The sequence below is a fragment of the Crinia signifera genome, chromosome 3 (assembly GCF_055691185.1).
Source record: "Crinia signifera chromosome 3, ASM5569118v1, whole genome shotgun sequence".
NCBI lineage: Eukaryota > Metazoa > Chordata > Amphibia > Anura > Myobatrachidae > Crinia > Crinia signifera.
Window position 1 is genome coordinate 119,219,583 of NC_139219.1, and position 72,089 is coordinate 119,291,671.

General features: G+C 43.5%; 1 protein-coding gene across 2 annotated transcripts; it reads right to left on the minus strand.

The window, feature by feature from the left end:
- Nucleotides 1-18,404: 18,404 nt before the first annotated feature.
- ZBTB18 (zinc finger and BTB domain containing 18) lies at nt 18,405-42,387 on the minus strand. Of its 2 annotated transcripts, none has more exons than XM_083176424.1 (2): nt 42,079-42,387; nt 18,405-21,085 (listed from the first exon to the last, which is right to left on the minus strand). In XM_083176424.1, exon 2 carries the CDS (start codon nt 21,069-21,071, stop codon nt 19,506-19,508), a length of 1,566 nt encoding a protein of 521 aa, XP_083032550.1. In that variant the 5' UTR covers nt 21,072-21,085; nt 42,079-42,387; the 3' UTR covers nt 18,405-19,505. The 2 variants fall into 2 exon arrangements, with proteins under 2 accessions (XP_083032550.1, XP_083032549.1); XM_083176423.1 differs by lacking the exon at nt 42,079-42,387 and adding an exon at nt 22,621-23,183.
- Between the last annotated feature and the right edge of the window lie 29,702 nt (nt 42,388-72,089).

Sequence of the window (72,089 nt, forward strand, 5' to 3'; positions counted from 1 at the left end):
TCAGGCTCCGCCCCCGATGCCACCAGGTCTTAAGGGTTGACAACGCCACCACCAATGTCAAGGGTGAACAAGGGGATAACTAACTAACCCAAGAAGGGCGAGGTCACCCTTGCTCTGTAGACAACAGGGTGAACGTAACAATACGCAAAGGTGTAACACAATACTATTCTCAACAGGTGTAACAATACACAGAGGTGTTTCATAAATATAAAATGCGAGTAAGGGCTGTCTGGGGGTAGACCCCACTTATCTGTGCACCGAGGAGGCAACAGGCAGCGGGAACCAGGATACGGACAACGGATAACACACGGACACCAGGAGTACAGGAGACAGAACGGAGGACACGGCTGGGAATCAACGACAGGATGCAGGACGACTGGACACAGGAAACTAGGAGTAACGAGTAGGTGGGAACCAGGAACACTTGAGACCCTGAGGTGCAAAAGCTATAACCGGCGCCTGTCCTGAGCAGACGCCGGCTCTTTATTCAAAATCCCCGCCGACGCTGACGTGCGCTGCGCTGCCGGGCGCATGACGTCAGCGCGCCGGTACGCCGACGGAGACGCTCGGGGACGTTGCCCGGCGACGCCCCGATGCCTGCTGACGATGCCGTGGGGACGGAAGCTAGGGGCGTTGCTATGCGACGCCACCAACGTCTCCCCCGGCACTCGTCTACACTGTCTGTCCTGGCGGGTCCGGGACCGCAGTGTAACACAAATAACATCAATGGTAGACTGGGCGGAGGGATCGGGGTCAGAAGAGGGGATAAAGGAACTAGTATCAAGTGGAAATGGGATGACTCCTATGCAAAGATTAAGAACGGGATATGTAAGTAAAAAGGATGCCCCAATGGTGATACAAGCTATTAAAATATGGGGAGAAGTGAAAAAATGATAAAGCTTTCAAAGTCTTGATACTGAATACCCCCTTGATGATGCAAAGGGTTTGAGCGAATTGGAACATCTACAAGTATCTAAGACCTGGGGTAGGCATGGGGTTACCACACTAAGCCAATTGTATGTAAATAGAGAGTTAAAACCCTATGGCTATCTGCAGAAGGAATTTTCATTTCCCCCTTCCCACATTTTCAGATATCTTCAGCTTAAAAATGCACTAGGTGCCCAATTTAAAGGTCAAGGCCCAGAATTTGGAACATCGCCCATTAAAAACTTATTAACTAAATCTAATAAGATATCTAAGATTTATAAGTACTTGCTGCAAGTCAAAAATGAGGGCGGGCTTAGTAAAATAAAAGAGAAATGGGAGAAAGACGTGGGACAGATGAGCGGGGAGGAATAGACCATCGCCATGAATACAGTTCCCAAATCGACGATCTCAATCAAGGTCCAACAAATACAACTATATATATTACACAGATCATATATGTCCACAGGGAGGATGGTGAAATTCAAAATAATATCATCAGACAAACGTCCAAAATGCAACAACGCTCCAGGTTCATTCTTTCACTTGTTATGGGATTGCCGGGTGGTCCAGGACTTTTGGATAAGGGTTAAAAATACTTGGTTGAAATTGGGGTAAAGGAAAATATTCTATAATACGTCCAAATGTTGCCTGTTAAATATAGTGAGAGACGGAGGAATAGACAGGGATGAGAAAGTTCTTATTGCCAACTTGTGCTCCCTAGCCAAGGTAATGATAGCCAGATCCTGGATTGCAAAAACAGGACCAGAATTTGAAGGTTGGTTAGCACTGATAGAGTATACAGCATGGCACGAAAGACATATCCATAAGAATAGGAAGACATTGGGGAAATATAAAAAGATATGGAACAGATGGTTAGTAAAAAAAAAACCTTACGTTATAGACACATAATTTATTTAACCCCTTCCTGACACAGCATGTTTTTGCCTTCCTGACAGAGCCCTTTTTTTCAAATCTGACATGTATCACTTAAGTGGGGATAACTTTTTTTTGCTTTTACTTATCCCAGTGATTTTGAGATTGTTTTTTCGTGACACATTGTACATTAAGTTAGTGGTAAATTTTCGTCGATACAGTCTGTGTTTTTTTGTGAAAAATACCAAAATGTCGGAAAAAAATGGAAAATTTTGCAATTTGCAAAATGTTAAATTTTCTGCTTGTGAGACAAATAATCATACCACTCAAAATAGTTAATAACTAACATAGACCATATGTCTACTTTATGTTTCCATCATTATTTCAACTTCCTTTTAATTTTTTTGGACACTAGGAGGCTTACAATATGAATAGCAAATTTTCTAATTTTCAAGAAAATTTCAAACACTGATTTTTTTAGGGACCAGTTCAGTTCTGATGTGACTTTGAGAGACTTGTATGTGAGACACCCCCATAAATGATGCCATTTCAAAAACTGCACCCCTCACAGTATTCAAAACAGCATTTTGGAAGTTTGTTAACCCTTTAGGTGTTTCACAGGAATTAAAACAAAGTGTAGGTGAAATTTCAAAATTTCATTTTTTTTGCAGATTTGCAATTTTAATACATTTTTCTAAGGAACACAGTACATTTTACTAGAGAAATGTGACTAAAAATTGATTCCCCCAATTCTTTTGTTTTCATAAATATCCTATATGTGGCCCTAGTGTGCACGTTGACCAAACCACAGGCTTCATAATAGAAGGAGCACCTACTTGATTTTGGAGCCTCCTTTTTATGAGATTATTTTTTAGGCACCATGTAGGTTTCTAGGCACCATAAGATGCTAAAAGTTAGGAACCCCCCCACAAGTGACCCCATTTTGCAAACTACACCCCTCAGGGAATTCATCTAGGGGTATAGTGTACATTTCAAACCCCCAGGGGTTTCACCAATTTTGATACAACTGGGCTGTGCAACTGAAAAATTACATTTTTTACACAAAAATGCAGTTCTGGCTCCAAATTTTTCATTTTCATAAGGTATGAAGGAGAAAAAGCACCCCAAAATCTGTGCCCCAATTTCTCCCGAGTATGGCAATGCCTCATATGTGACCAAAAAATACCAGTTGGGTGCATGGCAGGACTCAGAAGGGAAGGAGTGATTTTTGGTGGTGGAATGTTGGTGGGTGCTATGTCGCATTAGCAAGACCCCCAAAGCACCAATACAGTGGAACCCCCCCACAAGTGACCCCATTTTGCAAACTACACCCCTCAGGGAATTCATCTAGGGGTATAGTGTACATTTCAAACCCCCAGGGGTTTCACCAATTTTGATACAACTGGGCAGTGAAAATGAAAAATTACATTTTTTTACACAAAAATGCAGTTCTGGCTCAAAATTTGTCATTTTAACAAGGAATGAAGGAGAAAAAGCACCCCAAAATCTGTGCCCCAATTTCTCCCGAGTACGGCAATGCCTCACATGTGACCAAAAAATACCAGTTGGGTGCATGGCAGGACTCAGAAGGAAAGGAGTGATTTTTGGATTTTGCAGTTTAGATTCTGGTGGAATGTTGGTGGGTGCTATGTCGCATTAGCAAGACCCCCCAAGCACCAATACAGTGGAACCCCCCCACAAGTGACCCCATTTTGCAAACTACACCCCTCAGGGAATTCATCTAGGGGTATAGTGTACATTTCAAACCCCCAGGGGTTTCACCAATTTTGATACAACTGGGCTGTGCAAATGAAAAATTACATTTTTTACACAAAAATGCAGTTCTGGCTCAAAATTTTTCATTTTCATAAGGTATGAAGGAGAAAAAGCACCCCAAAATCTGTGCCCCAATTTCTCCCGAGTACGGCAATGCCTCACATGTGACCAAAAAATACCAGTTGGGTGCATGGCGGGACTCAGAAGGGAAGGAGTGATTTTTGGATTTTGCGGCTCAGATTCTGGTGGAATGAATGGTGGGTGCTATGTGGCATTAGCAAGACCCCCGAAGCACGGTGAAATGATGAACCTAATAATCCATAGATGTGTGGTATATTTTAAAACACTCCTTTATACATAGGCCGGGTTTGTCGGGGCAAGTGTCACACTGGAAAATAGTTTGCTTTCTTATTCCCTTTTTATAGCAAACTTTGCACCTTTTTTGTGTCCTGCCCTTTTTTCCAGTGGAGGGGATTTCATCAGGAAAATGCTGCCCTGGTACAATACGGGGGCCAGTACTAGAAGTACTGGGGCCCTCTGCCTGCTGGTTCCCAAATATTAGGCCCTTTATGACTTCCTCTTGAAAGTGCATAAATGTCCCCCTCTGGCTGGTAGAACGGAATAGCACGTAAGCGTTATACAGTGCCATCTGGATGATATACACGGCCAGCTTCTTGTACCAGATTTTTGTTTTCCGCAGGGCACTGTACGGCTTCAGTACCTGATCTGAAAGATCCACTCCGCCCATGTACCTATTGTAATCCAGGATACAATTAGGTTTTGAGGTGTGGGTACTGGTACCTCGTACAGGGACGGAGGTGGTACTGTCTCCGTGAATTGTTGTCAGTATAAGGACATCCCTCTTGTCCTTATATTTGACCAACAACATATTTTCGGTGCATATTCCCCTGCTTTCACCCCTTCTCATTACTTGGGCAATGTGCGTTTTTGGGAGGCCTCTTTGGTTCTTGCGCACAGTACCGCAAGCTGCTGTACCTCTTGAACCAAGGGCCTTAAACAGGGGGATGCTGGTGTAAAAGTTATCCACATAGAGGTGATGACCTTTATCCAGGAAGGGGTGCACTAAATCCCAGACAATTTTTCCACTAACACCTACGAGGGAGGGGGGGCATTCTGGCGGTTCAATTCTTGAATCCTTCCCTTCATATACCCTAAACTTGTGGGTGTACCCTGAGGTGCTTTCACACAGCTTATACATTTTTATGCCATACCTTGCCCTCTTACTGGGAAGGTACTGGCGGAATTTAACCCTTCCTTTAAAATGTATAAGGGACTCGTCTATGCAAATGAATTTATCTGGGATGTACATCTCTTCAAATTTGGCACTGAAGTGATCAATGACCGGCCTGACTTTGAATAGCCGGTCAAAGGTGGGATCATCTCTGGGTGGGCACTGTGCATTATCGTTGTAATGCAAAAATTTAAGGATTAACTCAAAACGATTCCGGGTCATGGCCATACGGTAAAGTGGGGTGCTGTACAGAACATCTGTACTCCAATATTGCCTAATTTCTGGCTTTTTTACTATGCCCATATGAAACACCAGACCCCAAAACGTCATCATCTCTACTGCATCTACAGGGGTCCACCTAGCAAATGATGACGTGGGGTTTTGAGCAATAAACTGCTGGGCATATAAATTAGTTTGGTCCACCATTAAATTTATAAAATCATCAGAGAAAAATAATTTGAAAAAGTCAATTTCTCTGAGACCTGTTGAATCAAATTGGATTCCTGGGATGGCCAAAAACTCAGGAACCTGGGGCTCAAAATTGTCTGGTGGTGGGGTCCATACGAGATCAATTATTGGGGGGGCGGTCTCAGCTGCTCTACGGGGGCGTCTTTGAGGGGGTCCCTCATCACTAGAGGAGGAAGAGGAGCTTAAGATGAATCCTTCAAATTCCCCGCTTGCCTCACTGGCTGTGTCAGAATCAGAGGCAAGCATGGCATATGCCTCCTCCGCTGAATACATTCTTCTGGATGACTGGGATGACATTTGGGATGACATTTGGGATGACATTTGGGATGCCATTTTTATTTTTGTGTTTCTGGTAGTGAAATGTTTCAACACGTGTATAGTGTAGGGGGGGTACAAACTTTATTTCAATGTAGTATGTAGTGTGTAGTGTGTATGTAGTGCAGAAAAAAAACAAAACAAAAAAAAAGGTCCTGCGCCAAAAATTGAGCACAGATGTTGGTCAGTAACGTCCGTCACTGAACAGCGCTCAAAGGCAACAGGAATTTGATCAAAAAAATTAAAAAAAGACCCCACAGCACCCTCAAAAAAAAAAAAAAAAGGTGATCAGTGATGCGACACTGATTACCAGTGAGGGGCAGCAGGTGCACAACCTTTGGTGCAACTGACAGTGCAACTGGCAGGTATATATAAAAAAAAAACCCTGCACCCCCAAAAAGTTGCTGATCAGCACAGATATACTGATCAGCACAAAAGGGGGGGGGGGGTAGCAGACACAAAATATAGCACTCTCTATCACTCTCTGTCACTATCTCTCTCTATCTATCTCACTATCTATCACTATCTATCACTCTATGACACTGCAGCAGCAGCACTGACAGTTATATATATAAAAAAAAACCCTGCAGCCCCAAAAAGGGGGGGTAGCAGACACAAAATATAGCACTCTCTATCACTATCTCTCACTATCTCTCACTATCTCTCACTATCTATCACTATCTATCACTCTATGACACTGCAGCAGCAGCACTGACAGTTATATATATATATAAAAAAACCACCCTGCACCCCCAAAAAGGGGGGGTAGCAGACACAAAATATAGCACTCTCTGTCACTATCTCTCTATCTCTCTCTATCTCTCTCTATCTCTCTCTATCACACTGCAGCAGCAGCAGGAAGTCACAAGTAGTCAGATCCAGGAAGCATCCAGCACGCTACAAGCAGTGATCAGGTGATCAGGTAAGGTATTTGCAAGGATCAGGTAAGTATTTGCAAGGATCAGGTCAGTATCACGGCAGATAGGCACGGTGACCGCTCTGCACGCAATTCCAGACCGGAATGGCGTCTGCAGCGCAGTCACCGTTAGTTTAAATGTCGCGCCTTGGCTGTGATTGGTCCCTGGGTCCCACGGACCAATCACAGCCTTGGGGGCAGGTGGGGTGAGGTGTCGTCGTCACTGATGACCCCCTCATGTCCCCTGACGCCCGGCGGTGATTGACACCTGTGTTACCGAGCGTCTGATTCGCTGGTAACACAGGAAACCGCTGTGAATGGCTGTTCACACTGAACAGCCAATCACAGCGATCCCCGACGGGGGGGCGGCATCGCAGCCCCCCCTGGGCATGCAGGGACATGTCTGCTGTCAGGGACAGCAGACATCGTCCCTCTGTCACTGCGTCTCTAGACGCAGTGACAGTTTAAAGTCATGACGTACATTTATGCCATGTGTCGGGAAGTACATCCCGACCATGACGTAAATGTACGTCAAATGTCGGGAAGGGGTTAATAATAATTAGTAGACGTAGAGATTAGGGATAATTAGATATAAGTAACTAAATACATAAGGCAGTTCAGACATAGTTAACTAATTAAGCAATGTGCACAATCACAAATATTATAAGAGAAAAAAATAAAAATAAAATAAAAATACGTATATAACAATACACACACAAAATAAGATATGTAGATGGATACTCAAGTGTAATTGTATGAGGAGAAGTAAACACAAAAGTGTGAATAGTCACAAAGAAATGAAAATACACTTCACAAATCACATGTATAAATAGTGTTCACTAATAGAAATATCAGTGTAAACCAATAAGATCTCGGAAAACATTAGGGACAATAACCTATCTGAAGAAAGTCCCATCAAGGTTGAATAACTCCAAAGTGAGAGAATGATAATATATCTGGGGTAATGATAGCAGAATAAGAAAATCTATAAACGGGACAGAGCAAGAACAAAAGTAAGAACAATAGAGGAAATAATGAACAAGGATTTTTAGTGTAAAATATGTGGTAAATATAATCATATGCGCAGTGGTTAGACAGAGAGAAATAAAATGGTTAGTAATAATTTTTCACTGCGATGTATGCGTAGATATGTATGTTGTTTGTTTGTTATGTTATGTAAACACAGAGTGTGTATGTGACACATAAGGTGATTTTTTATATTTATGTTTTTTTTATTGGAAAATAATAAAAAGAATTAAAAATAAAATAAATGGACAACATAATATGTCGTGCTTTTAATGGTCTGAGTAGCTATATGCTAGGATAAAAGAGCCGTCATCCGCTACTCAGATCTACAAATGTTAAGAGAAATGGAAAAATGTTTTTGGCTGCAGAACACAGAAGTTATGTGCAGGGACAGAGCTAGGTTCCCACTCAGATATTCGCTATGGCTTAGCGATTGGGTCACAAGCAGCAACATAGGTAAAGTTAAAACCTGTAGCATTACGTTAATAATCAATATTCCCAATTATAATATTTAACACTCATACAGGTCGGGTATCCCGTATCCGGGCATCCCGTATCCGAATTATTCCAAAAACCGTGTTTTTTTGGAATAATTCAAATCCCCCCCCCCCCTAACCCTCTTTTAATACTTACCAAGTCCTCCGGCGTCCACGGCAGGCCTTCAGCATCCTCTCCGGCGTCTCCAGCGGTCCCAGGAGTGCTTTGCGCGAGTGCGCGCGCCGGTGACGTCACCGGCGCGCCTGGGAACATGCGCAAAGCACTCCTGGGACTGCTGGAGACGGTGCTGGTGGCCTGCCGTGGACGCCGGAGGACTCCATGGACGCCGAGGGACCATCGGGGACCCACCAGGGGCAGGTAAGTATGGCAAAAAAAAATTCCAAAAACCGGAATTTTCCCTTATCCGGAATGCTCGTGGTCCCGAGCATTTCGGATAAGGGATACTCAACCTGTACTTGTAAATTCATTGGTTGCTGACAACAAAAGGATCTTTAATGGGCATATCCATCCACATGGAAGGAAAGATAGAATTTAAGATCATTTAATATCCAGGGCAGGGAGCTATGGGTTCACGGTAACGCACTACGTAATATGAGTACAACGTAGATCACTGCTAACAATTAGATAGTAGCAAAGGCAGGAATACATACATCGGAATTATAGCTTCCTTCAACCTGTTATCCGATTGCCATGGCGGAAAGATCCGTCGGACATGGCCTTATGTGGCAAGGTCCTAGTAGCATTTTGATACCCACTTAAGGAGGTGGAAAGTACCTAGGGGATATATATTTATTCCAAAAAACTGGGGGTGTAGGTCGACACAGACAAAGGCCGACATGCCAAATTGAATGCCTTGTCACCACCACAGCTGCTAGATTCTAGTCTAGGGGAGATTGAAGCCAGTAGAAGCAGATTAGTAAGTAGTAGGGAGAGGCGTAGGGTGATTGACCTGGTCGTACTATATTCATTAACATAACTCCAGCATTGAGAGCAAGAGGCGCACCAGGCAGACAGGTTAATGCTAGCGGCCGCACAGCAAGGGCGGTAGGACAGGGCCCAGTCACATGTCTCCACAGATGCCAAATTGCTTGAGGAAACGTGGAAGGAGGGGGGAAGCAGATCCAAATCGAACAAGGGTGTTGAGGAGGCGTGGACAGCTGATTCGGAGCAAGCAGGTGACGGGCCTTTCAATGGTGAGACGGGGTCCTTTCGGGATTCTTCCTTTTCTGCCCATGCTGGGTCTCACGCCAGCCACTCTTCATAGGAAGGTGGCGGGAGTAAGTAGCACGGCCAGGGCTCCCAAGCGCACAACCGGCCCGGTATGCCAGTAGTCGGGCGAGCAAGCAAGGACACAGCAATAAGTGTGGGAGGGTGAAATGGCCAAGGGCAGTCTGATACAACTACACTGCGGATCCGCGAGGCTTGAAAGAGCCGCAGGCACGCCAGCCAATTACATCTAGACATCATGGCCCTTTCTTTCTGAATGGAACAAGGCTTAATGTGGAAGCTCACAGTTCAGAGGGGCCACGACCATTGCTACAGGGCAACCTGCATAACGGTTACAGCAGCTTTCAGCGGCGCAGTACTGCAAGCCCACTTACTTAACTACAGTAGGGAGTAAGTGGGGCTAAAAAGGAACATGCTGCGGCAGAAACACTTCTCTAGAATGGCCGATAGGGAGAGCTGGGGCGCACGCTCACAAGACCATAGCTTGGTGAAGGTACTGCAGCGTGGCCCAAGCCATTTACAACCAGAAGGCCCCTATGGTACAGGATAAGGAGATCAAAAACAGACCAAGAATGAAAGGGGAGGCAGATACCTCTGGCCCCTTCCTCATCTGGGAGTGTGTGCCCAACAGCGCTAGCAGTCCAGTATGCAACAGTCAAACCAGTTGGGGATTATATTATCTACCACATTACGGGGGGTCACCACTGACCACAGCTGAATGTTGCGTAGATGCCTGGAAGGGTTAGGCCTCTCCCCAAGAGAATTCGGCACACACTCTTGCAGAATAGGGGCGGCTGCAACTGCGGCAAGGGCAGGCCGCACGGCGGAAGAATTTAGGGCCTTGGGCTGATGGCGTTCCGCTAGTTACAAGAAGTACATCCACCCGCATCTACTGCCATGGGGGCAGTGCGCCTGCCAGATTGCGCTAGCGCTTGGGTGGATGTTTGTATGTCATTTGTGCCCATCCTACTCGGGGATTAACTACGCTCTGTTGTTGGGCAGAGCGTCCGGAGTTTTCACGCTTTTTTACCTGAACTGACGGACTAAATTCAATTCTATAGTCAATAGTCCCTCAGCAGGTCCAGACGTTTTTGTCCTCCGGCCGAGTAATCCCCATTCCCCAGAACCCTTCCCCCTTTGTGTCAGAAATGGGCATTCTATTGGTACTTTACCAAATTATGCAACCAAAATTGGGCATAAAAAAAATGTTTCTTTTCTTTGGCAGATCCTCCTAAAATATGCTAACATATCATAGCCTTAAAAACCAGGGCACAATTCTTGCACCCACCCATAAGGGGTCGAGAAGAGATAGTATCGGGGTACGGAGGGCAGGTCACACCTTAGTTCAAAAGGGAAGCGGTGGGCCCTGACCAAGTATTGGCCACTAGGGCGGAATGGTAACCGCGGACCCTGACCTTGAAGTGGTCAGTTGGCCAGGTGCACAGCATGGAAGCTGTGGGCCTGGACCTTGAGTGGTCTAATGCACACTAGCGCAGCAGGCAAGCTGCGGGCCCTGACCTTGAGTGGTCCGATGGCCATTAGCACGGCAGGGAGAGGATGAGCCCTGACCTTGAGTGGTCTGAGGGCCGTTGGCACAGCAGGGGAACGGTGGGCCCTAACCTTGAGTGGCCTGATAGCCTTTAGCACAGCATAAGAACTGCGGGCCCTGACCTTTAGTAGTCTGATGGCTATTAGCGCATCATGACTTGCCCGCATCGTAATTTGGCCTCGCATCATACCCCTGTTTGTGTTAGAAGGTGCACGTATTAGTAGGGCAAGGTGGCACGGTGGGTCTGGCTGCCTGAGGTGCAGTCGCCACACAGGGGCAAGTGAAGTTTCGTTGCCACCATCTGTTTCTCCCTGTTAAGAGTCCCCCATGTAAGGAAGGGAGGCTTAGATTTGTGGAGGATCTATTCCTAGAAGCGTCCTTTTGGTGCTCTAGTCTGGTGGCAGGGCGGGGGTTCCTGGGTCCAGGAACCCCGCTCTTGGCGGGAAAGAACGGCAGATTAATTGATTTAGGTCTTCAGTAAGCGATGCTTAGGCATCACATCGGTTGTTTTCGGTGCGTTCACCTTTCATTGACTATAGGCCTGCGCTGGATCACCCGCTCGGGGACAGCGACACCACCCGGTCAGGTGGACAGTCAATCGAGTAGGCGGAGCCATACCGCTTGTTTAGAGAAAATGTCATTACCACGTCAGTCGTGGGGTGGAGCTTAGATCATCCAGCCTTAGGACCTGTGCAGCTCAGCTCGCCCCCATCTTCACAACGATATTCAACTCCTCCCTGGACTTGTGCAAGGTTCCTGCCCGCTTCAAACGCTCTATCATCATCCCAGTCCCTAAGAAAACACCCACGAAGGACCTAAATGACTTCAGGCCAATTGCACTAACCTCAGTGGCCATGAAAGCATTTGAAAGACTAGTACTGAAGCACCTGAGAGAAGTGACAAACTCTCACCTTGACCCCATGCAGTTTGCCTACCGGGCGAACAGAAGTGTAGAGGATGCGGTCAACCTCGGGCTGCACCATATTTTACAACACCTCGACCACCAAGGCACCTATACAAGAGTCCTATTCGTGGACTTCAGCTCAGCATTTAATACTATCGTTCCCGGCATCCTGCAGCCAAAACTCCTCTCCTTAGGAGTCCCAGGATCAACATGCTCATGGATAGTGGACTTTCTAACAGCAAGGGAACAGGTGGTCAAAGCCGGCGCCTTCTCGTCCAGCACACGAACAATCAGTACTGGAGCCCCCCAAGGATGCGTCCTCTCCCCTCTGCTCTTCTCTCTCTACACGAATGACTGCACCTCAACTGAGCAGTCAGTGAAAATGATCAAATTCGCAGATGACAACACTATCATCGGCCTAATCAAGGATGGTGACGAGACCGCGTACAGGCATGCAGTGGAGAAGCTGACACAGTGGTGCAGCAGCAACAACCTCGATCTAAACCCCACCAAAACAGGTGAGATGGTGGTCGACTACAGGAAAAAACCAAATGCACTAGCCCCGCTAACAATAGCCAACGCAGTGGTGTCGCGGGTTGATTCCTTCAAATTCCTAGGGACAACCATGTCCAGTGACCTAAGATGGGGATTAAACATAACCACAAACATCAAAAAGGCCCAACAGCGCCTGTTCTTCCTGAGGCAACTCAGGAAATTCAACATCCCACAGGAGCTGCTGTGCGTATTCTACACCGCCATCGTGGAGTCTGTCTTATGTTCCTCGATCGCAATCTGGTACGGTGGCGCGAGCGAGAACGACAAAAAAAAAAACAACTGCAGAGGGTAGTGAAGACTGCGGAAAGGATCATAGGGACCGACCTCCCCCCGATAAGGGATCTGTTCTCATCCAGGGTAAGGAAACGTGCTGAGAAGATCGCAAACGACAAGCTGCATCCTGGTCACAACCTGTTCGACATCCTACCATCCAGAAGACGGTTTAGGTCCATCCCCGTCAAAACGTCCAGATCCGCAAGAAGCTTCTTTCCGTTAGCCGTCCATCACCTGAACAATCCAACCAAAGCGAATGCAATCCCAATATCAACAGCCAAACAACGTGTCCCTACTTGGCGACCTGACCACCATAGTCGTAGCTAGAAATTAAATGCTTGTAATGTCTTTAGGTAATATATGTAATGTCTCCCTCCCCCCTTTTCATCCCTGCTTGATGCTGCACTGTAATCCACAAAAAATTCCTAGTGTGCGCAAGCACACATGGCCAATAAAGATGATTCTATTCTATTCTATTCGTCGTTCTTTCTGGGCCACCATTCATTAAGCTATAATACAATCAATTAGCTTAAAGTGCTTTAAATAAATTCAGCTAACAACTTCTGCCAAACCCAAGTCTCAGTCGTTATTTCAGGTTTATATAAGTAAGTGTTGAAATGTGAAACTGTGTACATGCACAAGGTCACACATCAGATGCTAAGATGTTTAATTAAACATAATATAATTATTTCTAATTTGGTTACCATAATATCAAGCTTTATCATTATAATAAAACTGCATATGTTGTAAAGAACAAGAGGTCATCCTGACAAATTATTTAATGCTCTTTTTTTCAAAGAAGAAGAGGCAAGGGCTTCTCTGCACGTATTCTATAAATAAAAGCAGTTTCTTTCAGGTACTCCAGTTTCCTCCCAAAATATACTGGTAGGTTAATTGGCACTCAACAAAAATTAACCCCAGTGTGTACATGTGTTTGTGGATGGAATACGGAATATAGATTGTAAACTTCACTGATGTGAAGGTCTGAATACTCTCTGTAAAGCACTGCTGAATACATGTGGGCTATAAAAATAATAATAATTGATATTTCTAATATGATATTTTTTTATTTCACTATAATCCCCCATGTATAAAATTACTTTTCTTTATAATCACTTTTCTACAGAGCAAGAGGCCCCGTCTGTAGAATCCTTCATAAATAGGCTCAAGACTTTCCTGTTCTCTCAAGCATTTCACTAATATCCACTGTTAAGCTTGTTTTATTTTGTGAGCTGTAAGGGCAAATGTAAAGCACTGAGTCCTATTGGAAGAAAAGTTCTATAAACTAAATAACAGTATTATTATAATTATAACCATGGTCTTAACTATTGTAGCAATTTATTGGTGTGGATTGAAATTCATACCACTTACAAAAAAATTGCTTTACAGCATTCGGATACCATAAAATGTATGTTTCACGATTTATGATGCAGTTGTGATAAATTTTTATTTGCACTATTCGTGTTTGATTCATATTTTGTATTTTGCCAGTATTATGCCAGTATTATGTACTAAGCCTCGAGTGGAGCACCTGTTTTGTGTATAAGCTTTAACAGAAAGGGGACCAACCACACACACACATACACACAAAATTGTATTAACCCTAGAACACATACATAATTTTTGCAGGCAGTAATTTCAAGTTTCTTTGGGATATTTTATTACCCCTGTATGTGTTCAAGGGCTAACAATCATTCTAAATACTACCTTATCATATATATCATATCATCTCTCCTCTATATCAGCAGTCACTGCCACATTTTATTATGCTGGGAATAGTGAAATGGTATTTGTGTTTTATCTGTTCATATGTTATATGATAAAATGAATTATCTCACCCTCTATTGGTACTGCTTTAAAACATTAAATAAAAATAAAACAAATAACTAACACTTTCTACTGTATATTAGAAACACTGCAGAAAAAGAGTAGCAACAGACCATCTTAAATCATCTCCCAGAGTACCGAATGTAAGCATGATGACACTATCCATTCTGCTACCAAAAACTACTTCAAATGCATGTTGTGTTATTAATTGTTATGGTTTTCAGCTCCTGCATTCATTTAAAGAAAAGTAACCTAAAATGTAAGAGGATAAGCAACGAGTAGTTGCTAACAATATATATACAAATGTCATGATTTTTCCCTTTAGTGAATGTATGATTAGCTTTATATCTGCAGACACCACATTCAGCAATTTCAAAGATCAAATAAGTTTCTAACAGGAAACAATACAGGTTGAGTATCCCTTATCCAAATATACGTTACCGCAATTATTCTATTCTAAAAACCTTCTGGGGACATCTGTAACTGGCACTACTGGGGTCATCTGTAACTGCCACTACTGGGGTCATGATACAGTATGTAACTGGCACTAAATATGTGCAATACAATTATTGCTTGGTATTCAAAGTCAGTGGCTGAGACTGTACACAAACCTTGTTTTATGCACAAATAAAATATATTTGTGTGTATTTCATGTGTTTGAGGTCCCGAGCATTTTGAATAAGGGATACTCAACATGTATTATAAACAATGCAAAATATTTTTATTTAAGTTAGGGTAAAGGAAATGTTATCAAATTATTTATTTTCCAACTATTTCAGGTTCAATTAGCATGTAACTCAGTATGTTGCATACATAACCTGCACTACTCACTTGTGTTACATTTACCATGTAAATAATGGTTTAATAATAACACTGTAAAGCCTTTAAATATTCCTGATATTAGTTGATCGCAGTATTGTACATTCGGATTGAAAAGTATGGTAACAAAAAAGGATAAGACCTAATTAGAGGAGTAAAGTCTTAACAAAAACTTCAAATAAAAAACCCCAAAACTAGATTTAATCTTATTTTAGGAAATATATATGATGGACATAATAAACGTATTGTGCTTCTTTTGGCAAATGTATTCCTGGCGTTTCCAATATATTATGCTGCATAAAAATCTTTTGCATAAGAGGTAACAGACATTCCTCTAATATTAATGTTAGTTGTATGGCTAAAAATATTTTTTTTCCTCTTTATTTCACAGCATGATAGCTACCTTTAAAATTAGTGTGCTAGGAGATTTGTAAAGTAAGAAACCAAAAACTAACTCTACTACAAAATGAGACGACCACATTTTTTTAATTTGTTTAAACACTTAACAAAGAGTAAAAAATGTGATATTTATATAAACCGTACACCAGAACCAGAGCAAAACACCTAAAGTGTAGTTTAGTCATAAAAAAACAGTATGTACTGTTCCCTAAATGTTGTAGATACACACACGCTCGCGTGCGCACGCACACACACACACACACACACACATTCATGTAAAACAGAATTTACACCTCTGATAAGTTAAAATAATCAGAAGTAAAGGAGGGATCCAAACTGTTCCTATCCAAACTGTTCCTATACTAGGAATGTAGGACTGAAGTATAATACTGTAGGACTAAAGTATCATAAATAATAAAGACTAATAGCTTTTGTTTGCCAGCATTTCCTCTAGAGTTCATTTTGTAGGGCCGTAACAATATTGAGTACACAAAGTTGTAACAGAAAGTTCTAATGCTTTCCCCATATGAAAGGTTTTAATTAGTTGTGCATTAATTGGATTATTAAACATACACAAAAGATATAAACTGTAGAACATATTAATATAGTCACTAAAATCTATAATATAAAGCATGGTTTCTTAATAAGTTTATTAGACAATATATAATTACAGTATCTAAGCCATTTACAGAATACGCACATAAATGCAAATATAATATTATACTAGATGTAAGTAAACGACAGTGTTTATGATAACTGACAACGAATTATAGTACTGAAATTTTACCTAACAATAATTTCAGTCCTGGCTCGAAACAAATTCTAAAACATGTTTTCCAGTGTATATAGTTTATTGAAATTTGCACACAGTTTAAAAATGTACAGAACACACACAAGGTACAAAATTAAAACAGTATAATAAATTAACCCCCCATCCCCTTTTCTGGAAAACAAAACATACAATGATTGTCAAAGCTAGACATCGGTCTTATTCTTAAACATAATATTCACAAAAAGCGAACTTTAAAATGCTAACTAAAACAAAACACATTGCCATTGATTGTCTTTTCTGTATTATTCAATGAAAATTACTTCAGAAATTATTGTTATAAAAACTTAAAGTACATAAACAATGCTGAAATGACTACATGATGCCCCTCTTTTCATTCAAGCAAGTTTGATAATATCAAAATGCAGAACAATTAGTGGAAATGGCACTTACCTTAACCACTTTGCAATACTCAAGGTGTTCCTTTTTTAATAAATACATAAATAAATAAATTAATAAATGGAAAGAAAACACCAGAAGAAAAATAGATCCTTTGTAGAAGTACTTTTTCCCATTACATCTATACTGTACTTTTACCAAAGAATTGTGTAATAAAAATGTCCTCTCTTGACTTACAAATTGCTTAAGTAACCAGGCACTAAATAGGTTACATACCTGCATAACATGGCAACATATCTGTGTTAATATAACTTCAAGTAAAAGTTGCTAAAATGAGAAAATCAGTACAATTGAAAACATTTTATTTTATTTTAAATAATGTTATTTGTTTTTTAATGAAGTGCCATATTCAATATTCAGTTTTGTTTAGATGCTAAAGGATTTTCCTTGCTAAAGAATGCTGCACACAGGTGTAAACAGGTGTATTTTCCTCAATGTCCTATGCAGGATAAAATTGTCTTACAGTGTAAACACAATATACCTGAATAAAGAAAAAATAAAAATAAAAAAAACACACACACACAAACAAAACACAGTTGCAATGTTTCAAATAAATTATTTTCAACTCAATTATCTGGCAAATATGTAATGTTCATAATTGAAAAACTATTTATGCGGTTCTGTTAAGTTACTAATTAACAGGAGTTAACTAGAAGCAGCATTCAAGTACTTTGACACCACTTCATCAATTTAAGTTATACAAAACATATACATTATAAAGCCAAGTTCAACACTTATTTAGCTTCCCAATCCTTTGCTTTACCCCAAACCTTGTCTTCGCATAAGAATTCACAATTAATATCTTACCACTTTAATGCAAAATGGAATGGACTGTAGATATTGTAAAAATGAATTTAAAAACCACCCTACATGGATGCAATCATGTAAAGCATTTTTTTTTTCTTAATATAATGATAATGAGGTGAAGGATATGTTTCATTTATAATAACATTCCATTTAAAAAGTCATTTTACCACAGAAATCTTTTATGATAATTATGAGAAAAAGTGAATAATCTAACCTGACAGTTTACAGTGATTATTGGCTGCAAAGTTAAATTCTCCACTTGTTCACTCCCTGATGAACTCAAAATAAAACTTAGACAAATTTGTGTATAGATTAAGGATAGGAAATTCTGCTAAAGTGCAACACTAATATTCAACTATAGTTTTAGGGAAACAAATGCTTTCAAATATTGTATGTGCATTTTCCATAGGCATAGTAAATAAGACATTCATATTTAGAATCTACAAACATGGCTCATTTTATAGTTGCATACCAAATTTAACATTTCCTTGTAAATTTAAAAAGATAGGTTGAGTGGAGGAAGGGTTACCTAATACCTTGGTAAAAAATATAGTGACAGTGCATATGAATGAATATATATATATATATATATATATATATATATATATATATATATATATATATATAAACAAACAGCGGCACTCATAGGATTTTCAAACTTGTATTAAAAAAAACGTGACCATAAACCAACGTTTCGGGGACTAGCCCCTTTGTCAAGGTGTGGATAAAAAAGGTTCTATCCACACCTTGACAAAGGGGCTAGTCCCCGAAACGTTGGTTTATGGTCACGTTTTTTTGAATACAAGTTTGAAAATCCTATGAGTGCCGCTGTTTGTTTTCTAAGTTCCAAATACCTCTGCTCCGGAAGGCACCAAGGTAATTGAACTTGAGAGCTTGAGTGCCGGGCCGCAAAAAAAATCTCAAAACATCTCTCTATCTATCTATCTAGATATAGATAGATAGAGAATTTGTAGAACCGGCACTCTGTTTTTAAGTCCTTGAAATGCCCAAGTGCCTTCACTCACAATTTGTAGATGAAGAAGAAATTTCGGCACTCAAAGGGTCTTGGTTAAGTTTCAAAGTTGTATTTCCATAAGGTAACAATGGTATATATGAATAACATCATATGAAGTTGAACATATAATGAGGTTTTATACATACCCCTTGGTATGTATAAAACTTCATTATAGCAGTAACAATGTTTGAACGCACACACTGATACCATGTGCAGTTTATTTGTTTGAAGTGATGTTATTCATATATACCGTTGTTACCTTATGGAAATACAACTTTGAAAATTAACAATTTCTTCTTCGTAATTATATATATATATATAATGACCTCGTGAACCCAGCACTCGGACCCCCCTTGGGGTTATCCTGCTCAGGTGCCTTCTGTACAGGCAATGTGCCTGATGTATAGAACTCCAACACAGCAGCGGCACTCTGAGTCTTGTAAATGGTGATAAACAGTGAAATTTTAATGTCTACATGTTTCGGGGTACTTCCCCGTCAACAGCCCCTGGGCTGTTATTCTCATCCATTGTCTAAAAGAAAAATTCTCTGACAAGGAACTATTTTTGTTTTAATAAGTGTACTTTTAATAAATGTTTTATATATTTGTAAAATTTTGTCTATGGATGATTTGAATTAAGGAAAGACAAATAAATATTGGGTGCTACTTAACACTATTGAGGTGGTATTTGATGTTAGTAGCCTCTCTTGTAGGAGGCCAAGTGTTATAAGCGACCAACTATAGAATTGTGTAATTAGCGCAAATCTGGGAATTTATATATATATATATATGTGTGTATGTATGTAAGTACGCGTGCATACATATCATTCTAAAACATGTATGACATTATATTTATTTCCACAGTTCTTGAGAACTATCTTCTAATGTCCAATCTCTTACTCCAGGCAAGCTCAATGCTTCACTTTTAACAGATAAAGAGTTTACCAGTTCACAGTGAAATTTTCTGATGTGCCTGTATAGGTCTCCAGACTGTGTGAACCTCCTCTCACACCATTTACAGGCATGTGGCTTTTCCCTTGTATGCACAACAGCATGCCGGCTCAAATTGTGAGAGTACTGAAAACTTTTTCCACATTGTGTGCATGTGAAAGGCTTTTCTCCGGAATGAGTCCTTTCGTGACGTTTAAGTGTGTACATACAGGAAAATGTTTTACCACAGAGGGAACAGGTAGGGACATGGACATCATTAGTGGGCTTACTACGTATGCCATCTTGTTCTCTAAAGTGTGTACTTAAATGGATTTGTAGAATATGTGGGCTTGGAAAGACTTTGTTGCAGAGTGGGCACATGAAGATCTGCCCTGCAGGATTAAGTATGTTTGACACAAATGGAAGAAGACTGCTGTCCATATTACCTTCTATATGAACCCTATCATTCTCTGGAGTTATCATTTCATCATCACTTGCTTTTTCATCATGATCCAACTCTCTTAAGACTGAATCTTCCCTTACAGGGGCCAGGTGGACTGACTCATATTGTGTCCTTACATCAGTGCTTACACCTTCTTTCACAGTGCTGTCTTCCATGTCATACTCAGTAGTATCTAGATCATTCTCCTCACATGAAGCTTCTTTTTCTACTTTCACTTGAACCAGACTGTTTCTTAGTGTTTCTGGCGAAGAGAAGTATGAACTGCTCAAAGGTTCCGTTCCTGAAACACTGGATTTCACAGACAGGTCCAGGACACAGTCTGAGTCTGCTATATCCCTCATGGAAGTATTAGATCTCACAGACAATGAGCCAGCAGAGCTGCAGGGGCTAGGTACTGTTTTTCCAGCAATTGTATGTCTTTCAGATTCTGTACTATTTTGAGTAATGCTTGCTGAATCAGAGGACAATCTTAGCCACATGTTCTCAGATTCATTTGCCAATTCACCTTTAACAGGCAGAATGTTTAACTTTTCAGCTTCACTATCTTCATCATCACTTGCCAAGTCACCTGCCATATGGCTACTACCATCTGAGAGGCTCTCTACTTTATCAGAACAACTTGAATAATCTTCTTCCTTTTTTGTGCTGTCTGCCTCTGTTGTGGCTTTTTCTTTCAGTTTCTTTTTGCAGACTTTCACAATGTCGTACATGTGGAGATAGCTGGCAGCTGCAAGCACATCTTCAACGGGCAGATCCTTAAACTGGAGTTTACCTTCATACATGAATTCGAGCAGGAGAGCAAAGGCTGGAGCTGTAACAATGTCACTGTTTAAATGAACAATGTCTCTTTTGTCTAGCTGATCCTTGTAAAAGAGGTGGAAATACATGCTGCATGAAGCCAACACAGCTCTGTGAGCTCGAAAATGGGCATCTCCTACAAGAACAGTACAATCACATAGAAATCCTTGATGCCTCTGCTCGCTCAAGCACTGTAGCAAATGTCTGCTGTGTTCTGGGAAATCCATACTGTCTTCATAACCTAAACAAGAAATATGCTGTTAGAAATAAATAATTTTTAAACAACATAGCAACATTCTACATTTAAATGAGTTCAAACTGAACATTGTGAATAACTTCCAGTATGTTGTGTATTCTTTTAGTAGTGGGTGGCAAAAAGACTATACAATATTTTGCTTATTGTACATAAAAAAAATCAGGGAGAAGAACAAGTTTTAGATGTAATTTGTACGCATGCTTCGACAATTAGTATTATTATTTTTTTAAATTAGGGTCAACAGTAATTTAAAAAGTAAAAGACAAAATGAAATAGCAAACACTATATTTAAAAAATGTATAAAAAAAAAACAATAGGAGGTTCAAATAGGTTGTACAAAAATACATAATTAAACCGTACCTTCAGTATTCATATAATATGAATATGGTTAATACAGATAAAAAATTGCAACAAAAGGTGTACACAATTATTTGCCAATTGTGTATTGTGTTTACAAAAGATGCTAAAGAAAATAAAAAGATTAAATACAATCACTTTAAGTGCCCCGTAACCCACATCAATCCTAATCCTTAAGAGGGCTAAAAATAAAGATTGGAGGGCAGCTCACAAGGTAGCTGTGATCAAATTAGTAGGCTGAAAGGACAGAGGGACGAAGAAGGAAGCTTATAAACATCTGATCCAGCTGACAGTGGCCATATGGCAGCTGCTGCCCAGATAAAGAGATTAAGAACAGAGGAGTGCGATTACAGCTGTCTGGCCAATTCAAGCAGCTCAAATCTACAAGTTCTAAATTAGTTTGCTAGTACATAAACCAGTCCAGAGCATTAATAATACAAAAATGCAATATCTACCATAGATAAAAGCACAAAAGTGTAAAAGTGTACCTGGTAAAATATACTGAAATACTTTAGTAATATCAAAAAAATAATGGTAAATAAAAAAGTACTTTTACTACCTAAAATGTACTGCAAGATTAGATTTGGCCTGTAATTCTCACCAACGTTTTGTCTACAAATGTACCCTATTGTATGTATGTACGGATAAATACATACAACATTGGACAAAATCACTGCTGAATTTAATATTTTCACAAAAAAAAAAAAAAATCCCCAACTGTACTAACTGTAAATATCTACAAATATCCCATGATAAAATGATCAACACCCGCTTGAAAGAACAGCATACAGAGTGCATGGTATATTAGCCATATCACAATATACAACACGCACATGTCACAACTTCATTAATACAGTGCAAGTCACAATGATATAGTACATAAATAATGTTTCGCATAAAATAAATTGAGAGAACTAGCAAGTTGTTTTGGGGAGATATATATATATATATATATATATACATATACATATACACACACACACACACACACACACACACACACACACACACACATACATACAGAACAGTATAAAAATGATGTTTTACATAAATATGCACTGTATTAAAATGTCATGTTTAATGTATTCTATTTAGCTGTCATAAAGTAGAAATTATTAATCAATACAGCATGAAGAGACAATTTAATTTACCAGAAGTCCTACCTTTTTTATACATAGACCTGTTTATGTCCTTCCCTCTTAGAAGTGTTGTATGCGGTCGTTTAGATCGACTAAAAGGAAGAAATTTAAAACAAACAAAAAAAGAAAAAAAAAAAAGAAAAAAAAAAAAAAACAGACTGACAAACAGATGCAAAGTGGAGAGGATGTTAGAGAGGAATAAGATACCTTTTCCCCACACAGCTCTACACACACTAAGTCCCTGGCTGTGTGTTAGAATAAAAGGCTGAGGGATGGCAAGCTGTCAGCTGCTCTGACATCATGTTCAGATGGAAATGCTACCTCCAGCTGTGCTCCTTTTAATGCCATATGCTGCTCCTCTACACTCCTGCCACCAGCTTTTTCTTAGGAGAACTTTTTTCTTCAGTTTATATAAAACAAAAACTTCAAAGTTTCCTCTTCTCTAAACTTTCTTCACATACCAACTTAACATATGGACTATTATAATTATGGAATTTCTAACTTCACACAATTTTTGATGGTTTCATATACTAAAGACATGCACTCCCACAACATGTTGTTCAAAGGAAAAACCAAACCTATAGCAGGCCTATTCCACACACACACACACACACACACACACACACATATATATGTCCCAGATTCCCGGCACTCTCAAACAGGTTAACAACTTTTCTCCGGTGTTCATCCAGAGAATAATGCACAGAACCAGGATGGATGTCACTCGGAGTGTATCAAACGAAGCAACAGCACGACAGTGAACTGATAGCCAACTGAGGTCTTGCTAAAAGGGTTAAACACCCTGAAATGTTGGCTATCAGTTCACTGCCGTGCTGTTGCTTCATTTGATACACTCCGAGTGACATCCATCCTGGTTCTGTATATATCTAAATGAGATGAGGCTTCTCCTTTTGCAAAATGCTTTTAAAAAAATGCTATCTTGTATGTTTGGTAAACTATGGTTTATTAGTATATGGATACAGAGTATGATTTTCAATAACAAAGTTGTATTTTTCTAGCAATTGTTTAAAAAAAAAAATTAATATTTAAACTCAATAATTTTATGTGGCCTAAATCAAAATATTTTTAGGTGCCCATCATTGCTGACAGCTCTAACCCCTTCGTGCAACAAGTTCTGTGCATCCCATTTATAAGGCTTAAGCAGCCCATACACGGTCCGTTTAGGACTTAAATAGTACACATCGGATCGCATCCCTAGTGCATGCAGTGTGCATGCACTGCGATCCGATCCGATGTGTACCTAGTACAAAAAGTATGTGCAGCACATACTTTTTGTACCGTACTATGTGAGGCGCGGGAGCACGCATCGCATAGTACAGAACAGAGCCGTACACAACGGACCGTGTATGGGCTCCTTTAGACAGTATAATTACTTTCGAGTAGCCCACAAAGAAATGAATGACACCTGCTTGTCCTTGTGCAATAACTAGGAACAACTGTATGGTTGATTGGTTCTCAGACAGTAGATTTCCACTGCACAGTAATGTTGTGAATTCTGTGCATTGGAAGTGATTTCCCCCCTTCTACCTCTCCTGGAATGCTCTATGATGTCACCACTGGTGTTTCCATAGGGGAGGAAGAATCTATATGAAAACACATGCTGATTGTATTAAAACTAGTTTTTTTTTTTTTTATGAAAAAGATATATCATATACATAATGCTCAGTCCAATTTGTAATAAAGTGCATATATTGGCTCTACTATCCCTATACATACTGTACCTAGAAATAAAAAAAAAAATCAGTAGGGTTCAAGCTAAATTATAAGAATAAAATTGTCCAGGTGAAATTGAATTCTAGAGAGATTTGGTGGGTTGGGATCATTTGGTCTATTGCATTATGGTAGAAAGTCATTAGGTCGAATCCATTAGGTCGACATGCTAAAAGGTCGACATGAATCTAGGTCGACATGGGAAAAGGTCGACATGATTCTAGGTCGAAAGGTCATTAGTTCGACAGGTCATTAGTTCGAAAAGGTCATTAGTTCGACATTGTCTATGTCGACATTCACAAGGTCGACATGGGGTTTTTCACTGTTTTTTTACCTGAATGTCAACACAGTCGACATGGACACAGTTTAAAGTGCACTGCATCCCCTCGCATCGCTCGCTGCGCTCGCTATGCGTCGGGCACGGTGCCTCGCTACGCTCGGCACACTATTTTATTCTCCCACCACGCCCTAGTGGATGGTAGGGCATGAAATACCGCCTGTCGGCACATGTTGGCTCAAAAAACAGTGAAAAACTCCATGTCGACCTTGTGAATGTCGACATAGACAATGTCGAACTAATGACCTGTCGAACTAATGACCTGTCGAACTAATGACCTTTTGAACTAAAATCATGTCGACCTTTTCCCATGTCGACCTAGAGTCATGTCGACCTTTTAGCATGTCGACCTAATGGATTCGACCTAATGACTTTCTACCATAATGCAGTAGACCAAATGACCGCATCCCGATTTGGTGTACTGCCTCACAGTAATGAGGTCATGGGTAAATTCCCACCATGGCACTAACTGTGTGGAGTTTGTATATTTGCCCTGTGCTTGAATGGGTTTCCTCAGGTTTCCTCCCACAATCCAAAATATACTGGTATGTAAACTGGCTCCCAACAAAATTAACCCTAGAACAAATGTGTATGCATGGGCATGTGGTAAGGAATATAGATTGTAAGTTCCACTCGGGCAGAGACTAATGTGTATGTTCTAAAAAATATATAGTCTCTGTAAAACACTAAGGAATATGTGTGCACTATTTAAATAACTTGTAATAATGATAATAATAAAAAAAAAACTTGCTCAGGTCCTACGGGATGAAACACGTGGTCTTGAAAGTGTTAACATAGTGTTGTTGGCAATTGTGCATACAAAAAGATCAAGTTCTCCTTGCAAGTGGCTGATGAAATAGCACTGCAACCTTGTAGTGTAAGCGCACACATTCCTATTCTGTTTATGACTCACATCTGTGATTGTCACATAAACACTAAACATTAGGTAAGTGAAAAATTCACTGGTTTTTTAATTGGTCATATTTTGACTGATTGCCAAAATCTACTCAATATAGACAATCTTAGAGACAATGGGCTAAATGTATTAAGCCTTAACTAGATCTAAAGTGGAGGATGATAAAGGGGCAGATGTAAAGTATTATAGCTGGGCTTATCGCACCGCTATAACACTTCCTGCTTCGCTTCATTAACGAGGCGAAGTAGGAAGGGACATGTATTAGCATCTTGTCTGCCGAAGCAGGGGAGCGCGGACTGCCCCCCTCTGCCACTGACCTCTTTAGCAGACAGCGCATCAGCTCATGCATACGAAAAGCAGCAAGAAATAAATTATAAAAAAATAACAGTGTATAATACAGTGAGGGTTTATACAACCAGCCAAAGCTCAGGCTTAAACTGATGTACTGTACAGTACTAAGGGTAACATCTGAATGCATAACAATATACCTGGTAGAACGTGAGGAAGGCTACAGTATATATAAAGAGGAAATAGGAGTTGAATACAAAATAAAATCTGAAATCCAAAGAGATTAGAATAATTTAGGAGACAGCTACATGAACCATCAAGATACCAATTTTGAAGGGTAGTACTTAAATCAGGGATGGACTATACATCCTAGCATGCCCTGCTACAGATTTGCTATTTAGCCCTACTAAAACTGTTGCAGGGTATGCTAGGATGTGTAGTTCAACAACAGAGTGCCAAAGGTGTCCCGTCCCTGACTAAACCATTTAAGTTCATATTCAAAAAGCCAAAAATAACACAAGATAAAAGTGCAAATACTAACTATTTACAAAGCACCATATATCTTCATGATCAATCATTAAAGGTTGCAGAAAACAAAAGATTGACTGAAAATAATTCACAAAAATGGTAAAATACTGTAAAAGCAGTTTTTTAAAATATTGTTCTGAAAATCCTGGAAATATTAGACGAAAGTGCTTGCAATTCGAGTAACTGTGGTCAAGAGTTGTAACAACATAACTATGACAAAAATAATAAATGACTACAAAAAAATGAATGATATTTAACAAAAGGCAGACCTAAAGACATTAACAACATATGGGCTGATACAAAAACATAAATATTGGTTGTGTTTACAAAATAAGTCTTTTTTCTATATATAACCATTGCAAATTATGCCCCTTTCCCACTGCAGCTAAAAAACGGTAAAGTGACGATTTTCAGTGCAATTTACCGTTTTAAGGCTGCAGTGGGAAAGTGACAGAGTTGAAATACCGTTTAAAGCTAACTGGTATTTCAACCCGTTTTTATAGAGTCCTACACGTTAAAATAACGTTTAAGAGGCAGTGGGAATGCCTCTTAAACGTTATTTAGCCTCCAGGCAGTCCCAGTGCCTGATGAGACCTAGTAGTTCTCACTTTGTGCATGTGTAATGAGTGCACGTGCATAATAAAGAGCCGCTCATTACATATGCGCATATGTAATGAGCGGCTCATTAGTATGCACGTGCACTCATTACATATGCGCAAAGTGAGAACTACTAGTTCTCATCAGGCACTGGGACTGCTTGTACCCCGCATGGACCCCCGCTGCCTCCCCACTGCCCTGCATCCCCGTGCAGGTAAGTACAAGGGAAGGGGAGGGGAGGTGGGGGCACAGGGCAGGTATGGAGAGTTAGGCACTCTTTACACTTGGGGGGGGGGGATTAGGCACTCTTTACACTGGGGGGTAGGCACTCTACATTTTACACGGTTCACTGCAATGGGAATGGTACTTAAATGGTATTTAAAACGGTAATCTGCTGCAGTGGGAATGCCAATACCGTTTTAAATACCATTTAAGATTACCAGTACTTTTATGCCCCTTTCAGACCGCACTTTAAAAACGGTATATTGCCGTTTTTTTATTGTTTTAAAACGGTAATGTGTGCGGTCTGAAAGGTGCAGGACCACTTTACCGGTTAGAAAAAAACGTTTTTTCTAACCGGTTAAAATGCAGGGTCCTACCCGTTTCAGAACCGGTATTTTAGGCTCAAAATCGGTTCTGAAACGGTATTTAGGACCCAGCCAATGAGCTGGGTCCTAAATTCAGCACAGTGAATACTTAATGAGCGCTCATTAAGTATTCACACTCACTGGAGCCCCCCCCCCCCCGTGCGCGCGTCGACACCCCCCCGTGTCGACTTACCCCGTGCCGGTATCTCCGTTGTGGTTCCCGGCACTGCAGCTCAGTATGCTCGGAAAGCACTTATGAAAAAAGTGTCTTTCAGAAAATGGCTGCCCCCATACGAAAGACAGTTTTTTTAAACAGGGTTTCCTATGGGGCAGCCATTTTCTGGAAGACACTTTTTTCATAAGTGCTTTCCGAGCATACTGAGCTGCAGTGCCGGGATCCACAACGGAGGTACCGGCACGGGGTAAGTCGACACGGGGGGGGGGGGGGGCGACACACGGGGGGGGGGGGGGGGCGCGTCGACACACGCGGGGGCGGCGTCGACACGCGCTCGGTCGACACGCGCGAGGTGGGGGGGAGGAGGGGGGAGCTGCACGGAGGGGAGGGCTGCACTGGCTTTGACCCTGTATTTGGAAAGTTTCCAAAAACGGGTCTGCCAGTGTCAAAAAATCGGCACTTAAACGGTAATATACCGTTTAAGTGCTGCGGTGTGAAAGGGGTTTTATCTGGCAGACCCGTTTTTGGAAACGTTTCCAAATACAGGGTCAAAGCCAGAGATGCGGTCTGAAAGCAGCATAAACTGGTCTGCAGTGGGAAAGCAGCATTATGCACAGCAATGAATCTGATGTTTTAGTTCATACTCTGGAATAAAGCATCTATCAGTTATAAGAAAATGGATTTTCAGTAACATGAATGCAATTATTTCAGACTTTACACACATAATAAAAACATTGATATGATTTTACATATCTACAGCTCATGTGTGAGGTAGCAATTAACATTCCATCTACATACAGTCTTGTATAAAAATTCTGAGCAAGTCATGTTGCCCAAAATTTAGTTACAATAGTTAGAATCATAAACTTTAATAGTTTTGCAGAGCAGTTATCTTGGGGGAACTTTTGGTGAAACATGCACCATATGAAAATGACCCATCATATTGATGTATGATGAGTACAGTGGCAAAGGTGATATTATCACTGTTTTAGACAGACAATTACCAGAAGGTGTCTGTGAGCTAAAGTATTTATTCCTCAAACAACATGCCAATGCATTGGTTTAACATGTATAGTAAATTAAATAAGCAACGCTGAATAGTTAGTTACAAAAATCGTTTTTTAGCTGAACTGTTACGGTATAGGGTTCGACATTACCAGAAGGTCGACCCTAGTTTTTCATGTCAATTTCGACATGGACACTGTCATTGTACAGCGTCCTCTCGCATGGCTTGTTGCTCTAACCATGCTACGGCCACTATTGTATTCTTACTCTATGCCAACTTGGATAGTAAAGTACGAAACAAGTCGATCTACAGCAAAAAAACATTGAGAAACTCGTGTTGACCTTTTGAGTGTCGGCCGTGACCATGTCGACCTTCTGTCCATGTCGACCATCTCCAGGTGTCGACCTAGTCACTGTCGACCATTAGTGGTTGAACTAGTGTCTATAGACCTAGCCATTGTGGACTCAGGGATCACATACCAGCAGAACCTTCACTGCATTTTGAGAAAGTTCACTTGTGGGAAAAGTAAATTGTGATTGTGTTGCAACATATAAATTGATCCAATTCCTTTCAAAATACTTTATTGCAATAAAAGTTATAAAAAACATTTCAAGGAGAGGTCTACTAAGATGTGATAAACAAATGCATTGTTCACAACAGGAATGATTATTCTGCCATGTCAAAGGAAACCATCAAGGCATGAACACTTGTTTTCTAAACATCAGTGGTCTGCTGGCACTAATATGGTGTCAGGATAATTCAACGGTCACTAGTTTAGTTCATACAGCTGACAGAAGGCAGGATAAATGTCAATACAAAGGTATTCTTAGGAACAACTTCATGTTAAATGATCAGTTTCATCTTTCATTGAAGCACTGCTACCCTGAGATTAATGGGTAGATTTACTAAAGCAATTCAAATGAAAAGTGGTGGTGTCACCCGTAGTAACCAATACTACTGTATTTTAGCAATCATTTTGACACTGCAGTTATGTGCACTCCCAATTCACACGCCATCCAGTTTAATTATTATTATTATTTTTAATAATGTTAGTGTTAATAGCTATTTTAATTATGGGGGGCAATGCTTGTAACCCTATAGCCCAAAACATAAAAATAAATGTTAAATAATAGTATCAACGTATACTACAGGGCAAAAGCTAATGGGTAGGAGAGAATAGATAGTATAGATAGATAGATAATGCTTGGATCCGGCACTCAAAATATAAATAGATCTGTGACAGGTGGCCCTCACATGTAAATCCAGAGCCGGCCTTAGGCATAGGCAAACTAGGCAATTGCCTAGGGCATTTGGAATGCCTATGGGGCATCAGCAGCTTCTGCTGATTAAAATGATATGCATAATGCCTATATTCTGCGTGCGAGTGAGGCTGTATCTGCATTTGAAAGAGTGTATTCATGGAAACCACTGTAACATAGCATTCCGTATGCAGGTACAGCCACAGTTGCACACAGAATATAGGCATGCCACACATCACTCCAATCATTGGAAGCTCCTTTTGTGTGCTGGTCATAACGATGCAAATACGATGAATTTTCAGCAAAAAAGGCACCCACTGTTAGCAGAACTGGCCAGGAGCTGCATGGCCTATTGAGTCAAGATGTATGAGGAAACATCTATATCCAAGCAGAGGCAGAGGTCACAGTGTTAGCGGCTGTGCGAGTGCTGTCTGCGGGTGGGATGGTTGTGCAATAGTCTTCGGCATATGTGTAAGGGGCATTATGTGTGTAATGTATAAATACATTTTTTTTTTTTTATATATTCTTTATTATTTTTTTATAACATAGACAATACAATATATATAAAAAGTTAATAATTAATCAGTACAGGTTATATTGACAAATTAATCGTAAGGAATACCCTTCCCCCCCACCTATATCCCACCCTCCCCATTGCTTGGCATCTAACTGTAGCAATATATCAAATTACATATCACATGTTTTACAATACTTTGCAGTCTTAGCGTGTACAAGATAACAGAGTATGTTTACGTTCCCCCATATGCCGCATCGTTAACTTATACATTTAGCAACCTCTCTAAAGTGCAAGTGCTAATATGGTGCATAAACAGTGAGCATTAATTTTAATCTATAATAGTGTAAATTCTTTCTACAGAAATTATCTAATTATATATGCATAGTGTTCGTTGCCGGGTTACATTTGTCCAAATCAATATTCTTGTGAATCATTCACTTAGTGTATGTGCAAGGATTCATAATAACAATTTATTCAGTGATTATACCGCCTGTTCTATAGGCTGTCAACATATATCTATTTTATTCTCAAGAAAAAAAAAAAAAAAAAAAAAACATATCTCGCGATAGTCGCCAAATTCAGTGCAAAACCTGTGATTATCATTTGCTAAGATTGCTAAATATATTTTTTTTTTTCTCTTTTAGCTCTTTCTCTAACTTACTACGTTAATAAACAATTTCCTCTTTATCGGCTTTGCAAGTCAGTGGGAAACAGTTGAATACAACGATTCCATACTCTATGAAACTTGTACATTGTACTCCGACTGAGATGTAGTGCTTTTTCATGCTTATAGGTATATATAACTAATTCTTTCCACGGGGCGAATTTTGGCCCTTTCTGCGCCATCCATCCTCTGGCAATGATTACTTTAGCCAAAGCACAAAGATTATTAATATACTGCCGGTCTCCCGGTTGTAAATCACACGGGTCCAGTACATTAAGTAAACAGCACTTGGGGGTCAATATCCTCTCTGGAATACCAGAGTCAACCAGTGCTTGTATAACTTCAGCCCAGAATGCGTTGACCTCCTGGCACTGCCAGAGAAGATGGAAAAAAGTGCCTGTCTGTTGTTTACATTTAGGACACAGAGTATTTGTTCTGGCTTTGAACTTAACTAATCTGGTTGTGGACAAATAAACTCTATGGAGTATATAATATTGAACCTGCTGAACTCTAAGCGCGTTAGTAGCGCGCGATAAATTAAGAACAGCAAGCCTCCATTCTTCTTGTTCAATTATCCCAACCTCCTCCACCCATCTCTGTCTCAATATTTCCATACTCCCCTTCCCTTTATTATCATTAAGACGTTTGTAAGTTTTACTCACTAATTTATTTGCATTTTCTACCCCTAAGATGTTTTTAATGGGAGATTCCATAAAGCACGGGGGGCCTAATGGGAATTGAGCTGACAGTGCTGATTTCAGTTGCAAGTGTCTATATAGATAGGACTTTGGGAGTGAAAATTCTGATTTTAGCTCAGCAAATGTTTTTAATCGACCTGCCTGATATAATTGGCCAATAGAGGTCACGGAGTATCGATCCCATACTTCCCGAACCGGTATAGAATTCAGTTCTTTAAATGTGAGGGAATCGCAAATTGGATGTGATGGATCAATAGATTGTACATTCAATAATCCCTTTACCTCCTGCCAAATTTTTATGGCCTGTCTGACTAGAGGGGGGTCTAATGTCTGTATATTTGATTGTAGTAATCTAACCATTGGGGACCATTTTGTGGAAGACATGGCCACCAACGCAGCTGGTAGGTCACTGTCCTCGGTTTCTTTTATCCAGGGGCGTAGTTGTGCCAATTGTGAGGCCAAATAATATAGGCGAAAATCTGGGAGTCCCAGTCCACCCCTCCCTTTGTCAATAGTCAACTTCATCCACTGCACTTTTGGGCGGGTATTATGCCAAACAAATGATGAAAGCTTACTATTCAACTTTCTAAACAACTGTTTAGGAAGAAATATAGGAGATTGTTGAACCAGGTATAACACCTGTGGGAGCAGGACCATCTTAATTAAATTAATGCGGCCTGTTACTGACAGAGGGAGTCTACTCCAAAACTTCAGTTTTGCATCAAGTTTATTTAACATTGGCAAGATGTTATACTGTATATACTCCTCCGTGTTCCGCGTAACCGTCACCCCCAAGTATTTAAACCTGGTTGTCCAATTCAGCGGAGCCGGGGGAATCAAGTTCTGCGTCGATGTGGACCCCAAGTATAGAATGTGTGACTTACTCCAGTTTATTTTCAAACTAGACAATTTCCCAAAATCGGAAATCAAACTTACCACCAAAGGCATGGCCAATCTATAGTCAAAAATATAGATTAATATGTCGTCTGCGTATAAGGAAACTATATCTCTTCCCTGGGCCATTTGCAGTCCACGAATATCGGGATGCATTCTCAGCTTCTGGGCAAGGGGTTCTATTGCCAAGGAGAATAGCAGGGGGGATAGGGGGCATCCCTGCCTAGTTCCCCGGCTAAGCTTAAATGCTGGAGATGTCCATCCGTTCAACGAGACCCTGGCCATGGGGTTATTATATAGTAATTTTATCCATTTCATAAAATTATCCCCTAGGCCAAAGGTTTTTAAAGTGGCCCATAAATATGACCATTCTACCACGTCAAATGCCTTAGTGGCATCGAGGGATAAAACTGCGGGGTGGCTATTTGGCTCAACCGGAAGTTGTAGGTGGGCAAATAATCTACGTATATTAACCGAAGTGGATTTGTTTGGCATAAACCCAGATTGGTTACAATGGACCAAGTTCACTATATATTTTTTTAATCTTTGGGCCAGTATTTTAGCGAGAATCTTTGCCTCGCAGGACAATAAAGATATAGGCCGATACGAATCCAAGCAGGTTGCTTCCTTGCCTGGTTTTAATATGACAATTATCTTGGCCTCAGTCATGGACGGGGGAACTTCTCCCTCCTCAAAGCAGCGGATTAAAGTCGCATGTAGCCGGGGAGCTAGAATATCTATGTGCTTTTTAAAGACTTCAATTGGTATCCCGTCTAAGCCCGGGGCCTTCCCGCCTGCCAAAGCTCTAATCGCAAGGTATACTTCATTTAATTCTATTGGCCTACCTAAATCTTGTGCCTCGGTTGGGGAGAGACTGGGTAGGTCGATATCATCTAATTGAATCTCGATCTCTTCTGCCGTTATCTGTATCTCAGAAGTATATAATTTCTGGAAATATGCAGAGAATAATTCCCCTATCCGTGGTGCATCTACCGCTAACTGTCCCTGTGGGTCAGCGATAGGACCAACACAGGTAGAGGGAGTTTCTGTTTTTGTAAGATATGCCAAATAGCGGCCTGTTCTATCGGAATTCTGATAGGCCCTGCATGACTGGTTGACGAGTAGCCTGTTGTTTTCATTATTGATAGTATCAAGCCAGGTTTTCTGAGCTTGGTGCCAGAGGAGTTTGGCAGTATCTGTTCTACTTAAAATAAATTCAGCTTCTAATCTTAAACACCTATCTTCCATCTCCTGCAAACGCTGTTTCTTAGCCTTATTATATTCCGCTATCCGTTTCCTGTATATTCCCCGCATATAGGCTATAAAAGCATCCCATTCATTAGAGGCCTTTGTGGAACCTTGATTAATCTCCCAAAATTCATCCCAGAGTTTAACCATGGTCTCGTCTGGTCCTAGCCAGTTTAACCAAGCTGAGTTTAATTTCCAATGCCCCTGTCCACGGTCCGCAGCATTATTAAAATCTATAATTATTGGAGAGTGGTCCGAAATACCCCGCGGTTTATATTCAATATTTTGAACCAGATGCCTAAAAGAGTCAGTTGATAATGCAAGGTCTATTCTAGACAATGTCTGGTATGATGAAGAAAAACAAGAAAACTGAAGCTTTTGGGGATGATACGTTCGCCATAAATCCGTCCATCCTGCATCACGTATGAAACCAGCAAATGGAGATGAAGTGCCATTTGTTTGTGAATTTTGCCGCCATCTATCCATAGATGGATCAGGTACATTATTAAAATCACCTATGCATAATACAGGTATGGACGGATTTACTGCAGCAAACCCAATCGCCTTAATCAGAATTTCATACGAAAATGGGGGCGGGATATACACCGCCAGTAAAATAAGAGAAAGAGAATCAATCATACACTCCAAAAATACATATCTACCCAAGGGGTCTATCTCCAGACGATTATGTTTAAAAGCCAATGTTTTTCTAATAAGTATAGATACTCCTCGTGAAGACGAGGAAAAGGGGGCATGGAAAGCCCAGCCCACCCAACGTTGTTTTAAAGTCATAAGTTTACCCCCTGTAAGATGGGTTTCAGAAAGACATACAATTTCTGCCTTATAGGAACGAATTTGATTTAGAACTAAAGATCTCTTTATCCTATTGTTCAGACCTCGTGTGTTCCATGCAATCAATCTAACCATTTTGACCATACATAAATGGATATTTCAAATATACAATATATATATACCTACATAAGCAAAGAAAAAGTAATAACATTTTCATTCTAACGGAGCCACATGGATAATACTTATTATTTATAGATGCCAAGCAAAGTCCCCCCCCCCCATCCCCCCACCCTGTATACCCATTTCCCTTAGGCATACCTGTTCCCTAACCCCGAAAAAAGAAGAGGAGAAAAAAAAAAAAAAAAAAAAAAAAAAAAAAAACACAAAAACAAACAACAAAAACAAAAGACTTCACCCAGCAATCTGGGGGCTGAAAACTAACAAGCCACCAATTTGCGGGGGGAGCTCCCTGGCGGAATGTTCATATTTTCTTAATAACCTAGCCCTCCGCCAGTTGCCGTGTCCCTGGTACGTGATTATCAAGCCACTTGGCTGCTTCTTGCGGGGTTGGAAAAAAGACAGTCTCGTTATTGTGAATCACCCTAAGTTTAGAGGGAAAGACCATTGAATATTTTATGTTTTTTTTCCTGCAGCTTCCTTTTCACTTCCATGAACCTTGCCCTCTCTTTTTGAACCTCAAGGGCAAAATCGGGAAAGACAGCCACTCTGGCCCCATTGTACTCCAGTGGCCCATTGGCCCGGATCAGGCGTAGAATGGCGTCTCTGTCCTGAAAATTAAGAATTTTTACTATTAGTGTCCGTGGGGGGGACCCAGGAGGCAGCGGTCGAGAGGGGACTCGATGGGCTCGCTCTACAGCAAATTGTTTGGAGAATGCAGTCTGCCCAAATTTTGCCATCATCCAATCCACTATGAATTTCGCTGCGTCTACCCCCTCTTCTTTTTCAGGTATGCCCACGAAACGCAGATTGTTCCTTCTTAGTCTGCCCTCTACATCAGTCATTTTAGACTTCATTTCCGACACTAGGAGAGTCATCTTATTTACCTTACTAAACCATTGGTTATTGACATCCTCCAATGTAGAGATCCGAGCCTCAGCTTGAGTTATTCGTTCTGTTGTTTCTTTGAGATCGGATTTAATGGAGGCAATTTCTGTTTGTACCCCCTTTATTTGATCAGATAAGCGCTGCTCCGAGGTGTTTATAGCCTCAAGTACTTGCTGAAGAGTAATTTCGGGGGCAGGTGGTGGACTTTTACTTTTGGAGGGGGTGGACTGTGGAGTCGTGGTAGGGGTCTGCAAAGTGTTCCCCCCTTGGGCTCTGGCATATCTCTCTAATCGAGCGGCCGCTGAGGTATTTCCCGTCTTGCCCATCTTCCCTGCAATTCTGCCTGAGGATGATTCCTATAAGGGTGCTTGTTTGACAGGTCCACACGTGTTGGATTGGAAGTGGGGAACAGGAGAAAAAAGGAATGGAAAAAAAAAACAACTCCAAAAAAATAATAATGGAAAAACGGAGGAGAAAAAAAAACAAAAAACAAAACACACCCCACCGAGTCACACCAAACCTACACCAAGCAAGTCAGTACGGAGGTGGTTTCCCGTGGTTATACTGCAGTTCACGAGTAGTATGACTGTTTTTATTGACCTACAGTTTGCTCAATGTTAACTGCCGTTTTGTCAGATCAGTCTGGGTGACACAGAACCCTATTCTTGGCGTCCCGCGTGCCCCAACGATTTACAGGGCTAAATGGCAATATCACTGTCCCACTTCAGAGCTGGCTTAATGTAACCATTAGCCCCTTATCGTATAATAATAAGTTTATACTGCACCGGTTTGATGATTCGGTACTGCGTCTTCACCGGTCATATACTCATGGGAGTCCGTCCTTGGATCCTTTGTGTGGTATAGGTGGGTTCAAATTCTCCAGTCCTCTTGTTTAGCCACCACGGGTTCTGTTGTAGCCCGTAGGCAGGTCCACACTCCCACCTTTCAGGGTCTGTCTGTATCTCCTAAGCCCGATATGGGGTGCTTAAATGCTGCATGCCGTGATGGAGGAGGAGGGGACCCTCTCACAGTCCCATGTACCTCAGTCGCACCTCTTTCGGGGCTCCCTTATGCGTGCCAGAGATGAGAGGGGGACCGTCTCAGTTATCCTTGTCTCCCGAATAGCGGGCCTCCGTCTGCTTGCACCGCTTGTGTATCTACTGGGAGTCAATGCTGCAAGGAGGGGGAGCCGGCGGTTATTGATCGGGAGTTTCTACTAGAGAGGGGACTCTCTCACCGTCCTCCCCGCACAGTAGTTTGCCGCGGTTAGCTGCCAGCTGTCCCTTGCTCACTCGTGGTCTCCACGCTCCGGGTATAGCCGCCTCTCTCCTTCAGTGTCGGGCGGAAGCTGGAGGATCGCGTGTTCTGACACGCCGGAAGAGAATGCGGAAGAGGCAGTATACGGTGCTTCGTTTACAACCACAAACGCCGACCCACTGTGGAGCACGCCGGACGGCTATTATACTTTTGTCTCGCCCCACGCCAGCGAATTCTCATCCCAGGGACGGCACACTTTCCCGGGCTTAGGTCAGTTCGGATATTCAGGTAATAGGGAGCTCATCCCTCCAGCACGCTCACTCCCGCACCGCCGTGGCCACGCCCCCCATAAATACATTAATAATGTGCGACATATGTGTAACATGCATTATGTGTGTCATGTGTATAAGGGCATTAATAATGTGCAAAATGTGTAATGGGCATTATATGTGTCATTATGTGTATGAAGGGCATTATTAGAGGTTGGCATAATGTGTAAGGGGCATTATGGTTATAAGGACATTAATAATGTGTGTCATGTATAAGGGGCATTACTGTGTGGTATTATCAGGGGTGGCGAGAGAAAGGGGTAGGGGGTACAAATTACCCAGACCAAAGTCTGATGGAAGGGCCCAGTGGGGGCCCCGGGCCCCCTCCCCTTAAGTGACAGCAGCAGCAGCTCGTCTCCTCTACCCAGCACACACTGCTTTGTGCTGGGTTGCAGTGTGGCCATGGAGGTGCTTAAAATACAATATTTTCTCATGATTTTTTTCTAAGGGTATAATGTGAATAATGTGAGGAGTAATGTACATAAGGTAAAGTGGTACTACTGTGTGATGTGACGTGAATAAGGGACACCATTGCATGATATAAAGTGAATAAAGTTGCACTACTGTGTGGCATAATTTGAATTGGGGGTACTATTGTGTGGCCATGCCCCTTCCCAGGAAGAACACACCCCTGTTTGGGCTGCGCACCAAATGTGTGCGCTGTTTCTATTTAAAATATTGCGGGTAGGGGCACCAAAATGATGACTGCTATGATGAGGGTTGATGGTGCTGGGAAAGGGGAGCAGGGTCAGAGGCGGAACTAGTGGCGGTGCTAGGGGGCACCAGCCAAAATCTTGCCTAGGGCATCATTTAGGCTAGGGCCGGCTCTGTGTAAATCAGCATACTCATCCAGAGGTGTGGCACTCAAAGTCACAAATACTTACACACACAGCATGCTTAAAAACACAGAGAATACTGTACACACACCATATGTACACATAGCATACTTACACACACAAACAGATTGCAGTTGCGGACTTCCTCTGTGGCCCTAGATGCTGGGCTGCTGTGCAGTGCATATCCTCATCTCTTTCTTTCTCGTTCTCTTTAGGCAAGTTGCCTGTGATGGTTTCGCACATCTGGAAACGGCAGTCCAGCAGCCAGCGCTTCCTTTCCTTAAGGACACAGTGATCAAGCACAGAAGCACTGATAGCACAACAAGCAGGAAGTGGCAAGGCAGCTCAGATTGCAAGGGGCTAGCTGCTTGTGCAGAGACACAGACAAGGCTGTCTACGTCTCTGAAAAAAAATATAGAAAGCAAATGTTTTTCAGCAAATAAATGCTCTAGTTAGTTTGTGAAGGGTGCATATAATGGCTGTAAACTGATTTTAAAGGCATTTGAACCCTTTATGACCCATTTCATGTTTCTGGTGTATCTCAGTGATGACATTGGTAAATGATAAATGAGGCCCTAAGTAACGCCGCCAAAATATGGTTTGTTCATTTTAGTAACTTTCATTGTTAATAATTAAAGCTCAAACACCAAAACATTGTGATTGTTTTGATTTGAATGACAAACCATCATCACAATACAGTCTAGAAAACTTTTAATAATATCCATTTAAATGGGAAAGGAGGCATAAAGGTTTAAGCCACAAATTTGGTTAAAGAAAGAAAACACCTCTAACTCCCATCTGCAATGTTAAAAACACCTACATCTATCTGTCCCAAATCTTTTAACACATTATTCGGCTCTTTGCAAAATATAACCCCCTCCCCAAGTAATTATTAGAAAAATTTAACTGATTAAAAACTAATGCTTATTTAATCATTAAAGAATAGAGGGGTGTCCCAGAGGTTCTGAATGAAGTCCCAAAATGTTTACCTTACAACATGGATTTTCTCCAATGATCTCCTAGTTTGGGACTGCGATAAAAAGCTGGGTTAAATTATATTGAAAATGATTGTGGCTTTATGTCTGCAACTAATTGAATACCAAAAACTTTGCACCCAGCAAGATTAACCTTGCAAATCAGGTTAACATGGTTAATTAGATATGCCTTTCATTGCCTATTGGTCAACATATATTAGGTCAACATAGACAATAGGTTGACACAAGCAAAAGGTTCACACATGAAAAGTCTGTCTTGACTTTTTCCAATGTTTTTTATACTTTACAATCCACACAGACTATGATTGGGGATGATACAGGTAGCAGAGTGAGGTCACATGCTTGAATGTACTTAACACCGAAAAATGTGAAAAACGCATGTCGACCATTTGATGTTTCAACATCAACATTTTGGCCATGTCGACATTTTGGGGTTGATTTACTGTCCACATGATCGACACCCCTAATTATCTGTTGATGACACTGCCAACAACCGGGATGCAGTTACAATCCCGACGCCGGAATGCCGACCTCCGAAATGCCGACACATTCTCCCTCCGTGGGTGTCCATGACACCCCTGGAGGGAGAATAAATTAGTGTGCCGAGCGTAGCGAGGCACCGGGCCCGCTGCGTGGCGAGCCCGCAAGGGAAGGCGATCCACGTCCCCCCCTTGTCGGCATTTCGGCTGTCGGGATTCTGAACGCCGGGATCCCGACCGCCGGGATTCAATACTGAATCCCAACAACCACGGGTGCAATTAGTCGCAGCATAGTTTAGATTAAAAACATGACTTATATGTCACAACCAGGTCATTAGCTTTACCTAAAATAGCACTTATGAGAGGTTCAGAAGAGATGCATAAATTATCAGTTTCCATCCCAATAACAAAACATTAAGTTAATAACATGATCCCTTTACTTCTCCTTAGAAACTACTGCACATGCAGTCTGCTGCAAATACTATGGTGAGTTGAGACTGTGGGTGGGAACCTATGGACCCCTCTCCCTGTACTTTTTGCAGTGTATAATGATGTCTGTAATGGCAATAAATACCGAAAATTGATGGGGCTGCTTTTTGTGATTGAAACATAAGACTACAGAAGATCTCTTATATATGATGTGGTCCCTCCCTACATAGATTGAGAGGACACTGTCAAATAACTGACAACTCCTAAAAATTTGTGTTTTGGGGGATATCTCCCAAATTTACTTTCATAAATAAGATCCTAAGTGATGTAATTTCTTATGGAAACAGACACTTGCAGAAACAAGGCTGAGATACTTATATTAATACTCAATGAAGACCTTTTGTTGAATTTACTAACAAAGGCTGTTCTTCTTTAATTGTATTTTGCCCAATAACAAACACCACTAAACTTTACATTCATGGAAAGTTTCTTATCTCTGTAACACACATGCTGCATTTTAGGATTTTACTTAACTGTGTACAACTGTACTTTCTAACTACAGTAGTTCTAATATATATCCTGCTAACAATTATGTTTTTATATTTAATTGCTGAATATTAAGGGAAACAATCAGCAATTATTAAAATAGCTAGTTTGTAAGTATGGCCCTAATTGTTTGCTGACGATGTTGCCACCAACAACAGGGTTCTTGTAGTCTCTGAATAGTTATCTTTAACACAACATAAATCATTTGCCAAAACCTTCCAATTTATCAGAACTTACCCCATAAACACTTATGGGCCAATCTTAACGGATGCATGAATCAGCAGTTTCCGCTTTGATTATTAGTTAATTTTCATTAACAGTAAACTGATGGGGCTCATTGTAATTCTAGCATGCCTTTTGTGAAACCCATCTCCTTCATGTATTTTATATACTGGCTTTATAAAGAAGACCAGCAAGAGAAATATACTAAAAGGCTAAAAAGGCATTCATAAAAATAACAAAATGCATTTAATAACTACTACTCATAGTCATAATTTCTAGTCGAAAAAAAAAAAAATCACATTGGCCGGCTAGATAGGGTCATGTTCCAAATTATTTCAGGACCATGGTAAGCATGGAAAGTTCTGTTAACCAGTGTCCTGGTGAATGTATAATTTGGGGAGCTAGACCATTGCATTACTGTCACGCACTGGTAAATAGACCATCTATCTATTGTTGTAATAATAATAATAATAATTATAAAAAATGAAAAATACACCTTTTCTAGGTGATCCTGTCAGTCTTTAGAAGCTTTCGAGGTTTATAAGAGGATTCAAGGCCCTACATCTAGCAAATTAAGTAGTAAATCATATCTATCACACAGTATATACAAATATTTCGGGGTGCAGACCTGAAAGGAAAACACAGAGAACATGGAACTGTAGGAGGAGTAGAACCTAGGAGATGTGTTAGAGCGCTGGCAGAAGCCGCCGGTAATGAGGAGCACATAGCACAGTGTACACCGCCCGCTTCCCGGACTGCCAAACTTGGAAAGTGTACACTGCCGTACAGGCTATAAAGCTCAGAGAGCTCCTTGACGGCGGCGCCATGCATATCACTGAGCTGCGGACAAGGCAGTAAGTACACACGCGGTGACCCTGTGGTGCCGGCATAAGGGCATGTGCCAGAGGCAAGGTGCGTGGGGTCACCTGCAGGGATGCGGTACGGGAACTCCTCTAGGACACTTGCTGCGTGTCCTCAGCCCACCGGGTGCAGCCAGTCAGCGCAGAAGCACCATGCCCTTGGCAGTTGGCACCGTCTGACATACAACCCCCCCCCCCCCCCCCCCCCCGTCACCCCCAGCGCTTACTCTTATGGGCTCCCGGTCACTGCTCGCCGAGTGACCGCTGGATCTGGTGTCACACTGCGCGAAGCCCGGAGTCACAGCACTCTGTCATCGCGGTATCCCCAGCGTACAGCCCCGGGGCGGCACTGAGAGCACACATCAGCCTGGCGCGTATAAGGTGGGCCAGGTGCCAGGAGAGGTGGCCACCAAGGCGGAGAGCTGGGAAGGATGGCAGAGGCTGGCGGCCAGATAGTACGCGTGCGCAGCGAGAGTTCACGGGGTACGGGTGGGCGGGAACTTGGGAGTGCTGCTATAGTATCAGCTGCTGCTGACTGCTCTTGTATGGGCAGCCATTCATCCTGTAATGTATTCTGCACCCCAGCAGTCTAGTTCCATGCTGCTGCGACTTGCTGATTCCTCTAGCTTCGCCTTGTACGTGGGCAGTGGATGTGATGGACAAGTACGGGTGGAAGGCGAGAAGTCTCTCCTGTACATACGTATGTCAGCGTGAACTTTACGTTAGGGTTGCCCACCTGACTCTCTCCTTCAGGGAGAAAATGCTCTGTTCCTGGACTTCCCTGGTAATGTATGATTGCCATCACCTGTGGTGAAACACCTTTCTTATCAATTAACTAGCTCCCCACAGGTGATGGCAATCATACATTACCAGGGAAGTCCAGGAACAGAGCATTTTCTCCCTGAAGGAGAGGGTCAGGTAGGCAACCCTGCATTATGTTCTGCTTTCTCCCCATTCTCCAACCAGTTGTGTTAATGATGTGACGGGGAGGTAGGCAGTTCGCAGAGGGCTCATCATGTCTCCGCTACACCTTCCAGTGGTGCAGCAGGCGTACTGTCTGGCAGGGGCGTAACTAGATATTCGCAGGCCCCATAGCAAAAGTTTGTAAGGGCCCCCTATTTAGCAACTGATGGTGATAAATGTATGTGCAACATATTACTTAGACTGAAAGATGGGCCCTCCAGCTCTGGGCCCCATAGCAGCTGCACCCCTTGCACCTATGATAGTTACGCCCTTGCTGTCTGGTCCATGTAAATGAAACTAACATAAAAATGCAGTGGCAAACGCAGGATTTTCAGAAGGGGGTTTCCTGAGGGGCGGAGCAAAGCACGGAGATGGACACTTAGGTGACCCAGTATATGCCAGGTCAGTTAAAGTATTATAGATAGACCAAATGTATATAAATAATAATAATAATAATAAAAAAAAAAAATATATATATATATATATATATATATATATATATATATATATACATACACACATACATCAGGGTTGCCTACTTTTGAAAATTAATTTCAGGGAGAAAATGAAAAGCCAGGGGGCGGGCCTTGCGTTACCAGGGGCGGGCCTTGCGTTACCAGGGGCGGGCCTTGCGTTACCAGGGGCGGGCCTTGCGTCACCAGGGGTGGGCCTTGCGTCACCAGGGGCGGGCCTTGCGTCACCAGGGGCGGGCCTACAGTACTTTGATAAGCAGCCAGATATGGGTTTTATCTGGGTATTAATATGAGAAATTAATATCAGAAAAATATGTCTATGGATCGCCTGCACTGTAGTCCTCAAAGGGTTATATGGTTTTGGATGTGCCCGGAGGAGGAGGAGGACAGACTCAAGGAGGGAGAGGATAATATTATTGCTGCAACTCTGCTGCTTGGGCACTGTTTACGTTAAGGCAAGTGATAAAGGGGCTATAATGCTGCGGCAGGGAACTCACACAGAAGCCTAGAGTATCCAATTACCTTAGTGCTGTGTGTGAAAAGCAGCAGCCTCCGTGACCCGTGTGCTGTCTGAAAACCGGAGCCGGCTGTCACTGTGTGCTGCTGCTGCAGGAAAAGACTTCACTAGTTACTACTAGCTGCCTGGAGGACGGAAGGGGAAGCCGCGCTATCACCTGTTGCTGCTAGGGAGTGGACGGCTTCACTTGCACACTGTACTGTGTGCCGTACACGGGGATCGGGGAGGTCTCCAGGCTGATGAAGGTACTAATGCCGCGATGCGCACGGCGCGGCTTCATCGCGCATGCGCACTATACATATAGGCAGTACTATTTTTCGGGAAAAATAGGTCCAGGAACTCCAGTTCTGGAGGCGGATCAATTAAATTAAAAAATATATATACAATAAGGAGAGGGAGGGAGAGTTAGATGTATATATTGTATTTAGAAACAAAGGCACTCACAGGTGACTTTAAATAAAACTTATCTTATGGAAAGTACATTTTCAGTTCATGATGATGTCATATTTAATTAGAGGTTCAGGAACTGAGTTCCTGCTGGTTCCTGCTGAAAAATAGCCCTGCATATAGGGGACGCAAAGCAGCAGCTGCGGGAGAAAGGGGCCCTCTTCCGGGAGTCCGTGAGATGTCCCAGGATTCCGGGAGTCTCACGGACATTCCGGGAGAGTCGGCAACCCTGACATACATACAGGGGCGGACAGAAAGACAATCTGATTCTTAAAAAAACTCCACACTCTTTTCGTCAGCTGTACACCTGACAGCAGAAGGCTCTCTCATCAGGGAGAAAAAAAGTTATTCACAAGGAATAATCAAGCGCCTGGTATAGAGCTGATCCTTCAATTAAAGCAGCTGCTCAGGTGTGGGGGTAGTCACTCCCCACTTTTTTGAAAGAGAAAGAGAAAAGACACGCACAAGGCGAGTCGAGCAGCGCTTAACTCAATGAATAATACCAATTGGTAAAAAGTGTAACAATTTTACTGTTAAGAAATACATAGAAATAATACAAAAATACAAATGAACAAAAATAATGAGGTGGGGAAGTAAACGTAAATTGGAATTAATAAAACCAATATATAAGGATTAAAAATGGAAAGGTATGAATAAGTCCTCGCCTCAATGGACGTAACTGTGTAGTATATAGCTCACTTGTAGAGAATCGGGTAAGTGCACATTACCAGGTTGAGCATTGATGTCCCACAAAATTGTAGCGAAACTGGGAGTCCTCACGATGTTTGGTGGCTGGATGGAATGGCCACTGGAGGGAACAATTTAATTCGGATGGAATCAGTCCTCTAACAAAACAGCGAGAGTAGGTGATATTTCTTGGTCTCAATCGCCGGAGGATCCAAAACGAAGTGCCCAGTAGGTGTTGCTGAAGTGGGTTATGGCTTCCGTGTCTGTAGTAACTCACACTGGTATGGATGTTGTAACCAGGAGTTTGCTAAACACGGTGTCCGCCGTTTGAAGAAACCACAGTGGGGATTGTTAGATGGTAGCGTTCACATTAAGTGAGATGTTCACAGTCAGGTCCAGAGGCTGAGGAGGGTCACCTAACGCGTTTCACTGCGTCCTGCAGCTTTATCAAAGGTCTCTCATCAGGGATTCGATGTCTTCACAGATCCCTGAAAGCAGAAGTCCGGCTGCCAGGAGATCTGACACTCTGGGTGACATTCTATGCTATGCGATTTTCTGTTTTTGGCATTATTTAGACCACAAAATGGCGATATCGCATTTTTCAGTGAAATCGCCAATTTAACGTGATGCGTTAAGGGACAGAAATCGCATATTTTGTGCGTAAAGGTATGCGGAACAAAAGTGCGAGATTAATTCGCACTTTTATCGCATCCAGATGTTTTTCAATGCAAAACTATACAAACCGCTTATTTAATGCTATGCGCATTTGCAAATCGCACTTTTTAGGTGTCTATTTATCACACTTTTTTCAGACCTGGTTCTGTTTGGCGCATTTGCACACAACTCATTTTGGTCAAGTGCACACATGTTTATTTTCAACACAGGTGCCTTCATTAACACTCCCAAACACCCCTACATTTACCCCAACATTAGTAAGGACACCTGTGAGGGTTTAAATAATGTAGATTTGTATGACTATTTTAAACTTGGTTATCTGTGATGGGTCCCAATTGGAGGACCAACGCAGGAGGGAGGAAGGTGGGCAAAAGATGCTGGTAGCCCCCCCACTACTGGGTACCCCACGTATGTATGTTGCTCACCTGTACCTGGACTACCTGTCGGACCAACAGGTTGTGGGGATGGTTACGCTGAACCCCATTACCCTGTCGGAGTTATATGAGCAGGTGAGAGATGCTTGGGCCCATTTTGTGGGTGGCAACTATGTAGTGTCTGTCCAGCACTAATTAATGTGTGGCCTCTACTATTTGTCCACAGCCTCCACTCAGTCTGTGACCTCATGGGCCTTGGTGGTATCACAGGCCACTTTGTCAAATCATTTTACTCTACTGTTACTTGCTATAAAGAAGTTGTTGCAGACATACATCAGCAGGCATAACTTTTCTGGTAAGCACATGTGGACTGTACTCCAAAATGTACCAGTGTTGGAAGTGGAAGTGTACTCTTTAACAAATTATTGACCAATACCATCTGTTTCCACCCATATTGAACCTAACACCAGTCCACAACAGATGCACATGGTGGTGCTGACCTATCCCTTGCTGATATCTACCTTCTAAGTACTCTTGGTACATGTAAGAATGAAGTTTGCAGTGAAACATGGCTCACTGGTGTTGTGGAACTACATGTGCCAGCATGCGCAGACACACTACAACCATTACAGTCCAAACCATGAGTGTCAGAGCCTGCTGGAAAATGTACATCCACAACCTTTGCCAGGCAATGAGTTATAGCACACTACTTTACTGCAATCCCATAGTCATATACCATTCCAATATGTTATATTTCACACATTCATTTATCTTGAGAAAAAGACACAAACACAATGTTATGTGGTTAGTAACTTTTACTTTTTTTGCTGTAAACCATTCTGCAGTTTTACATGTGCAAAATACAAACTGTGGGGCCATGTACAAAGATATTTGGCATATTAATATGTATAAACACTGATGTAGCAGCTACCTTCGGCCAGCATCAGGCAGCCCTACACCACTTTTAGAGCTGGCACTAAGCCCACCAAGGGTCCTCACACTACGACGGGGTGGGGAAGTGGGGGAGACACTTATTGGGGTGCTGGAGACACTGCTGAGGGTTGGGGTAGTGCCACCTCCCACATTGCCTTCCTGCTGCTGCTGTATTTGGGCCTGCATAGCTAGGAGGGCATTGGTCTGCGCTGTGCATGTGTGGGTTAGGGCTGTAAGACTTTGTGCCAGGCTCCCAATATGGCTATTCTGCTCCCGTATTGCAGCAGTTAGTTCTGCAAAACGGGTGTCAATACTGTTGGCAATGCGCACTTGAGTGCCTACACCTACCCGTACACTACGTGCAATTTTGCGCAACTGCAGGAAGGTGTCACGCATGTACCCCTGTATATTTCCCATTTGGAGGCTTTGGGAGGCCATGAATTCAAGCTGCTTGTCCTTGAAATTCACCAAGGAGTTAGCTACTTGGGAAGCAGTAGCTGGTGTATGGGGTTGCTGGGTGGTTTATGGTGGGTTGGGAGACACCCCACTTGGGGGAAGATCACTCTGGGACGAGGTCTGCATTTCTTCCTCTGCCGCAAAGGTGTCGACCGGATCAAGAATGATGTCCATTTCGTCTAGCACCAGTATTGAAGAATCTGTTTGGTTTGACCCTAGTTGTATAGCACCTGTGGATACAGATGAAGAGGTAAGTATTGATGCATATATAGGCCACACTGTCCTCTATACTGTTTTACATAGGCCTATAGATGGCTGACGCCCATACCTAGGGGTGTTATGCACTTACACATGTACCCCGATACAGCATGCAACATTGACATTAATAATATGTCACATGCCTAGCTCAGATTACACTCATTTCCGCTGCAATGTAGCAGCAGGAGCAGAATGTAGTGTGAGAAATTGTTGATGTGACATGGGTGTGTGTACTGTATGTGTAATGGGGTGTTGTTTAGTCATTTACCTGCTTCCGCAGATTCTGCAGCAACGGGCCTTCTTCTCTTGGATGCTGCAGCACTTCGGGACGGACAATCTGTACAAGGAAAGATGGGCAGGCATTATGGACCTTGCAATGGATAAGCATTTTCAGAAAACATGCAGTGAATTCACAATAATGGACAATACCCCATAGAAAAGGACAGCATTATATCTGGACCACCCTTTTTTGGGTTTTCAGTCAAATCTTTAATTTCAAACTTAGTAGTAAACTAGTGTACACATGCCAAGTATAGGATATTCGGTGGTATGTAGGCATGGCAGCTAAACCTCCAGTACACCACAGGGTTTTTGTACACATAGATGTTAGTCTGCTGCAAACAATGGTACACTGTTAATCAATATGAGTAGTTGTGGAACTACAAGGCCCAGCATTGTCAGCAATTTACAAGCAGGAGCAGCCATTTTCTTGTGCATGACCTTGCTGGGCTATGTAGTTCCACAGCAGCACTTTACAAAGCATTACAATACAAGTGCACATTGCAGATATAATACATTGGCATGTATGTTACAGTTTGCATGGGGTCACACTTACCAGCTCGCTGTGGCGTTTGTGGCCTGTCGGAATCCGCCACATGCATCCCAGGCAGGACCTCAGGTGGGATGATGCGCTTCAGCTTCACCTCATAAGCATTGTAGGTGACAGTGGTGGGGCTTCCTCCTCCAGTCCTGGTGGCCTCCTCCATCTCCAGGGCCATTTTATGCTTCAACTGGCGTTTTATATCGTTGAAGCGCTTCTTCACATTGCGCACCAGGCGCTTGTGATTACTCACAGCGTTCACCGCCTGGGTGATGTCCTTCCATATAGCGCGCTTGCGCTGGGCAGTGGTCTTGTAATTGCTTTTGCCAAGCAGCCTCTCGAACACTGGCATGATAGCCCTCACAAGTGCCACATTTTCCTCATAGGAAAACCTGACCATGCGGCCACTTTTGGTGCGACCAGCTACCACCTCCTCCTCCTCATTTTCTGCCCCAGCCATGTCGCCCTCCTCCTCCTCCTCCATGCCAGTGTCTTCCTCCTCCTCACCAGCATCTTCCTCCACCTCTGACATGTGGCCCTCCTGCAGCTGGTGTGGGATATGGTCTAGGGCTTGGCTGTAGGATGGGGATGCCAGCGGATCCTCCACCTCCTCCTGCTGGGGCTGGACGGCCAGGGTCTGAGCTGAGGCTGGCCTTGCCGTGGCCATGCTGCCTGCCACACTGCTGCCTCTCCCACTTGTCTGGCTGCTGCCACTGCTCCCTCTGCCACTGCTCCCTCTGCCACTGCTCCCTCTGCCACTGCTTCCTCTGCCACTGCTTCCTCTGACAGTCATCACTCTGCCACTGCTCCCTCTGTCACTCCTAACTCTGCCACCAACACCTCTTCCTGAACTCACGCTTCCACTGCTCCTCTCCATGCTCCTTACTTCCTATCAAAGAGTGAAATGGCGCCAATGGCACTTTATATAGGGGGTGTGATGCATAATGGAGGGGACATAGGTGGGCCAATAGGTTTGGGGGTTCTTAGTGATGCGGAGACAGGTTTGTAAATCGCACTCCGGTTGGTCCAAAACTCGCACATGACCAGCGGAAGAAATGGCGCGTTTTTGTGACTAAAAATCACACTTTTTTGTGACTAAAAATCGCACCACTTCGCCGCAAATCGCAACTCTTCGCACTTTTCAGCCTCAAATGCGCATCACATTAAATAATCTAATTCTCACTGAAAAGTGCGAGTTAGAAAAATGCGATTTGCGGCGATATAGTGTGCGAATTAAACATGCGCATTTAGCGCATAGCATAGAATGTCACCCTCTGCAACTGGTATCCACACTTCTCATCACTCTCTCATCCACCCAGCCCATGTTGTCATCCCTGCAATACTGAAAAGCACCAGGGGACACACTGTGCAGGGTTGGAAAGCAGAAGTGATCTTTAACCTAGCTCCCATATACAACCTACCTGGTACTCTTATTTGACACCATTGCCGCAAGGTTACCTGTATACCCTACATTGGGCCAGAATCCACCTGTGCCCATTAGGAGCCGGCCTAGTAACCAGAGAGGAGACTCCTGGCAAATAGTCGGCTGGTAACATAGGCAAGGTGACCAAACAGCAGATACACAGGAGCCACCGGTTGTGGGAGCACCTTTCACGCGGGCTTCTGGAAGACTTCCAAGTGAGAACAAAAAAGTTTTTTAATAAAAAATAAAACACAAAAATCTTTTATAAAAAATTGATAGGAATTTAATATGATGCATATACAACAATAGAATAAAGTAAAAAGTGTATGTGCAATTTTTAGATGGTTTATTGTGACGGACTGTGACTGCCATTATAAGGTTTGCTATTAATATATCTGCTGATTACTTATAGAACAGCATAGAGAACCGTCAAGTCTAAACAATAATTCCAAGTCTACAGGAAAAAGTACATTTTTATTCATGTATTGACAGGAGAGGTACAATATAGATTTGACTACATAATGAAGTAGATATAATTGCCTCCAAATCTTTTATGTGCAAGAGTCTATTAAAAGTGATGTTTTAAACAAACAATCTTTTCATATAAATAATATCCAAAAGAGTGCGCCCAAAAAGGCACATTTGTCTTTCTGTCCACTTCTTGCGAACAAAACCCCCTTTATTCAGTCACAATACTGAATGTGTTGGGCGCACCACCAATTCAAGACTACCAAAACTGTCGAGAAGTAGTCCAACATATTGGTTTCTCAGATAAATTTTCGAAATGTTTAACCCAATGTTTTGAGTCTGTGCGGATCCAAAAAACCCTTTCTGTATCATACATACAGGGGCGTCAACAGTAGTGTAGACCCCTGGGCATAGCAATGTATTGGGGCCCCTACCGATCCTCCAGCGGTAGGGGTGGGGGAAGCTTTGATGTCCCGCGTGTGGTAGGGGGTATTATATCAGCCGCTCAGCATGTAGGGCCTGGATCAGTAATTTCCACTAATTACCCCTTTACTGCACAGATGGTGGGAGATGGGGTGGGAGAAGGGGGCATTGGGCTGAATGAAGGGGCCCTGATACATAACTTCCAGGGTGGTAGAGGATGTTTAATATGCAGAGGAGGGGTGTATAGTTGAGTGGGCTTATTATTCATAATTTTCTGGTGGGAGGACAGCTTGCTTGACTGCAGATATCTCCAGTTACCAGAAATAGATTTCTTAGATTTTAATGAAATTAAAAACTAGAGAATCCCACCTACCAAATGGTACTGGGGACTAGGGGATCAGAGTTCAGGAGGCAGAGCAATCCGCCAACCAGTATATAAATCTACATACCAGGTGTGTGGAGCTGGAGCAGTAACCTGCTGCTGGAAGGCTGATATCTCTGGTTCTGGGCACAGTAGAGACAAGCTTCTGGTGTCCATCAAAGGGGGAGAGTCCCAGCTTTTGGAATATACCCTCAGAAAAAGTCTATGGGCGGTATTCAATGAGGCTGATTCGCCAGGTTTTTATGGCGATTTTGTGCTGTAAGGCGAATTTTTGACAAAAACGGTGAATCACCCTATTCAATGACCAGATGGCGAATACATTTCAATGTTTTTTTCGCCATGATTCACTGAGTAGCAATCGCTATCTTTTTATGATGAAGTGGAATGTGAACTTCTAAAATAAAGTGTTTTGTTTTTTACATTTGATGTAAAAAAATCAGGAATTTTATTCTGAGGAGGGGCATGCTATTTTTATTCATGTGCTGTAAGCACATGAATATATATTTAATAAAAAAAAAAAAATATATATATATATATATATATATATATATATATATATATATATATTTTTTTTTTACACTGACCAGCCAGCAGGGGGTGCCGGAGCCGAGCCGCTCATTAGATATTCATATATTCACTGCACCCGATCGCTACATATGCATGATCGGGTGTAGTGAATATACCCGGTCCCCTGCTGGCACCCCCGGGGGGCAGCCTGTGCTGCCTGGCACCCGGGGAGCCCCCCCCCCCCACATACGCTCTGGGGCAGGCAGAGAGACTTCCATCTCCCTGCCTGCCACCGTCCTCAGGCTCCCTGCGGCGTTCGCCGCAGGAGCTCATATTCGCCGGTCAGGGGCAGCGAGCCCCTGACTCGTTGAATACCGGAGCCGGCGAGGCTCCGGAACGTGGCGAATGTGCAGCGAATCCTAAACAGGATTCGCTGCACCTCGCCAGTATTCACATTGAATACCGCCCTATGTCAGACAGAACCTGAAATATCTGACTGGGAAGAGCAATTAACAGGCTTGGCTGGGGACCACTGCTTTGAAGTCAGATATCTCCGGTTCCCAAGGGCCGATTTTTTTAAATTCTTGTACCCATGGAAAGAGGGGACCCTCAGCTTTCAGCCTAAGGCCCTGGGGGGGGGGGGGTTCTGGGTACTCAGAAACCCCCCTGCGTGCGCTACTGAAATGTGTTATTTATTTTTTGAAGCCTTTCCTGAAACAGTGAACTTCGGAACTCTGATTTTTTGATTGAAATATCAGGTCTTTATTGTTCATAAAGAATGCACAAAACAGACGATAACATATATATGTGGGTACTTATATGTTAGTTGGGCGCCCGTTATCTAGTTTGCGTAGTGGTGTATTGAGAATACCAATACACCACTATGCTAGTTACGTTAACTACGTAACTTACGTAAACTACGTAAGTTATGTATTTGGAGCTACGTTAATGCATAATGTTTCATATCCCCACTATCCACGTCATACCTCCACTATCCACGCGGGGGCGTGGAGTTAATTTTATAAAGTGTGGCGAGCCACTGACCCTGAGGGGACTCGTATCCCCTCGCGGACGTATCCGCATCCCCTCCCGGGGCTCGCCACGCTTCGGGCTCGGTGGCTCGCCACACTTTATAAAATTAACTCCACGCCCACGTGGATAGTGGATATAAAAATTAACTCCACGCCCACGCTCTCTGTGGGTCTGCCATGACAGTCCCAGCACTTAGGGATGGCCATCGACTATCGATGTTTACAAAACATTAATGGTTTATGGCCAATGTCGAATAGTTTTGACATCGATGGGGGAGAACCAGATGGTTTTCCACCCTCAATGTCACCATCCCTGGATGACCATCGATGTGTAAACACATCGATGGTCATCCATTGCATACTCATACACCATCGATGGTCAGTTGCACTTCTGCCATCGATGGCAAAGGTGGCTGGGGGACCAGCGATGGCAAAGGTGGCTGGCTAGTGCTGCTGGGGGAGCCGGGAAAAAAAATGTGATGCTCCCCCAGCAGCCGCATTGCGTCACGCCGCCAGCCCTCCCGCTCGCGTCACTGCCATCCGCCCACCCTCCCACCCTCCCACCTCACCGCCCGTCCTCCCGCCCGCTGCTTAGCCGGCCGCCCGGTAATGGCTACGCTGACAACGTAGCCAAATCTATGTTGGCAGCGTAGCGTAGCCGGGTGCCCGGCTAACTTATAAGTACCTATATGTGTAACAGCACAAACAAAACACAGTACACATGCAGTAGAAGATAAACTTGAGAACTCTGATGCTCTGTTTTACCATACTCCTTTCGGTACTTGTTTCCTATCTGGGCGCCCGCTAAGTTAATTGCGCACCATGCTATTCTCCGTATAAAAATCGGATCGCATCGGATACCACAAATACACATATACGATATTGAACGATGCGATGCGATGTGATGCGATCCGATTCGATTTGCCATAGGAAACAATGTTAAATGGATCAATTTACCCAAATCAGCATAGGGAAGAATGGTAAATGGGCCAGAAACCCCAAAAAACCCACAGAGCAGTGGAATGTCCCCCCAAAAGTAGTTGACGCCACCCCGCCATCAACGTGAACCCGAAGAGTGGTGAGCGCAGCGAGCCCGCGAGGGGCGGCGGTACGCCTCCTCCGACCTTTTCATGCCCTACTATCCACTAGGGCGTGGAGTGAGAATAGAATAGTGTGGCGAGCGAAGCGAGCCACCGAGCCCGAAGCGTGGCGAGCGCACGCGGATACCTTCACAGGTAAACGCGTCCCTTCGCGGGCTTCCCAGGTGTCCGCGTCGCCATGGACACCTGGGAAGCCCGCGAAGGGACGCGTTTACCTGTGAAGGTATCCGCGTCCCCTCGCCACGCTTCGGGCTCGGTGGCTCGCTGCGCTCGACACACTATTCTATTCTTACTCCACGCCCTAGTGGATAGTAGGGCATGAAAAGGTCGGAGGACGCGTACCGCCGCCCCTCGCGGGCTCGCTGCGCTCGCCACGCTTCAGGTTCACGTTGATGGCGGGGTGGCGTCAACTACTTTTGGGAGGACATTTCAATGTTTAGGGGTGTTTTTGGCCCATTTACTATTGTTCCTATGATAATTTGGCTAAATTGAGCCATTTCACATTGTTTCCTATGGGAAATTGAATCGGATCGCATCGCATTGTATACCATCGTACATCATTGAGTACCGAATCCGATGCGATGCGATCCGATTTCATTACGGTGCCGTACGTAGAAAACCTGGGCGCCCAGATAGGAAACAAGTACCCTCCTTTCTCTCAATCATTATAGCTTCCCATGCATAAAACAATCATAGGCGTGCGCAGCTCATTACATTAGGGTGTGCACCACCGGGGGAAAAAAAAATTCTAGCTGTGTATGGGGGTGTGAAGGTGTGATTCTAGCATTATATTAGTTATTAAGCCACTTCTTATTATAAATAAACCCAAGTATTCACATATTAGCTTTCACACAGATAAACAAATACTTGGGGCGAAATTTAATAGGGGGCGATTTTTAGGCATGTTTAAAAATCGCTAAAAATCTCATTTTTTAAAATCGCATTATTGGGCCGATTTATGCATATTTAATGAGATGTGAATTCGCGACAAAATAGCGCTATGAAATGCGATATAGAGCGATTTTTAAGTCATGAAAATGTGCGATTTTCAGTCATGAAAATTGGCACATTTTCAGAAATGTGCGATTTTGGTTTAACCAAAAAGTGAAAAAAAAAAACTGCGTGGAGTCCCCCCTCCAGAGCATAACCAGCCCCGGGCTCAAAGAGCCAGTCCTGGTTTCATAAAATCACGGGGCAGAACAAATAGTGTTCCCCTGGATTTTACAAAACCAGCACAAGGCTCAAGGGCCATTCCTGGTTCCCAAAATACGGGGGACAAAATGAGTAGGGGTCCCCCGTATTTCAAGAACCAGCACCGAGTCCAACCAGCCAGCAGGATAATGCCACAGCCGGGGGGAGACTTTTTATACAAGTCCCCCCTGCCAAAGCATTCACCCCCTGACCGGTCAGACCATCGGTCAGGTAGGCATGATGCATACTTGCCTACCTGACCCTCTCCATGAGGGAGAAAATCCTGGTCTATTTATTTTGCGAGTTTTAGTAACCTTTACTAAAACTCGCATCCCATTAAATAGACGATTTGTATACTTTTTAATGGGAAAACATCTGGATGCGAGTTTACCTAAAAATCGCACCTTTATAATGTGCGAAATAGTGGGAACAAATGTGATTTTTTTCCGAAAATGGCACCCTATAAAATATGCGATTTTCGGAAAATGTCCGAAAACGTCTGTTTTTGCGAAAAAAATTGAAAAAAAAAAGCCGACCCCTATTAAATTTCGCCCTTGACCTGATAATTTGCATTTATATGTGAAAGGGGAGGTCTGATTAGGACTCTCATAACAACCTGGTTCTTAAAAAATAGAGACAGCGTGTACTGAAATCGCACACTGCCTAAAGAGCTCTAGCTGGCATGATGCATACTTGCCTACCTGACCCTCTCCATGAGGGAGAAAATGCTCTGTTCCTGGACTTCCCTGGTAATGTATGATTGCCATCACATGTGGTAAAACACCTTTCTTATCAATTACCTAGCTCCCCACAGGTGATGGCAATCACACATTACCAGGGAAGGCCAGAAACATTTTCTCCCTCATGGAGAGGGTCAGGTAGGCAAGTAATTTCATGATGTGCATAAGTAGCACAATAGTGGCACACTGCACCAGGTAGAGCCCCTTAAACATACTGCACCAGCTAGAGACCATTTGCATACCTCCCAACATGACCCTCTCCAGGAAGGACAAAATGCTCTGTTTCTGGACATTCCTCTTAATTTATGATTATCATCACCTGTGTTGCAGCACCATTCTTATCAGTTAACCTGTTTGAAACAGGTGATGGCAATTATACATTAAAAGGGAAGTCCAGAAAGAGAGCATTGTGTCCCTCCTGTCCCGGGATTTTGCACACCATAATGCCTATTACACATAATGACACACTCTGTAATGTCCATTACACATTATGCCACACACCATAATGCCCATTACACTTGATGCTGCATGCTGTAATGCCCATTAGACATTATGCTGCATACTGTAATGCCCATTACACATTCTACCACATGCTGTAATGCCTACACATTATAACACACACACTGTAATGCCTATTACATATTATACCACACACCCCCGTGGCTGGAGCCGGCGGCTGGTGGGGCTGGCGAAAGTATCGCCAGCCCATGAAAAGTTTAGGCCAGCTCCATCTGTATGCCACATACGTGCCGCTTACCTACATACTCATTGGCGGGGGTTTCTTGCTCGATGCCAGGGTTTATAAGTTCTTTGCCATGGTGAATTGCCTGCTCATTGACATGGAGGAGTAACATGCTCGCAGGGCTAGCAACAGAAATCTTGGGGCCCCATACACTGATATCTGTGGGGGCCCCCCTTCCCCATTAAGCACAATAATGGTAAGGAGCAGGGAGGGAGTAGTGGTGCAGAGTAAGGAGGGAGGGTAGAAGTAGTAATGCGGAGCAAGGGAGGGAGGATGGGAGTAGTGGTATGGAGCAGATATGGAGGGTGGGAGAAGGGAGGAAGTTGTTTTGGAGTTGTGTGGAGCAGGGAGGGATGGTTGAAGTTGTGGTGGGGAGCAGGGAGGGTGGGGGTAGCGGTGAAGAGCAGGAAGGGAGGATGGGAGTAGTGGTGAAGAGCAGGGAGTAGTGGTGAAGAGCAGGTAGGTAGGGTGGGAGTAGTGGTGCTGAGCAGGGAGGGAGTGCAGAGTACCCCTTTATTGTACCCCTACCCATCAGCTGAACAGCAGCAGTTAGGGGTCACTTCTCCAGTGATTGGATATCTGAGTGGCGCTGGGGCGGGTGCCTGAGCGGTTGGGCTCCAGGTGCACCTGGGCAGTAGCGAGGCTGGGCGTCTGAGCACCGGGGGACCAGGTGGCTGAGCACACTTGGGGGGGGGGGGTGATGGGGAGTGAGGGAGGGCGCTGTCACATCTATTATACTGTTACTCAGTCTCCACACCTGCAGCTTGTTCCTGTCTACTGCGGCAGCACCTGCCCACACAAGGATAGGATGTGCAGTGTCTACAAATGTGTGCAGCTGCCAACTACCTGTGGCGTGCCCTCAGGGCCAGAGACAGGGGTCACAGGCGCAGTGCGCGCTATCTGCCTGCAGCACCACACATGTTGCATACACCTTCTACAGGCTCTTCCAGCGATTCATAATAGAAGATTCAGCATGACAGATTTCAAATCTCTCACAGAAAGTGTTTAGGTGACTTCAGGGGAATAAAGAGTCTTCGGTACTCTTTACCTAGAAGGGCGCCCGTCGCGGGCATCGCGGGTACATATATGTCTGGCCGCGACGCGACCGACGCGATGCCCGCGATTTCCCATTGAAACCAATGTTAAACATGGAAATCGTGTCGGTCGCGTCGCGGCCGGCTATAAATGTACCCGCGATGCCCGCGACGCGATGCTCCCGATTTCCCATAGGAATCAATGTTAAAAGGCGCGATGGACCCGATTTTACTGTTAAATGGCTCAATGGACCCGATTTGGCCATAGAAATCAATGTTAAATGGGCCACAGAGCCCATTAACCCTTAAATGTCCCCCCCAATTTTTAACGCCACCCCACGATCCACGCGAACCCGAAGCGTGGCGAGCGCAGCGAGCCCGCGAGGGGCGGCGGTACGCGTCCTCCGACCTTTTCATGCCCTACTATCCACTAGGGCGTGGAGTGAGAATATAATAGTGTGGCGAGCGCAGCGAGCCACCGAGCCCGAAGCGTGGCGAGCGCAGCGAGCCCCGCGAGGGGACGCGGATACCTTCACAGGTAGACGCGTCCCCTCGCGGGCTTCACAGGTATCGGCGTCGCCACGGACACCTGTGAAGCCCGCGAGGGGACGCGTATAACTGTGAAGGTATCCGCGTCCCCTCGCGGGGCTCGCCACGCTTCGGGCTCGGTGGCTCGCTGCGCTCGCCACACTATTATATTCTCACTCCACGCCCTAGTGGATAGTAGGGCATGAAAAGGTCGGAGGACGCGTACCGCCGCCCCTCGCGGGCTCGCTGCGCTCGCCACGCTTCGGGTTCGCGTGGATCGTGGGGTGGCGTTAAAAATTGGGGGGGACATTTAAGGGTTATTTGTGCTTATTTGGGCTCTGTGGCCCATTTAACATTGATTCCTAGGGCCAAATCGGGTCCATTGAGGCATTTAACAGTCAAATCGCGGTCAATCAGCCGTTTTAACATTGTTCCCTATGGGAAAATCGCGGTAATCGCGGGCATCGCGGCCATCCCGATTTACCCGCGATGCCCGCGATGACCGCGATTTTTACCCCCGACGACCGCGATTTCAATCGCTGGCGCCCTTCTAGGTAAAGAGTACCGAGTCTTCAAATGTAGATAATGGGTTGGAATAAAGCCTGGGGAAATGTCATCTTCTTTGTGAATAATAGAAAAATACTGATATAATAATAATAATGTAAAAAAATGGCACGGGGTCTCCCCCATGAGCACGACCTATCCCTTGCACCTGGGTGGTGGGTGCAGGGTTGATAGCTTGTTTAAACAGTAATATTGTCTTTTACGGTAGGACTACAGGTCCCAGCAACCCTGCCCCACATGCTGGTAATTGGGAGAACCACATGTACCAGCATGTGGGGCATTAAAGGCCCGCTGGTACCTATGCCCCCCCCCCCCATCCTGCAAAGGAAATATTAAAATAAAAATGATCTTCAACCTAGAGCGTCTCCTCCTGTCAGTTTGCGATGGTCCGGGTGTTAGGTTCACTCCTGGACTACTTTAGGAGTGAAGAGGACAGATCTACGCCGGAGGAGCCCCGCGAGTATAATTTCCTTCCACAGGTCCCCCTATGGATTTCTTCGGGACCGGACCACTGATGGACGGATCTACAGTATCTACGTGATCAAGAAAGGTTAGTATCAGTATGAGTGGGCTCTGTATATTTCAGAGTTTTATTTTTCTTGTGTGTGTGTGCTTTTATTTAACTATTGGTTTTGCTGTGGAACTAAGAGTCCCAGCAAGCCCATTAATGGGCCACATGCTGGGACTTGTGGTTCTCCAAGTCCCAGTATGCGTTCCAGGCTTGCTGGGACTCATAGTTCCACAGCAAAACCCAATAGTTTATTCTAATTTTATTTTTACACTTGAATCAGCCTGGTACCTACAGCCCAGAGGTACGGGAACAGCACCAGGCTTCAGGCTGGGCAAGTTCTGGAGGGTGGGAACCCTTTGTTGGGGGGTCCCCAGGACCCCTGCTCAGGCTGACTGGTTGGTAGGGTTAATGTTTTGGTCACAGGACCTTATATAATTAGTTTCCCCCGGCTGTGACATTACCCTGCTTGCTGGTTTGCCTGGGACTGGTTCTTAAAATACGGGGAACCCCTATTAATTTTCTCCCCCATATTTTGGGAACCAGACCCGGCCCTGGGGCTGGTTTAAAAAAATCAGCAAAGCCCTATTTCAATGATTTTCTGATTTTTTTTAAATCCAGGCCCGGCTCTTTGAGCCTGGTGCTGGTTACGGCCGTGGGGGGGACCCCATGCCGGTTTAAAAAATATATATTATATTTTACACACTGCAGCCTGCACAGATCTGACTGATCCGTGCAGGCTGCCTATACATCACTAATACGATATCGGGGAAATATGGGATCGTATTTGACTGCTTTGTAAGGTCCCCTCCGGAATACGAATTTGCATATGGCTAAAACAGCCGTATGCATTCGTGTCACGGACGGCCACGGCGGGTCCGGTACTCACCCCTCTGCGCCCGCCGCCTGTCCGCTCTGAAGCTGCTGCAGTGTTAGCCGGGCGCCATCTTGGTTTCGGTCCTCGGCTGGCTGGGGAGCACTGCATGCTGGGTAGAAGTCTGGGAGACCTGGGAAAAGTGTCCGAGGCAGCACCGGAAGCCGGCGCCGCCATCTTGGATATGGGCAAATGCAGATTGGCCGCCAGGTTGTGTGTCCTGCCTCCCTGCACTGTCTAACCAATGGCAGCCGCCCACTAGGTATATAGGGGATCTGCTCTGGTATAACTGTGTCAGTGCAAAGGTCTATCTTGCCTTGTGCAGTTGGATACTACTGGCTCACTTCTGGCCTCTGCTGGTCCGCAGTCCTCTCCGTTCCAGTACCCGTCTCCGGTAATTCTACTCGCTGCAGTCTCTCCGGTCCTGTCCGAGAATCCAGTTTCCAGGCTCCGGTCATTCCATCGCTTCCACCCCTGGATCTGGACCCCAGAGTACTCAAGCCACAGTCTTTTCCATAACAGTTCGGACCAGTACCCTTTCCTACCCGTTCGTCATTGGACTCAGTCTTTTCATCTTCCCAGTCCTTCACCGTATCCACCATCCGGTCATACTTCTCTCTTCACTGTGGACCCAGGGGTCTCCCTCAGTACCGCTGGCCTTATCACGGGTTGGCAAAAGACTCTTAGTTTTCCCGTACATTCCTAAAGAACTTTGCTCAAGACGTTATTGAGACTTTATTATTTCTGCCTTCTCAAAGCCGTATTTGAAAGGTGCTTATTGTTTATTTATGAAACCTTCGATAACAAAACCAGCACATTTTAACCCTACCTCCTCTGGTCGTCAAGTAGTTCCTGAGACTCACACGAACCTACCAAGCCCACCGCCCATGACAGTTTACACTGACCCCATGGATTCGAGTGGGAATCAAGGGCTACCGACAGACCTTCTACGAGGGATCATGAGTCGTCTGGAACAACTAGAGGCCTCCCAACAGCAGGTGGCTCAGTTTCTGCAGATATTGACACCCCCGCAGCCATCTCCACCAGCAGCGTCAGCCTCTCCTGTCCAAAGTTCTTCCACAGCACCACCAGCTGGAGACTCCGTACAATCTGCTCCGTCTCACCTCCATCTGCCCACTCCCAATAAATTTGATGGATCGCCAAAGGCATGCCGTGGATTCCTTAATCAATGTGACATACATTTCACCCTCCAACCAACCAACTTTCCCACACCCAAGTCACAAGAAGCCTATATTGTATCCCTCCTCACCGGTCTAGCCTTGGATTGGGTGTCTCCCTTATGGGAAAGATCAGACCCACTGCTATCCGATTATTCCGGATTCATCTCCGCCTTTCGCAGGATTTTTGATGAACCTGGGAGGGTGTCTTCCGCTGCCTCAGAAATCCTGAGAATCCGGCAGGGCAGCCGCCCTGTAAGCCAGTACGTGATCCAATTTCAAACCCTGGCCTCGGAGCTAAACTGGAATGAGGAAGCACTCCTGTTGGCTTTCTGTAACGGCCTCTCTGGACGATTAAAAGATGAACTTACCACTCGCGATACTCCAGCCACCTTGAACGAGTTAATTTCCCTGTGCAACAAGGTGGACCTCCGCCTCCAGGAACGACAGTTAGAGAGGAATCGTTCAGATCGTCTTAAGTTCCGACCCTCCTCTAATCTGCCTGCACCGAAGCAGAACCCTCCATCTAATCTACCTCCTGAAGAGCCTATGCAGGTTAACCGGTCCTGTCTCACGCCCGAAGAGAGGTCTCGCAGGCGAAGAAAAAATTTGTGCATGTACTGCGGATCCTCATCTCATCTCGTGTCTTCCTGCACACGTCGGCCGGGAAACGACCTGTCCTAATCGGCAGAGGAGAGGCCAGGTTAGGAGTATTGGTTACCTCTCCTATTGTTACTGAATCTTCACTCATGGTGTACCTGTCCCTTCCGCAAGGCCAGACTCCTGTGAAGGCGTTATTAGATTCCGGTGCAGCCGGTAATTTCCTTGCAGCCGGATTCGTCTCTCAATTCTCTGTTGAAGTATTCCCATTAGAGCAACCATTATACTTAACCACCGTCGATGGTAGTCGCATTGCCCAAGGGCAGGTTACCCATCGGACGGTCCCCTTGCTACTACAAGTTGGACTCCTTCACTGCGAGACTACTGAGTTCCTCGTCATTCCCAAATCCTCCCATGACCTTGTCCTAGGTATCCCGTGGCTAACAAAGCACAACCCCCACCTTGATTGGAGTACCATGGAGATCAAGGCCTTGGAGCCAAATTGTTTCTCTAATTGTCTACCTCGAGTCTTACCACTCCAGCAGACTCTTTCAGATGACTCCATCACCTCATTACCTCCGCAGTATTCCACATTTAAGGATGTGTTCAGCAAGGGCGGTGCCGACACCCTGCCGCCTCATCGCAGTTGGGACTGTCCCATCGAGCTTATTTCCGGGAAAACTCCTCCCGGGAATAAGCATATATTCTCTCTATTCCGGAGACCGAGGCAATGTCTGCCTATATACAAAAAAATCTCAAGAAAGGCTTTATCCACCCATCTACTTCACCTGCAGGGGCTGGGTTTTTTTGTGTGAAGAAGAAGGATGGAACACTCCGACCTTGTATTGACTACCGAGGTTTGAACGACATTACCATTATCCACTTCCTCTAATTACTGAACTTTTTGACAAAGTAAAAGAGGCTGCAGCATTTACCAAATTAGACCTGCGAGGTGCCTACAACCTAATTCGAATACGGACGAGTGGAAGACGGCCTTTAATACCCGAGATGGACACTACGAATATCTAGTTATGCCGTTCTGGCTGTGCAACGCACCAGCAGTCTTTCAACAATTTGTCAATGACATCTTCCGGGACATGTTATACCACTCCTTGGTAGTCTATCTTGATGACATCCTTATTTTCTCTCCAGACATCTCCACCCATCGCCAAACCGTAAGGGAGGTATTGAGTCGGCTTCGTAAGAACCATCTCTTCTGCAAGTTGGAGAAATGCACCTTCGAGGTACCCTCCATTCCATTTTTGGGCCACATTCTTTCCAGAACTGGTATAGAAATGTATCCTGCCAAAGTCAAGGCCATTCAAGACTGGACAAAGCCAACTACCCTAAAGGGAATCCAACATTTCTTGGGGTTCTCCAATTATTACCGGAGATTCATTCGGGAATTTTCCTCCATTGCAGCTCCCATCACTGCACTCACCCGAAAGGGCGCAGATCCATCCCATCGGCCTCCAGAAGCAGTACGAGCCTTTCAGCTGCTAAAGCAAGCTTTTATTACCGTACCCATCCTACTCCAAGCCGATACCAGTAAACCCTTCTTCCTAGAAGTGGACGCTTCTGCAGACGGAGTCGGTGCTATCCTCTCTCAAAGAGGTGAAGACACTAAACTTCAACCTTGTGCCTACTTTTCTAAAAAGTTTTTCCCTGTAGAAAAAAACTACCCCATCGGAGAACAGGAGCTTTTAGCCATCAAATTAGAGTGGCGGTATCTTTTGGAGGGGGCTCGGCATCAGATCACCATATATTCAGATCATAGGAACCTCTCCTTCCTGCGCAGTATACAATGTCTTTCATCCCGGCAGGTTCGTTGGGCCATGTTCTTTGAACGTTTTACCTTCCAAATTGTATATCGTCCTGGTTCACAGAACTGTAAAGCTGACGCTTTATCCAGATCCTTTGACTCCACTTCCACAGACATTTCAGAACCACAGCCAATCCTGAATCCACTGGTCTTCGCTGAGACCCATCTCCCACCTACACCACCTCCGGGGAAAACCTTGGTGCCTCCCGAATTACGTAAAAAAATTCTAGTATGGGCCCATGCCTCGCACTTCCATGGACATCCAGGGAATCAAAAGACACTGTCCTTCATTCAACGGTCCTACTGGTGGCCTTCCATGCGAACAGACGTCTGTAAATTCATCTCGTCTTGTCCCACCTGTGCACAACATAAAGTACCCCGAGTAGCTCCAGCTGGACCCCTACGACCATTACCTATCCCACGACAACCCTGTGCCCACTTATCCATGGACTTCATTTCAGAACTTCCAGCGTACAAAGGTCACATGGTAATTTGGGTAGTGGTCGACCGTTTTTCCAAAATGGCTCACTTTATTCCCCTCAAGTCCCTTCCATCCGTTCCAGTTCTGGCTCACCTCTTCATCTCTCATATCTTCAAGCTCCATGGTCTTCCTACTGAAATAGTCTCCGACCCCGGGGTCCAGTTTGTTGCCAGGTTCTGGAGATCCTTATGTTCTTTGCTGCAAATCAAGTTAAAATTCTCCTCAGCCTGGGGCGTGGCCTGGCGGGCTTCCTGAACGGACGCACGCTGTGTGAGCTCCCACACCGGCCTTTTCTAAAGAGCCCTTTTCCTGACCCCTGTCCCAAACCTTCCCCTCCTAGCCTTGTCCCTCACCCTCCTACCAGACTCCGGATAGCCGTCGACCGGGTTCGCGGAGCCGGGGTGCACTTCTAAGTGCACTTGCAGGTTGCGGCCTGGTCCGGCGCTTGGAGCCGGGACCTCACGTGAACAGAGAGCCGGCTAGTCGGGGAATCGAGACACGACGGGTGGCAGTCCCTACAGCGCAGCGGTGCGGGTGGACGGACCGCCGCGAGCTGCACGTGTCTCCTGCTTCGGGGACGAGCACGGTTGCTCGGGCGGCACCACAGGACCCAAGACAGAGCCGGAGAGGTACGCGGTGCGGCGACCCTGATACGGAGGTCTCCCTGTGTCCTGACTGCGGGACGGTGCAGCGGCCGGTATAACTGTGAGTACTGGTGGGAAACCCACCGGACCAGGGGAACCTCACGGAGAGGGGTGAGCTGGTGCTCGCAGTTACTGCGCCATCCCCGCCATCTTGAGTTGGACCCTGCTAGCCCTTAGACATGAGAGGCTAGGTTTTAAGATCTGCGAAACTGCTGTTCCAGCCTCTCTGTGACACAGGCGCCCTGCTGGCCTCCCCCTCTCCTTACTACTTATATTAGCCTCACAGAAGTGTATATGTGAAGCCATCTGGAGAGTGCATCTGGTGAACTTTAGTTTAGCGGTGACAGGAACGAGGGATATTGTGTGCACTTCTCCCACTGCTGATTGCCATATATCACCCAGACAGAGAAAGGCTGGGAGACGAGTGCCTTTGACACCTTGACACCCCTGTGTTCATTCGCTTATATCCGGATAAGGCTTCCCTGTCCTTTTACTACCTATTCAGCACCTGTGACTTGTTGGACATCTCCACTATACTGTATTCTAGGGATATTGCTCCAGGCTAAAAGTGAATTGGCTACAATTGCTTAATGCGACTGCCTTCAAGTGCCCAGAGATTGAACTGCATCTGATTGATTACTTACTTACCTCGCTCGGTAATCTGTGAGTCTAGCTGGGTACCAGAGCACCACGTTGAAAGCAGCTTTCTGACATAGTGCTGCGTGCCCCACTGACACAACACTTGCCGCCGGAATAGACAGAACAGTGGGCGCAAGACCGAGCTCTCCAACCGCTTACGGTCGTTGCGCTTTGCCCGGCCCTTCTGCCAATAGTTTTCTCCTGTGGTTACTCCGCCGGATTTATCTTCTTGCCTACAAACGGGCAAGTCAATGCGCAGTTTCTGAGCTAATACATCTGCCTTGCTTTAGGCCATGACCCCCTAACCACCCAAATGTTATGGGGAAGTACGGCCGCTAACTCTTCACCGGGCACAATGTCTTCTATGACTCACATAATGGGCAACTGATCACCTATGATAACCTATCCATACTCCTTCTCCGGCTGCAGCCTACATACCTATGGGGAAAACTAGAAAAAGTTCGCAGACGCCGGTCTCCAAGCCACTGCCTGATAGCTTGCCGAGACCGAATATATTCAAGTACCTTGTGAAAAAAGCAGAGTTCCGGGAATTCTCTAGCGCTCCTTAATCCCTCTGCTGCAGTGGTTCTCAAATGGTGTTTCAATCTCAATAACACCCAAAAAAGGTACAAATGTTAGCAAGTGGAATGGGAACCGGTCTGCAGCGCTGGACAATATGAATAAATTTACTGGAAATCCCAAAGAGAAGCAGTCCACTCCGTAGTTTCAAGGTAAAAAAAAGTACTGAATGCTTTATTAAATAAAAAGTCACATAAAAGGAAGAAAATTTCCTTAAAAAATCACACAAAAACAGTCTAAAAGTATATAAAAAAGGATTCACTCTCTTCTTTGCATAGGAGAGAAAACAATTTAAAGGTAGCTCACCAGATTCTTGGAGACGCAAGTATCCCTGTATACTCCAGACTGCACTATAGGTCCTTATGGTGGGTACACCTATCTGGGTGTATGGGGTGTTTCAGGGCTGGGAGGCCGTTCTGCCACTACGGTTACCTCTCTAGTCCTTATGGATTCCCCAGATCTCAGCTCCACCCGGACTCACGGTATTGCGCTTTGGGTTCTGGAAGCCGCACTGCCACTACGGTTATTCCTTCCTCCTTCTGCGCTCACCTGCAGATCTTTACTGTGTAGTGTATCTGGATGGGTACTTTCAGGACAAAGGAACCGTACTGCCACTTGGGTCCTAAGTCCTTACTCTTCCCCAAAAGGGATCCCCGGTGTCTGGTATAACACGGAATGGAGGGCCGCACTGCCACTGCGGTTTATTTCCCTTGCGTGGTTCCCCGTCCCGGGTCCTGTTTAAAGAGTGTCCGGCTTTGATGTAAAGTGCAGGCACACTCCTCCGCCTCTGCTGCCTGCGCTTGCAGCGTTTGGCGGGCACACAGGTCCAAAAGTTCTTAGCTGGATACTGTGTGATAATACAGGGGACTCTGGTCTGTTTGGAGTCTGGTCTTTTCTCCTTCTCTCCACAAGCAATATCCTCCAGCTGCTCACCAACTAGTTTCTACCAATTATGGTCTTTGTCAAGGTGCAGCTGGAGGACACAGCTTCTACTAATTTATACATCTCCAAGGATCTGAGGTATACAGGTTCCAGGTTACTTTTACACATAGACCTGGGTTCTCTTAAAGATACAACACCTATATACCACTTAAAGTTATACACACATAAAAAATAACATGAAAAACTTATTGTACACAAAGTGTCAATAAAAATTAGCCGGCATCAATGCAAAAGGTATATATATATCAAATGGGAATTTTTATAATGTATTGGGTCATAAACACAAAATATAGGGATCAGATTGTTTTTACAAAAACCACTTTACTTCGAACTCCCCATTTAAACCTTTGGGGCTCAGGGTATCTAACTCATAAATCCAGCGCATCTCAGCACATGCTAAATCTCCTTTTTTATCTCCAGTTCTCCAATTGCCTTTTATATGGTCAATGATCTTAAAACTTCTCATATGGTCAACTGAGCACTGGTGCTCTGTTTTAAAGTGCGCTGACATGTTATGAGTCTCTAATCCCTTTTTTATGTTATTTACATGTTCCCTTATTCTGATCTTAAATTGTCGGCTTGTCCTTCCGACATACTGTTTGCCGCAGGAACACTCGATAAGATATATAACATCCTGACTGTTACAGGTTACAAAATGTTCAATTTTATATTCTTTACCCGTTACATTTGATTTGAAGTTTTCAATTTTATTATTTCCCATACTTTTGCATTGTTTGCACCCCATACATATCCCACAACGGAAAAAAACTTTTGTTTTTATTCTGGTGTTTACCGTTGATTTTGGGGTTATAGCACTTTTTACCACCCAGTTTTTTATATTCGGGGCTCTTTTGTAGATGACCTCTGCCTTATTGGGAATCATATCTTTCAAAATGGGGTCTGCCTTTAGCAAACCCCAATGCTTGTTCAGCACTTTCTCTATTTTCCCCCGATCACTGTTATATGCTGTTATAAAGGCTAATTGCCCCTTTTTTGTTTTTCTTTTCTTTTTATTTGTTAACAGGGTGTCTCTCTCAATTTCATTGACCTTTGTTAAAACTTCTTCTAGGAAAGAATTTTCATATCCCTTATCTAAAAATTGATTTTTCAAATCCATAGCCTGTTTTCTATAAATATCCTCTTTGGTACAGTTTCTTTTTAATCTCCGGAACTGGCTTCCTGGGACCCCTTGCAGCCATTGTGGGTGGTGGTTACTATCCTTCCTAATGAAGGAATTACTATCTGTGGGTTTATGGAAAGTTTTGGTAACGATATTCATATCTTCTATATAGATCGTTAAGTCCAGGAAATTGATCTTTTCCTCACTGGTCTCAAAATTCAGAACAATACCTAGATCATTGGCATTTAATTCATTCTGGAATCTTTCCAAGGTCTCCCTTCCACCCCTCCATACCATGATTACATCATCTATATATCTGCAGTATAGGGCGAGCTCCACCCCCAGCCTACGCCATATGCATGTCTCCTCCCACATTTCCATGAACATATTAGCGTAGCTGGGGGCGAATTTCGTCCCCATCGCAGTCCCGGCGCACTGTACATAATAAGCATTGTCAAAGAAGAAATAGTTATTTTCTAATATGAACTTAATTCCCTCTAAAATAAAGCATTTCAGGTTAACATCTGTATTTTCTCGAATCAAGATTTTTTCAATTGCTGCTAGGCCATCTTTATGTTGTATAATTGTATACAGCGAGGAGACATCTGCCGACACCAAGATGTTGCCCCGCTGCCATGTCACTGTTTTCAGTTTGTTAATTATGTCCATAGTATCTTTTAAATATGCTCTCCCCTTGCATACCATTGGCTGTAAATGATGGTCTATCATCTCCGATAAGTTGGACGTTATGGAGCCCACTCCAGATACTATAGGTCTTAGGGGTGGATTAGTCTGATCCTTATGGATTTTGGGCAATCCATATATTACCGGTAGCACTGGATTGTCTGTGAGGAGGAAATCCTTTTCTTTGTCAGAGAGGACTCCCTTCTCATGATATCTTGATGCTAATGTGTCTAATTTTTTCTTTATCTCTTCTGTAGGGTTCTTTTTCAATAATTTGTATGTCTGTTCATCTTTTAATAGGGTTTTCACTCTGTTGGTATAGTCTGAGGTGTCCATCACGACCACTCCCCCCCCCTTGTCTGAGGGTTTGATCGTGATGGACTCGTTCTTTTTGAGACCCTCTAATGCTTCTTTCTCAGATCTTATCATATTCTTTTTGACATATTTTTTCTTTTTATTGCACATTTGTTTTAAATCTTCCATCACTAATTTCCCATAAGTTTCAACATAGCAACCTCTACTATGTATTGGATTAAAGCTGGATTTCTTTCGGAAACCACCCCTATTTTCTGTTTCTGTTTCTTCATTTTGATTTAACGTTTCTTTATGGAAAAATCTTTTTAAGGCTAATTTTCTCAGATGACACTGGACATCAATAAATAGATCAAAGGATTTTGCTGAATTAGTGGGGCAATATTTTAAACCTCTTGATAGAACTTGCTGCTCTTCCTGTGTTAATACATGTGTGCTAATATTGTGAATTTTTACTTCTCCTTTACACTGTGTTTCTTTTGTGTTGTTACATTCTTTTCCCTCTTTCTTTTTAAGTTGGGTGAATATTTTGCGTCTTGAATTATTTTTTTCTTTTTTCTTTTTCTTTCCCCCCCTAGTGCCTCTACGTGTTTTTTTGTGAGTTACGTTTATCTTCTCCAGTGATAGTTCTTTTGCTGATGATAAGTACTTGTGCATAAAAAATCATTAAAGCCCCGTCTTCCATTGTGAGTGTTATTTCTTTCATTCCCATAATTAATATTACCTCTTCCTGCATAATACTCCTTTTCTCTATCATATCCTCCATGAGTGTTGTCCATATTTGATCTTTCTGGATAGTTGCCAAATTCTTCTTCAAACACCTCATATCTGTTGTGGGTCGGAATCTGGTATCTATCCCTCCTCTCACTGTCTAGTTTGTGTTGATTATTTCTAGGTCTTTTGGGGGTTAATGGTTCCCTTCTATAGGATTGGTTCCTATCTCTATTCCTTTCTGGTATGCTTTTATCCCTAGATTTTCTATTCTTTTTTTCTTTTTTCCCTTTCCTTTTTTTGATGGTTTTAAAGATTTTTTCTTCCATATCCTCTAAATCCTCTACTGAGATTTCTTCTAAAATATTCTCCAGGCTTTCCTCCAGGAGACTGGTTTCCTCACCTGTGTCCTGGTGCTCCACCCCATTAATGGCGTCCTCCCTATCTCTATTGAATTTTTTTTTGTTTTTTCTTAATTAGATCTTGTTCATGTTTTTTTACCCTTTTAACTATATTTTCTTCCATTTGCCTGCAATCTGCTAAATCTTTATAGGGATGGACCAAACTTTTTAAAAGTTCCACTTCCTTCTCAACCACATGCAAATTCTCCTTTCTATCCTCAACTATAATTTGCATTAAAGCTGTTGAGCATGATTCTAAGATTTTATGCCATTTCTGCTCGAAAGACTCAGATCCTGTGTTGAAGGAGGGCAGTTTCTTTATTCTTAAACCTCTGGGAATTAATTTCTTAGTGATGTACATCTCCAGGGTTGCAACCTCCCACCACAAACTGCTCTCCTTCATCAACTGTTTCTGTAGTCTTTTCATCATCCCTTCAAGATCATCATCTACATCATTGTCATCCTCTAACATTTTCACAGAGTCCATGGATTGAAACATAGCCTCCACAATGTCTTTACGTTTTTCTCTGAAATCAAACATATTTGAAGCAGCTAAAAGTCCCGAACCAAAAAAGATTGAGTCAGAAACTTGTGAAAAAAGCAGAGTTCCGGGAATTCTCTAGCGCTCCTTAATCCCTCTGCTGCAGTGGTTCTCAAATGGTGTTTCAATCTCAATAACACCCAAAAAAGGTACAAATGTTAGCAAGTGGAATGGGAACCGGTCTGCAGCGCTGGACAATATGAATAAATTTACTGGAAATCCCAAAGAGAAGCAGTCCACTCCGTAGTTTCAAGGTAAAAAAAAAGTACTGAATGCTTTATTAAATAAAAAGTCACATAAAAGGAAGAAAATTTCCTTAAAAAATCACACAAAAACAGTCTAAAAGTATATAAAAAAGGATTCACTCTCTTCTTTGCATAGGAGAGAAAACAATTTAAAGGTAGCTCACCAGATTCTTGGAGACGCAAGTATGGAAGTCGAGTTACACACACGCCATTTTAGGATAGTATGGCCGCCATTTTGGTTCGCAGAGTTGCGCAAATAAAGTTTCCATACCCGAGTATGTGTGACAAAGTGGACCAGAAGAGTAGCCATACTATCACACATAAATTCATAAATACATACTGACACTAAGTAAAATGTAGTTAAAGGTTTAGAACGCCACACATAGCTTAGTTAGCCCTGCATACATCTGTCTGTATCATGTTTAGTACCGTTCCGTTCCGTTCATTGTGCGAAGTATTCCGGTCATTGCGAATATTCCGCAATATACACGGCTCGATAGTTATGGACATAATCCATATTCCAGGGACAGTTTCTGTTAAAAGAATGTAACAAAGAAATCCAGATGAAACCAGTTCTTATCACTGCTGACGCCGAAACCACCAAACAAAGGACTCTTAAAGTTCACTCCCCTGGACCTAGCCAAACCAGTGTATCACCTTACCCCCCAATCACAGCTGAACTGACATACGACCTCCGACCAATGAAAACGGCCTTTGACCTCCCCTTTCTGACCCTATAAGATAGGCGACCCAGAGCAGCCAGGGTCTCTTCGGCACATCTACCTTCCCATGACTTTTCTACCGGACTATAGTTCAGCCCTGAACGATAGTGAGCTCTGACCGGACTGCACTTCGCATATTTGATGAGACGGGTAACGGTTGCATTAACGGTATTTATACTTATTGTATAGTTGGCTGGCTGTGTCTTGTATCTGTATTCTTTCCCCTTAGCAGAGCCTGTTTAGTATTCATTGTTAGCATATTGTATCACTTGTTAAACCTGTATTTTCTATTCCTGTAACCCCCTTTTGTCCATTAGGGACTTAAATACAACCTTTTTATGGAGTTCTTATCTCCTTACTTCTATACTGTGGTTTGTGTCTGTTATTCGCATTTAGCGATAAAGGTATATTACGGACACGGTCCATAAGGGTATATTCGCAGATTAGAGACAAATTACTGCGAAGGAATCTCTTATTAAGGTATTGATTCTTGGTGTAC